Here is a 51,294-nt window from a genome sequence, read left to right as displayed (position 1 = left end):
AGAAACCTGCGCACCGCAACCAAGAGTAGCCCCCGCTCGCTGCAACTAGAGAAAGCCCGCATGTAGCAACGAAGACCCAACGCAGCCAAAAAAAAAAAAAAAAAAAAAAAAAAATTAGATTCCACATAAAAAGAACAGGGGACCAGGTCCTCCCTGCCCCGGGCCTGGTCCCGCTAGTGGCTGGGAGGGACGGAGGTCCGCCTTGGGTGTGTGTTGGAATCGAGTAATTGGGGCTGCCGCATCCTGGGCAGAGCCAGCTCTACCCCGGGAGCAATAAAAAATAAACCTCAGATAACCTGAATCAATATTTCCCCACCAGGGCCCTCGGAGCCCCCGCAGCTGCTTTCCTGACAACCTGGCAGGTGCCCCACCCACCCCTCGCCCCTCCCCAGCCCTCCCCACCCTCTGACGGCTCCACGGGGCCATATAAGGCCCAGACCCCTGAGCCGGTCGCTCTCCCACACCACACTTCTGGCCACCATGGGGCTGCCACTAGCCCGCCTGGTGGCCCTCTGCCTGACTCTGACCTGGGCCGGGGGCTCAGAGCTCCGGAGAGGTGAGAGGGTGCGGGCAGGAAGGCTGGGCGGCCCAGGGCACATGGTCCTGCCTGGGGTTGAGGTGTCTCCCTCGGCCCGGGCTTCCGGGTGGACGGCCTGGGCCGGGCCTCCTGCAGCCCCACCGCTGCTGACTTTGGGTGGAGGGATGGAAGGAAGGAAGGAGGGGAAGGAGGAAGGAAGGAAGGGAGGAAGGGAGGAAGGAAGGAAGGAAGGAAGGGGGACTTGGGTTCCCACCATGCTTCTGAAGGTGATCGCCTGGCCAGAGTGTGTATCCAGGGGACGGTCCCAGGTGGACGCACCGGTCTGGGTGGCTGTCCGTGGGCCTGGGGGAGGCAGGGGCCTGCCAGGAGGGGCCAGGCCAGGGGAGGCCCCCAGTCCCGGTATCAGGGATCCTGATACCGGGACTGGGGGTCAAGACCAAGCTGGGCCCTTCAGCAGAGCCAGCTGTTTGGGTGTCTGCTCAAGGGGTGGCTTCAGCCAGAGAAGACCATGCAGACGTAGGATGGGGACATCTCTGTCCCAGCAGGGCATTTGGGGACAGGGCGGTGGCGGGGCTGGGGGGAGGGGGAGCTGGCCCCATATGGATGAACATGATGCAGGCTCCCTCTGAGGGGTCTGGCACAGCTCTTCTGCTGGACGAGGGGCGGCTGGAGCGGGGGTGGGGTGCTGGCTGGGGCGTCGATGGACGGAGTGTGGTGGAGACTGGGGTGGGGAGCCGGGCCAGGCTGACAAGGCGCCAGGGAACCCGACAGCCCCTCTGGCCCTGCTCCCCGCTCAGCACACGGCCGCATCGCCCGCAGGGTCAGGGTGGGAGGGCGCGGCAGCTGGAGACGCCCTTTCAGGGGGCTGAGACCGCGTGGGTGGGGTGGCCAATGCCCAGCAGAGGCCCCCCGCAGGACGACCCTCCCTGGGGCCTGGGCCGAGACCCCGACGGGCTCTGAGCTGCCGCGGGGCGCCTCTGGGGGGTCCTCAGAGGGCCGCTGCCAGGCCGCAGCCTCGGGCGGAGAGGCTTCCTGGCGACGTGGGCTGCTCACGCGCCCGCCCGCTGCGCCCCAGAAGGCAGGACCCGGAACCACGGCCACAGCGTCTGCAGCACGTGGGGCGACTCCCACTACAAGACCTTCGACGGAGACATCTTCCGCTTCCCGGGGCTGTGCGACTACAACTTCGCCTCTGACTGCCGGGACGCCTACCAGGAGTTCGCTGTGCACCTGAAACGGGGCCCCGGCCGCAGTGGGGGCCACCCCCAGGTCGAGTACATCCTGCTGACCATCAAGGATGACACCATCTACCTCACCAGCCAGCTCACTGTGGTGAACGGTGCCATGTGAGTGGGCAGGCAGTGTCCCTTCCCACGTCCTGTGAGCAAGTGCGACCCGGCTGGTGACCCCCCCTTGCCCTCCCTTCCCCCACTCCCCCCCCCCACCCCCGCCGGCTAAGAAGGAGAGTGTTGGGGAGGGGGCTTTATTAAACTAGTGAGTCTCCTCCAGCCCCTCTGCTGGCAGCCCAGGCTAGGGTTACAGGAGCCCACGGGAGGCCTGTTCCTCCTCCCCCCACGTTGTCCCGCATTGTCTCAGGAGCAATGGGGCTCTGAGCTCATTCCTGCCCCGGGCGGGGGGTGGGGTGCAGGGGGGTCCCCACCTGCAGGGTTTGCCCTTCCCCTGCTGCAGGGGATTTTGATTCCCTGAAGCCCAGGCTCAGAGTAGGGGGTGTGCACAGGGCCCACAGAGGCAGTGTGGGGTGGGCACAGCACCTGCCCTGGGCGATGGGGCGGGTGGGGCTTCTCCAGCCCGGTCCTCCCGCCTCCCAGGGCTTTTACGGGCTCCCTGGGGGCGCTGCCCAGAACGGAGCCCAGGGAGGGGGTGTGGAGAGGGTGTTGGGCAGGTGGGTGTGGCTCGGCCCAGAGGACCTAGCCAGGCACGTGGACAGGGGTCGGCCGGGGCTCGAGCGCCCCCAGAGGGAGGCCACGCTGCTTCTGGCTCCCGGACAGGAGCTGGCCACCCCACCCACGCCCACAGCCTCAGCCCCTCTGCCACGTGGGTGCTGTGTGGGCCAGCGTGACCCCGGTGCCCATCCCCCAGGGTCAGCAGCCCGCACTACAGCTCGGGGCTGCTCATCGAGAAGAGTGACGCCTACACCAAGGTCTATTCCCGTGCTGGCCTCACGCTCATGTGGAACCGGGAGGACTCGGTCATGGTGTGTCACGGGCCTCGGGGACCCCAGGGGGGCCAAGAGGGGGTCCGGGTGGGCTGGGGCGCTGTGTGGCCTTTGGGCGGGCGGAGAGGCTGGTGGCAGAGCGGGGGTCAGGCGGTCCACCCTGTGAGTGGACCCCCTGGCCCGGGGTGGTGGGCTGGCCCTGCCCCTTCCCCAAAACCCTCCTGGTCCTCAGCGCGGACAGGACTCCCCCCCGCCCCCCTCCCCCCAGCTAACCCCAGCTCTCCCACCACGGCTGACACCCGTTCAGGCAGGGTTCTGAGGCTGACCTGGCTGCCCCGGGGCCTCGCGGTCCTGCCGCCCCACGGCCTGCTCACTTGTCCCCCTTCCCCGGACAGCTGGAGCTGGACAGTGCGTTCCGGAACCACACGTGTGGCCTCTGCGGTGACTACAACGGTCTGCAGACCTACTCTGAGTTCCTCTCCGATGGTGAGGGCCTCGTCGGGCCTTGGTGGGTGGGCCGTGGGCAGGCTCCCCGCCCGGCCCCGCTGAACGGCTGTGGCCCCCAGGCGTGCGCTTCAGTCCCATCGAGTTTGGGAACATGCAGAAGATCGACAAGCCCGAGGAGGTGTGCGATGGCCCCCAGGAGGTGCCGACCCCCCCGTCCTGCTCTGAGCACGTGAGTCGCTGGCCATCGGGGGGGAGGGGGCTGTGGGAGCAGAGCCCGCACCTCCCCCCAGAGCTGTGCCCGCTGGCCTCCGCCGGGGACCCCGCCCCCGCCCTGGGGGGTGGAGGGGAGGAGGCCGTGAGCAGCCCCGCCTGTCGCCCGCCAGCGCGCCGAGTGCGAGAGGCTGCTGACGGACGCGGCCTTCGAGGACTGCCGGGACCTGGTGCCGCTGGAGCTGCACGTGCAGGCCTGCATGCAGGACCGCTGCCAGTGCCCGCATGGCACCTCCTGCGTCTGCAGCACCATCGCCGAGTTCTCCCGCCAGTGTTCCCACGCCGGGGGCAGGCCGCGGAACTGGAGGACCGCCTCGCTCTGCCGTAAGTGCCGCGCGGCCGGGAGCCGGGGGCACGCGGGGGCTGACCCACGGGGAGCGCAGTGCCCTTTGCGCCCTGGGCTGGGAGCCAGGCCGCGCCCACCGCAGCCGGGGCGCGAGGCCGGCACGGACCCTTCGTGGCGCCCGCCGCGCTCTGCTCCTCGGCTCAGGGGCCTGCCTGTGCCTGTCCAGCTAAGAGCTGCCCCGCGACCATGGTTTACCTGGAGAGCGGCTCGCCCTGCATGGACACCTGCTCACACCTGGAGGTCAGCAGCCTGTGCGAGGAGCATCGCATGGACGGCTGTTTCTGCCCAGAAGGTGAGAGCTGAGGACGCAGGCAGGCGGCCAGAGCGGGGGCCGCTGCCCTGAGGCGCCGCCCGCCGCCTGCGCCTGGGGGGACGGCCGCCTCGCTGCCTGGGCCTCGGCTTGCAGCCGTGCTGCGGGGCGGCGACAGCTCGGGCCCTGCAGGGAAAGCAGGGGACAAGGTCCAGGTAGGAGGAACACAAGTGCTGAATACGCCCCAGCATACACACCGTAGTGTCACCTTCCTGCTCATCGCCCCACGGACAGACCTCCTCCTGCCTGGCCCGCGGCTCCGAGCCTGGAAGCAGGCCCCTCAGATACAGTGCGGGGACCACCGTTGTCCCCCAAAGGACCATAGGTGTCTGTGGGTGGGAGGCCTGGCTGGCAGCGCCCCTCCAGGGAGGCCGGCCCCTGGCTGTGGCCCTGGGAACGGCAGCCCCGCCGGGGGGACTCTGGCACTGTTTGGGGCCGGCTGAATGGAACATGTCCCGCGCTGTCCCAGGCACGGTGTACGATGACATCAAGGGTGGCGGCTGCATCCCCGTGAACCAGTGTCACTGCAAGCTGCACGGACACCTGTACGCGCCTGGCCAACAGATCACCAACAACTGCGAGCAGTGGTGGGTCCCGGGGCTGGGGGTCCCGACGGGCTGGGGTCCAGGGGGGCTGGGGGTCCCAGTGGGCTGGGGTGGCGGTCGAGCCTGACCCTGGCCCTGTTGCCCAACAGTGTCTGCAACGCCAGTCGCTGGGTGTGCCAGGACCTGCAGTGCCCCAGGACCTGTGCCCTGGAGGGCGGCGCCCACATCACCACCTTCGACGGGAGGAAGTACACGTTCCACGGGGACTGCTACTACGTGCTGACCAAGGTGGCCGGCACCCGGGTGGGCATGTGGGTGGGTGGAGCCGGACCCCCGCCCCACCCGCCGTGTGGCTGCAACGCCCCCTGCCCTCCCCGCAGGGCGCCCACAACGACTCCTATGCCGTCCTGGCGAGCTGACCCCCTGCGGCTCCACCGACAAGCAGACCTGCCTGAAGACGGTGGTGCTGCTGGCTGACAACAAGAAGAACGTGGGTGCCCCTGCCCCCTGCCCTCCCAGCACCCCCGGGGCCCCCAAGGCCCTTCTCAGCCCCCGGGTACACTCGGCCTTGCCCACAGGTGGTGGCCTTCAAGTTGGACGGCACCGTCCTGCTGAATGAGCTGCAGGTGAACCTGCCCCACGTGACGGGTGAGTCCATGCCGGGGAGGGGGCGGGGCGGGGCGGGGCGGGGCGGGGGGGGAGGGGGAGGGAGACGGGAGAGGGGGCGGGGCGGGGGGAGGAGGAGAGGGAGACGGGAGAGGGGGCGGGGCGGGGGGAGGAGGGGAGGGAGGGGGCGGGGCGGGGGGGAGGGGGGAGGGAGACGGGAGAGGGGGCGGGGCGGGGGGAGGAGGAGAGGGAGACGGGAGAGGGGGCGGGGCGGGGGGAGGAGGAGAGGGAGACGGGAGAGGGGGCGGGGCGGGGGGAGGAGGAGAGGGAGACGGGAGAGGGGGCGGGGCGGGGGGGAGGGGGAGGGAGACGGGAGAGGGGGCGGGGCGGGGGGAGGGAGACGGGAGAGGGGGCGGGGCGGGGGGGAGGGGGAGGGAGATGGGAGAGGGGGCGGGGCGGGGGGAGGGAGACGGGAGAGGGGGCGGGGCGGGGGGAGGAGGAGAGGGAGGGGGCGGGGCGGGGGAGGAGGGGGAGGGAGACGGGAGAGGGGGCGGGGCGGGGGGAGGAGGGGGGAGGGAGACGGGGGGAGGGCGACGGGGAAGGAGGGCAGCCCTCCCCCGAGCCCTCCGCGGCCCCTCACCGCCCCTGCCTTGCCTTCCCTTGCAGCGAGCTTCTCCATCTTTCAACCGTCCTCCCACCACCTCGTCGTGACCACCGCCTTCGGCCTCAGGCTGCAGGTCCAGCTGGTGCCGGTCATGCAGCTCTTCGTGACGCTGGACCATGCCGCCCAGGGGCTGGTGCAGGGTGAGTGGCCCCGGCCGGCTCCCCCCACGCAGGCCACCCTTGGGCCTGCGCACTCTGACCCCCGACCCTTCCCAACCCTGTCCTGGCCCCTCAGGCCTCTGCGGGAACTACAACGGCCTCGAGGGTGACGACTTCAAGACGGCAGGTGGGCTGGTGGAGGCCACGGGCGCCGGCTTCGCCAACACCTGGAAGGCGCAGTCGAGCTGCCACGACAAGCTGGACTGGCTGGATGACCCCTGCTCCCTGAACATCGAGAGCGGTGAGGCTCGGCCGCTGCGGAGCCGGCCCTGCGCAGACGGGGCTCCCGGTGGGGCCCACGCGGCGGGTGGGGATGGCGCGGAGACAACAGAGCCAGCCGTCCACCCGCTGCCGTCGGCCTTGTGGCTGGTTTATGGTGGCCCACGGTGGCAGCCTGCCCAGTGACATGGCAGAGGGGCTGGGGCTACTAATCGCTGGCTGGTGGCCCTCGTCCGGGGGCTGGCCTGGAGCCTTGACCGGACACCCTAACACCTGCCAGGTCACCTGCCACGTCCACGAAGTGGAGAGAGGAGAGGGGTGGGAGCCCTTGCCTTACAAAGGGGCACCGTCCTGTGCTGACCTGCCCTGAAGGGAGGGGCCTGGGTTCGGTCCACCGAGGGGCCAGTGTCTGCTCCAGCCTGGGCGGCTGGGCAGCCTGACCTGGGGGACTTGCTGGGGGGGGCCGTCCCCACTGAGGGGCTGAATCCTCTCCAGCCAACTACGCTGAGCACTGGTGCTCCCTGCTGAAGAAGGCGGAGACCCCGTTCGGCAAGTGCCACTCCGCCGTGGACCCAGCCGAGTACTACAAGGTGGGTGGGCCACCCGGGCACTCCCCTCCCCGCTGCCTGCGAGGCTCCTGTGGGAAACCGCTGCGTGTGTGTGCAGAGCACATGTGTATAGCTGGGTGTGTGAGCACAGCACATGTGTATAGCCGGGTGTGTGAGCACAGCACATGTGTATAGCTGGGTGTCTGTGCACACACCCAGTGCAAGGGTGGGTGTGTGCACGTGCGTAAGTGCTGCGTGTCTGAGTGCTCACGTGGGCGTGACGTCCCCCAGCCAGCTCTCCCCGCTCACTGCCCTGTTTGCCCCCACAGAGGTGCAAATACGACACGTGCAACTGCCAGAGCACGGAGGACTGCATGTGCGCGGCCCTGTCCTCCTACGCCCGCGCCTGCGCCATCAAGGGCGTCATGCTGTGGGGCTGGCGGGAGCGCGTCTGCAGTGAGTGCCGGGTGTCCTGGGCTTGGGCCGGCCTTCCGGTCACTGCTGTCCCAGGTGGCAGCTCACCGTGGCCGTCGAGGGTCGAGGGTGCAGGGGGGCGACATTGCTCCCAGCTTCCTCGGCCAGGAAGCAGCAGGAGACCAGCGCTGGGCCGCTCTGCTTGCAGGGAGGGGCCTGGAACTGTGGCCACGATACGTTAGCCCAGAAGGGGAGGTGCGTGGGGCTGGGGCACCTGTGTGGCCAGGGTGGTCCCGGAGTGACTGCCCTCGTTGGCCCCTTGGCTGGGTGGGTGTCCTGGCCAGAGGTGGGGCTCGGGGCTGGCTTTCGGGGAAGGGAGTTGGGGGCCGTCCTCCCGCCCCTCAGGCCGGCCCCTCCGCTCTGCAGACAAGGACGTGGACTCCTGCCCCAGGTCGCAAGTCTTCCTGTACAACCTGACCACCTGCCAGAAGACCTGCCGCTCGCTGTCCGAGCCTGACACCCGCTGTCTCAAGGGCTTCGCGCCCGTGGACGGCTGCGGCTGCCCCGACCACACCTTCCTGGACCAGAAGGGCCGCTGCGTGCCCCTGGCCGAGTGCTCCTGCTACCACAGTGGCCTCTACCTGGAGGCGGGCAAGGTCATCCTGAGGCAGGAGGAGCGATGGTGTGTGGCCTGGGGCCGGGGAGGGAGGGCCAGCTCTGCTGGGGGGCCCACACCCCTGCGCAGTCCCACAGAGCCACTGGGCCTGCCCCCCGAAGGGCCCCATTCACCCGCCGCCTCTCCCTCACAGCGTCTGCCGAAACGGGAGGCTGCACTGCCTGCAGGTCAAGCTGCTCGGCCAGCGTAAGTGGCTGCTGCCCCGCGCACGGCCTCCCGCCCCCCAGCCTGCTCCCCCGCCCCCTCCACTGCCTGCACGAGCCCCCCACCCAACTTCACCTGAGCTGAGGCGGCCCCTTCGGTCCCGCAGGCTGTACGGCCCCGAAGAGCCACGTCGACTGCAACAACCTGACGGCGCTGGCCATCCGGAACCCCAGGCCCGTCAGCTGCCAGACGCTGGCTGCCGGCTATGTGCGTGCTGGGGGCGGGGGGCGGCGCTGTGGGCGGGGGTGCAGGCAGGCTCCCGTACGGTCGGTCCTGAGGCTCTGCGCCCTAGGTCCTCTGGACACACGCGCTTCGCTGGCCCTCCCCATTCCTCGGGGGAGGTGGCCGCCTGTGGGTCCCCACCCAGCCCGCTGAGGGCACAGGGACCAGCGTAGGGGCCCCCGGCAGGCTGCTGTCCCCCGTCTCCCAGCCCAGTGGTGAGCCCGAGGGCCCGGCTCCGGAGGCTGGACCAGGGAGAGACGTCAAGCGTCAGAGGGTGGGGGGGCCGGAGCACGAGGGGGTGTCTGCAGCATCAGAAGAGGGGCCAGCCATCCTGGGCCCGGCACCTGATCCCCGAACCCCACTCTCCAACCGCCCCCCAGTACCAGACGGAGTGCGTCAGTGGCTGCGTGTGCCCCGAGGGGCTGCTTGACGATGGCCGGGGCGGCTGCGTGGTGGAGGAGGCGTGCCCGTGTGTGCACAACAACGATCTGTACTCCCCCGGCGACAAGATCCGGGTGGATTGCAACACCTGGTGAGCACCCCGGCCCCCGGCCCCCAGCGCTCCGTGGGGGGTCTCCTCCGTGGGGCCGGCCGGGGTCTGCAGGGCCCTGGCCTGGGTGGGGGCTGGGATAGGAGGGCCTGGAGGTGTGGCCTGTGAGCTGCTGGGGGGCTTTCCGCACAGCGCCGGGGTACACGCTGAGCAGGGGTGGGGGACCTGGGCCCCTGCGGCCCCTCCAGGCCCCCATCTCGCTCTCCTCAGCACCTGCCAGAAAGGGCGCTGGGCGTGCACCCAGTCCGTGTGCCACGGCACCTGTGCCATCTATGGCAACAGCCACTACATCACCTTCGATGGGAAGTACTATGACTTCGACGGGCACTGCTCCTACGTGGCCGTTCAGGTGAGGCCGAAGGCAGGGCCAGGGCCTGCCCCTGCTTCGTGGTCCCTGCCCTGCTGGCCCTGGGCTGCTCCCAGCCCGGTTGGGAGGCTCCGAGTGGAGGGGGTCTGGGGTGGGAGGGGAGCCCTTCCTTGGCCCTCCCATTCCATGACCCTCCCGTGGGTTTTGGGGGTGGGGGGTGCACAGGGGCATGTCTGTTTGGGGGTTTAAGGCCCCTCTCAACAGATGAGGGGCTGAGGCTTGACCAGGCCCAGCTGGGGTGGGGTGCCCAGGACCCTCATGGCCGGGCCGGTCTGGCTCACGTGCCCGCGGGCCCCCAGGACTACTGTGGCCAGAACTCCTCACTGGGGTCCTTCAGCATCATCACCGAGAAGGTCCCCTGTGGCACCACGGGCGTCACCTGCTCCAAGGCCATCAAGATCTTCATAGGGGTGAGTGCTGCCTGCCCCTGGGCACGCACGGTCCCTTGGGGACCCTCAGACCCGGCCAGTGACGGGGCCTCTCCCCTGGGCACAGCGGACGGAGCTAAAGCTGGAGGACAAACACCGCATGGTGATACAGCGTGACGCGGGCCGCCACGTGGCCTACACCACGCGGGAAGTGGGCCAGTACCTGGTGGTGGAGGCCAGCGTTGGCATCATCGTCATCTGGGACAAGAGGACCACCATCTACATCAAGCTCGCCCCCTCCTACAAGGTGCGCAGCCGCCCTGCCTGTCAGCCAGCGCATGCCTGTGCGCCCACCTGGGCCTCCCAGGCTCGTGAGCCGCCAGCCCCCCGCCCCCGCACCCCGCGAGCCCCCGGCAAAGCCCCTGGCCGGCTTGTCTCCGCAGGGCACTGTGTGTGGCCTGTGTGGGAACTTTGACCAGCGATCCAGCAACGACTTCACCACGCGGGACCACATGGTGGCGGAGGGTGGGCTGGACTTCGGGAACAGCTGGAAGGCGGCCCCCACCTGTCCGGACGTGAACACCACCCCCGAGCCGTGCACCCTGAAGCCGCACCGCCGCTCCTGGGCCGAGAAGCAGTGCAGTATCATCAAGGGCCCAGTCTTCGGGGTCTGCCACAGCAAGGTGGGCGGGGCGTGCGCCGGCCCGGGGCGAGGCCGCCTCCCGGCTGCGTGACCTTGTGCCGTCTGTCCTCCGGCTTCAGCTCCATCTTCTGTGTCCTTTGGACGCATGACCAGAGGTCCAGCCTTCCCTCTGAGACCCCTGGTGGGACCCCCAGCCTCTGTCCCTTCCAGGGAGGGAGAAAGGACACAACCCCCTAAGGCCCAGATGGCCCTTAGCTCCCGGCGGTGGTGGGGGGGTGGGCAGGGTTGGGCAACCGTCGCGGGACCTCCCCCGCCAGCCCCACTGGAGCCCTGGGGGGACTGGGGCTGGGTCACCGTACCCTGTCCCGGGGGCAGAGTCGGCCTCGGGGTCCTGAGCTTCTTGGGCCGCGGGGGGAGGCCTGGCCACCTGAGGGCGGTGTGGGCACCGGGCACACGGAGGCTCCTCCCCCAGGTGGACCCCAAGCCCTTCTACGAGGCCTGCGTCCACGACGCGTGCTCCTGCGACACGGGCGGAGACTGTGAGTGCTTGTGCTCTGCCGTGGCCGCCTACGCCCAGGAGTGCACCAAGGAGGGGGCCTGTGTGTTCTGGAGGAGGCCCGACCTGTGCCGTGAGTGCCCGCCGGTCCTGGGCCTGGGGTGCCAGTGTGGCGGGTTGCAGGCTGCTGCACCGGGGGGTGGGGTGCTTGTGGTCCCCGCCCGGCCTCCCCCGCCCGGCCTCGGCCCTCCCCGAGCCTGACCCGCCCCGCCCCCCCCCCCCCCCCCCCCCCGCCCCCAGCCATATTCTGTGACTACTACAACCCCCCGGACGAGTGCCAGTGGCATTACGAGCCCTGCGGGAACCGCAGCTTCGAGACATGCAGGACGGTCAGCGGCATCCACTCCAACATCTCCGTGTCCTACCTGGAGGGTGAGGGGCCCTGTGGGACCCGGGACCCTGCGCTCCAGGGTGGGCCAGGCTCGTCGCGCTGCAGTTCGTTCATCAGACAGTGGGCTGGGAGCCTGAGCCGAGCCCCCGCCCTAGAGGAGAGAGGCAGAAAAGGGGCAGCGTGACACGCCACGTAAGGTCGGGAGACCATGTGAGGTCAGGAGCGAAGCTGCTGTGGGGAAAGAGCAGAAGAGGGCGAGGTGGGGGCTCGGGAGGCCTCTGCAGCGTCTGTGAGCTGAGAGCATGCGAGAGATCTGGGGAGGGAGCGGTGGGCGTGCCCCCCAGGAGGCTGGCCGGGGCCTGGCTGTCCCTTTGGCCACATGGCAGTGTCAGGGCCCCAGGAAGGGGGGGTGTCCAGGCCCCTGCCTTCCCAGAGGACATCTGGAGAAGAGGACCTGCCAGGGTGAGGAGGATGGGTAGGGTCTGGTGGATGTGGGGTCCTCTGTGCCGGTCCAAGCCCAGTGCCCTGTGCCCACCAGGCTGCTACCCCCGGTGCCCTAAGGAAAGTCCCATCTACAACGAGGACCTGAAGAAGTGTGTCACACGGGACCAATGTGGTTGCTACATCGGGGACATTCACTACCCACCTGGAACGTCTGTGCCCACAGAGCAGATCTGCCACTCTTGGTATCTAAGCTCGCGTCGCAGGGGCCCGGGGGAGATCAGCGCACACGTATGCACGCACCCGCATCCACGCACACACACTGGCACACAGTGTTCATGTACACACATGTGGACACACGCCGCACGCACACAGGAACCAAGGGGAGGGGAGAAGTGGGCCCTCCTTCCTTCTGCCCCCCTTGCCTCGTCCCCTCTCTGCCCACAGTGGGAACCCAGGCGGGGGCTCCTGGACCCAGCCTTTGGGGTAGCGCCCTGAGGCTTTGGGCCAGTAGCAGAGGCGCGGGCTGGAGGGCAGAGGCCGGCTGGGAGAGGCCAGCATTTCCTCGGGCCTGCAGCCTTGCCCTTGCTTTTCAGCGTGTGTGACAACTCCTCGCAAGTTGTCTGCCGGCCAGAAAACAGTAAGCTGCCCGCCCCTGGCCTGTCCTCCTGGGCTGTGGTGGGCTCATCCTGCCCCTCCCTCCTCCCCCTCCCCCTCTTCTTCCGTGTGGCTTCCCTGGGGCCCTCCCAGCTCAGATGTGCCTCTGATTTGCAGCAGCCCCTAGGGCTCACCTGAAATGTTTGTATTTCTCGTGATGGGGAGCAGATGCCCCGTCTGTGATGTAGCTTCTGTGTTCTGATGGGCACCCCTTAGGATTCTGGGAATGGGGTCCTGACGGGCGCTGGTTTGCCATTGGTTGGAGGTGGGGGAAACCAGTCTTCCCCTTATTAGGACAGGCTGAGGGGGGCCTTGTGAGTCTCTGTCTTGTTCCTGACGTGTTGACGTTGGCTTGCCCCCAGGGAAGATTCTCAGCAAAACCGAGGACAGCCCCTTCTGCTACTGGGAAATCTGTGACGTCAACGGGATGGTGGAGAAGCACTTCAACATCTGCGTGTACACCCCACCACCCTCGTCCCCCTCAACACCCGCCACCACCACCTCTGTCACCCCCATCACGCCCTCCACCACCACGAGCACCACTCCGACCACCAGTACAGGTAAGGTCTTGCCCTGATCCCAGCAGGGTGGCCTTTCTAGGTAGATGGGGGTGGTGCTGACGTGCCTCTCAACTCAGGGAGTGCCCCCTGCCTCCCAGCACCTTGACCACATCCCTGAGCCCAGACCGCAGTGACGGCGACTCGGGGCCGTCTCCCCAGACCCGCAGGAAACTACCCCTAAGGGTTAGAGGAGGCAGAGAGACACCCTCAAGTCCCTGTGCGTTTGCTCGGGCTGAAATTGCAGCTACTGCTGAACGAGCCGCCAGGCGTATGACAGCCACCGGGACAAGAAACCAGTAAAATTAAAAGGTTTGAAAAACCTCAAAGCTATAGAATGACATTCTCTTTTTCCCCCATTTTACTGCAGTGTCATCTCCCTCGTCAACAACTCAGAGTAAGTCACGTTGACGGCGTTCCCAATGATACAGGGCGAGGAGCTGCAGAAAGCTGCTGGGCGCCTCCCTCAAGACCCAGACACGGGGCTGGGCTGGGTGGGCTGGACCACCGGCTCAGGGACCGAAGATGGTGTATTTTGGTGACTTGATTCCCGATTTGCTGAGCCCAGGGACTCGTGCAGGGGACTTGGCCAGCTCAGGGTGAAAACATTGGTCAAGAGTCCAGACCAAGTCCCTGCCGGCGCACTTCTTCGCTAGACTGGGTGGCCCTTTCCTTATTTGTTTGTTCGGCATAAGGATTTGAAAGTAGCTGAGGAAGGGGTGCTAGGCTGGCGCTCTGAGGCCTGGGTCTGTCACTGGCATGGCATGGGGGTCTTGGGTTTTTAGTTGCAGAAGGAGGGGAGAAGTGGAGGGTGGAAGTTAGGGCTCAGCTTAAAGTCTCAGAGCCAACACTGGGCCCTTTGGTGAGGATGGGGAGAGCTGGTCACGGGGGTCTCGGTTCTCCGAGTCCCACTGATCGCCCGAAAGGCGCGCCCCAGCCTGGCTGACCGACGCTGGGTCTTGCTTGCCTAGGGCTATGCTGCTTCTGGTCCGACTGGATCAACGACGACCATCCCAGGATCGGCAGTGACGGTGGAGACCGAGAGACATTCAGCCGTGTCTGCAGGGCCCCCAAGGATATCGAGTGCAGGGTGGCCGTAGAGCCCCACCTCAGCTGGGAGGAGCTGGGCCAGGAGGCTCAGTGCAATGTCTCCTTCGGGTTCATCTGCAAGAACGAAGACCAGTTTCGAAACGGACCTTTTGGAGTCTGCTATGACTACGAGATACGAGTCTATTGTTGCCTGCTGATGGATGAGTGTCCCACGACCCCGGTCACGAACCCCACCACCACCCCGTCAACCATCCCACCCATCACCACCCCCACCACCACCCCACACACCACCCCACCCACCCCACCCAACACCCCACCCAACACCCCACCCATCACTACCCCCACCACAACCCCACCGACCACCACCCCGACCACCACCCCCACCACAACCCCACCCACCACCCCACCCACCACCACCCCCACCACAACCCCACCCACCACCACCCCCACAACCCCACACACCACCACCCCCACCACAACCCCAGCCACCAGCACCCCCACCACAATAGGGACTCCAACTCCAACCACTCCAGAGACCCCAACCACAACACCCAGCACCACTTCAACTGGAACTCCAACTCCCACCACTCCAGAGACCCCAACCACAACACCCAGCACCACTTCAACTGGAACTCCAACTCCCACCACTCCAGAGACCCCAACCACAACACCCAGCACCACTTCACCTGGGACTCCAACTCCGACCCCCACCACAACCTCAACAGAGACACCAACCCCGACCACTACAGAGATCCCAACCACAACACCCACCACCACTTCAACTGGAACTCCAACTTCCACCACTCCAGAGACACCAATCACAACACCCAGCACGACTTCAACTGGAACTCCAACTCCCACCACTCCAGAGACCCCAACCACAACACCCAGCACCACTTCAACTGGGACTCCAACTTCCACTACTCCAGAGACCCCAACCACAACACCCAGCACCACTTCAACTGGGACTCCAACACCCACCACTCCAGAGACCCCAACCACAACACCCACCACCACTTCAACTGGGACTCCAACTCCGACCCCCACCACAACCTCAACAGAGACTCCAACTCCAACCACTCCAGAGACCCCAACGACAACACCCACCACCACTTCAACTGGAACTCCAACTCCGACCCCCACCACAACCTCAACAGAGATACCAACACCGACCACTACAGAGATCCCAACCACAACACCCACCACCACTTCAACTGGAACTCCAACTTCCACCACTCCAGAGACCCCAACCACAACACCCACCACCACTTCAACTGGGACTCCAACTCCGACCCCCACCACAACCTCAACACAGACTCCAACTCCAACCACTCCAGAGGCCCCAACCACAACACCCACCACCACTTCAACTGGAACTCCAACTTCCACCACTCCAGAGACCCCTACCACAACACCCAGCACCACTTCAACTGGAACTCCAACTTCCACCACTCCAGAGACCCCAACCACAACACCCACCACCACTTCAACTGGGACTCCAACTCCCACCACTCCAGAGACACCAACCACAACACCCAGCACCACTTCAACTGGAACTCCAACTCCCACCACTCCAGAGACCCCAACCACAACACCCACCACCACTTCAACTGGGACTCCAACTCCGACCCCCACCACAACCTCAACAGAGACTCCAACTCCAACCACTCCAGAGACCCCAACCACAACACCCACCACCACTTCAACTGGAACTCCAACTTCCACCACTCCAGAGACCCCAACCACAACACCCACCACCACTTCAACTGGAACTCCAACTTCCACCACTCCAGAGACCCCTACCACAACACCCAGCACCACTTCAACTGGAACTCCAACTTCCACCACTCCAGAGACCCCAACCACAACACCCACCACCACTTCAACTGGGACTCCAACTCCCACCACTCCAGAGACCCCAACCACAACACCCAGCACCACTTCAACTGGAACTCCAACTCCCACCACTCCAGAGACCCCAACCACAACACCCACCACCACTTCAACTGGGACTCCAACTCCGACCCCCACCACAACCTCAACAGAGACTCCAACTCCAACCACTCCAGAGACCCCAACCACAACACCCACCACCACTTCAACTGGAACTCCAACTCCGACCCCTACCACAACCTCAACAGAGACACCAACACCGACCACTACAGAGATCCCAACCACAAGACCCACCACCACTTCAACTGGAACTCCAACTTCCACCACTCCTGAGACCCCAACCACAACACCCACCACCACTTCAACTGGGAATCCAACTCTGACCCCCAGCACAACCTCAACAGAGACTCCAACTCCAACCACTCCAGAGGCCCCAACCACAACACCCACCACCACTTCAACTGGAACTCCAACTTCCACCACTCCAGAGACCCCAACCACAACACCCAGCACCACTTCAACTGGAACTCCAACTACCACCACTCCAGAGACCCCAACCACAACACCCACCACCACTTCAACTGGGACTCCAACTCCGACCCCCACCACAACCTCAACAGAGACTCCAACTCCAACCACTCCAGAGACCCCAACCACAACACCCACCACCACTTCAACTGGAACTCCAACTTCCACCACTCCAGAGACCCCAACCACAACACCCACCACCACTTCAACTGGAACTCCAACTTCCACCACTCCAGAGACCCCTACCACAACACCCAGCACCACTTCAACTGGAACTCCAACTTCCACCACTCCAGAGACCCCAATCACAACACCCAGCACCACTTCAACTGGGAGTCCAACTCCCACCACTCCAGAGACACCAACCACAACACCCAGCACCACTTCAACTGGAACTCCAACTCCCACCACTCCAGAGACCCCAACCACAACACCCACCACCACTTCAACTGGGACTCCAACTTCCACCACTCCAGAGACCCCAACCACAACACCCAGCACCACTTCAACTGGGAGTCCAACTCCCACCACTCCAGAGACCCCAACCACAACACCCAGCACCACTTCAACTGGAACTCCAACTCCCACCACTCCAGAGACCCCAACCACAACACCCACCACCACTTCAACTGGGACTCCAACTCCGACCCCCACCACAACCTCAACAGAGACACCAACCCCGACCACTACAGAGATCCCAACCACAACACCCACCACCACTTCAACTGGAACTCCAACTCCGACCCCCACCACAACCTCAACAGAGACACCAACACCGACCACTACAGAGATCCCAACGACAACACCCACCACCACTTCAACTGGAACTCCAACTTCCACCACTCCAGAGACCCCAACCACAACACCCACCACCACTTCAACTGGGACTCCAACTCCGACCCCCAGCACAACCTCAACAGAGACTCCAACTCCAACCACTCCAGAGGCCCCAACCACAACACCCAGCACCACTTCAACTGGAACTCCAACTTCCACCACTCCAGAGACCCCAACCACAACACCCAGCACCACTTCAACTGGAACTCCAACTTCCACCACTCCAGAGACACCAACCACAACACCCAGCACCACTTCAACTGGAACTCCAACGCCCACCACTCCAGAGACCCCAACCACAACACCCACCACCACTTCAACTGGGACTCCAACTCCGACCCCCACCACAACCTCAACACAGACTCCAACTCCAACCACTCCAGAGACCCCAACCACAACACCCACCACCACTTCAACTGGGACTCCAACTTCCACCACTCCAGAGACCCCAACCACAACACCCAGCACCACTTCAACTGGGAGTCCAACTCCCACCACTCCAGAGACCCCAACCACAACACCCAGCACCACTTCAACTGGAACTCCAACTCCCACCACTCCAGAGACCCCAACCACAACACCCACCACCACTTCAACTGGGACTCCAACTCCGACCCCCACCACAACCTCAACAGAGACACCAACCCCGACCACTACAGAGATCCCAACCACAACACCCACCACCACTTCAACTGGAACTCCAACTCCGACCCCCACCACAACCTCAACAGAGACACCAACACCGACCACTACAGAGATCCCAACGACAACACCCACCACCACTTCAACTGGAACTCCAACTTCCACCACTCCAGAGACCCCAACCACAACACCCACCACCACTTCAACTGGGACTCCAACTCCGACCCCCAGCACAACCTCAACAGAGACTCCAACTCCAACCACTCCAGAGGCCCCAACCACAACACCCAGCACCACTTCAACTGGAACTCCAACTTCCACCACTCCAGAGACCCCAACCACAACACCCAGCACCACTTCAACTGGAACTCCAACTTCCACCACTCCAGAGACACCAACCACAACACCCAGCACCACTTCAACTGGAACTCCAACTCCCACCACTCCAGAGACCCCAACCACAACACCCACCACCACTTCAACTGGGACTCCAACTCCGACCCCCACCACAACCTCAACACAGACTCCAACTCCAACCACTCCAGAGACCCCAACCACAACACCCACCACCACTTCAACTGGAACTCCAACTTCCACCACTCCAGAGACCCCTACCACAACACCCAGCACCACTTCAACTGGAACTCCAACTTCCACCACTCCAGAGACCCCAACCACAACACCCACCACCACTTCAACTGGGACTCCAACTCCCATCACTCCAGAGACACCAACCACAACACCCAGCACCACTTCAACTGGAACTCCAACTTCCACCACTCCAGAGACACCAACCACAACACCCAGCACCACTTCAACTGGAACTCCAACTCCCACCACTCCAGAGACCCCAACCACAACACCCACCACCACTTCAACTGGGACTCCAACTCCGACCCCCACCACAACCTCAACACAGACTCCAACTCCAACCACTCCAGAGACCCCAACCACAACACCCACCACCACTTCAACTGGAACTCCAACTTCCACCACTCCAGAGACCCCTACCACAACACCCAGCACCACTTCAACTGGAACTCCAACTTCCACCACTCCAGAGACCCCAACCACAACACCCACCACCACTTCAACTGGGACTCCAACTCCCACCACTCCAGAGACCCCTACCACAACACCCAGCACCACTTCAACTGGAACTCCAACTTCCACCACTCCAGAGACCCCTACCACAACACCCAGCACCACTTCAACTGGAACTCCAACTTCCACCACTCCAGAGACCCCTACCACAACACCCAGCACCACTTCAACTGGAACTCCAACTTCCACCACTCCAGAGACCCCAACCACAACACCCACCACCACTTCAACTGGGACTCCAACTCCCACCACTCCAGAGACCCCAACCACAACACCCAGCACCACTTCAACTGGAACTCCAACTTCCACCACTCCAGAGACCCCTACCACAACACCCAGCACCACTTCAACTGGAACTCCAACTTCCACCACTCCAGAGACCCCTACCACAACACCCAGCACCACTTCAACTGGAACTCCAACTTCCACCACTCCAGAGACCCCAACCACAACACCCACCACCACTTCAACTGGGACTCCAACTCCCACCACTCCAGAGACACCAACCACAACACCCAGCACCACTTCAACTGGAACTCCAACTTCCACCACTCCAGAGACACCAACCACAACACCCAGCACCACTTCAACTGGAACTCCAACTCCCACCACTCCAGAGACCCCAACCACAACACCCACCACCACTTCAACTGGGACTCCAACTCCGACCCCCACCACAACCTCAACACAGACTCCAACTCCAACCACTCCAGAGACCCCAACCACAACACCCACCACCACTTCAACTGGAACTCCAACTTCCACCACTCCAGAGACCCCTACCACAACACCCAGCACCACTTCAACTGGAACTCCAACTTCCACCACTCCAGAGACCCCAACCACAACACCCACCACCACTTCAACTGGGACTCCAACTCCCACCACTCCAGAGACACCAACCACAACACCCAGCACCACTTCAACTGGAACTCCAACTCCCACCACTCCAGAGACCCCAACCACAACACCCACCACTACTTCAACTGGGACTCCAACTCCGACCCCCACCACAACCTCAACAGAGACTCCAACTCCAACCACTCCAGAGACCCCAACCACAACACCCACCACCACTTCAACTGGGACTCCAACTCCGACCCCCACCACAACCTCAACAGAGACTCCAACTCCAACCACTCCAGAGACCCCAACCACAACACCCACCACCACTTCAACTGGGACTCCAACTCCGACCCCCAGCACAACCTCAACAGAGACTCCAACTCCAAGCACTCCAGAGACCCCAACCACAATACCCACCACCACTTCAACTGGAACTCCAACTTCCACCACTCCAGAGACCCCAAGCACAACACCCAGCACCACTTCAACTGTAACTCCAACTTCCACCACTCCAGAGACCCCAACCACAACACCCACCACCACTTCAACTGGGACTCCAACTCCGACCCCCAGCACAACCTCAACAGAGACTCCAACTCCAACCACTCCAGAGGCCCCAACCACAACACCCAGCACCACTTCAACTGGAACTCCAACTTCCACCACTCCAGAGACCCCAACCACAACACCCAGCACCACTTCAACTGGAACTCCAACTTCCACCACTCCAGAGACACCAACCACAACACCCAGCACCACTTCAACTGGAACTCCAACTCCCACCACTCCAGAGACCCCAACCACAACACCCACCACCACTTCAACTGGGACTCCAACTCCGACCCCCACCACAACCTCAACACAGACTCCAACTCCAACCACTCCAGAGACCCCAACCACAACACCCACCACCACTTCAACTGGAACTCCAACTTCCACCACTCCAGAGACCCCTACCACAACACCCAGCACCACTTCAACTGGAACTCCAACTTCCACCACTCCAGAGACCCCAACCACAACACCCACCACCACTTCAACTGGGACTCCAACTCCCATCACTCCAGAGACACCAACCACAACACCCAGCACCACTTCAACTGGAACTCCAACTTCCACCACTCCAGAGACACCAACCACAACACCCAGCACCACTTCAACTGGAACTCCAACTCCCACCACTCCAGAGACCCCAACCACAACACCCACCACCACTTCAACTGGGACTCCAACTCCGACCCCCACCACAACCTCAACACAGACTCCAACTCCAACCACTCCAGAGACCCCAACCACAACACCCACCACCACTTCAACTGGAACTCCAACTTCCACCACTCCAGAGACCCCTACCACAACACCCAGCACCACTTCAACTGGAACTCCAACTTCCACCACTCCAGAGACCCCAACCACAACACCCACCACCACTTCAACTGGGACTCCAACTCCCACCACTCCAGAGACCCCTACCACAACACCCAGCACCACTTCAACTGGAACTCCAACTTCCACCACTCCAGAGACCCCTACCACAACACCCAGCACCACTTCAACTGGAACTCCAACTTCCACCACTCCAGAGACCCCTACCACAACACCCAGCACCACTTCAACTGGAACTCCAACTTCCACCACTCCAGAGACCCCAACCACAACACCCACCACCACTTCAACTGGGACTCCAACTCCCACCACTCCAGAGACCCCAACCACAACACCCAGCACCACTTCAACTGGAACTCCAACTTCCACCACTCCAGAGACCCCTACCACAACACCCAGCACCACTTCAACTGGAACTCCAACTTCCACCACTCCAGAGACCCCTACCACAACACCCAGCACCACTTCAACTGGAACTCCAACTTCCACCACTCCAGAGACCCCAACCACAACACCCACCACCACTTCAACTGGGACTCCAACTCCCACCACTCCAGAGACACCAACCACAACACCCAGCACCACTTCAACTGGAACTCCAACTTCCACCACTCCAGAGACACCAACCACAACACCCAGCACCACTTCAACTGGAACTCCAACTCCCACCACTCCAGAGACCCCAACCACAACACCCACCACCACTTCAACTGGGACTCCAACTCCGACCCCCACCACAACCTCAACACAGACTCCAACTCCAACCACTCCAGAGACCCCAACCACAACACCCACCACCACTTCAACTGGAACTCCAACTTCCACCACTCCAGAGACCCCTACCACAACACCCAGCACCACTTCAACTGGAACTCCAACTTCCACCACTCCAGAGACCCCAACCACAACACCCACCACCACTTCAACTGGGACTCCAACTCCCACCACTCCAGAGACACCAACCACAACACCCAGCACCACTTCAACTGGAACTCCAACTCCCACCACTCCAGAGACCCCAACCACAACACCCACCACTACTTCAACTGGGACTCCAACTCCGACCCCCACCACAACCTCAACAGAGACTCCAACTCCAACCACTCCAGAGACCCCAACCACAACACCCACCACCACTTCAACTGGGACTCCAACTCCGACCCCCACCACAACCTCAACAGAGACTCCAACTCCAACCACTCCAGAGACCCCAACCACAACACCCACCACCACTTCAACTGGGACTCCAACTCCGACCCCCAGCACAACCTCAACAGAGACTCCAACTCCAAGCACTCCAGAGACCCCAACCACAATACCCACCACCACTTCAACTGGAACTCCAACTTCCACCACTCCAGAGACCCCAAGCACAACACCCAGCACCACTTCAACTGTAACTCCAACTTCCACCACTCCAGAGACCCCAACCACAACACCCACCACCACTTCAACTGGGACTCCAACTCCGACCCCCACCACAACCTCAACAGAGACTCCAACTCCAACCACTCCAGAGACCCCAACCACAACACCCACCACCACTTCAACTGGAACTCCAACTTCCACCACTCCAGAGACCCCAACCACAACACCCAGTACCACTTCAACTGGAACTCCAACTTCCACCACTCCAGAGACCCCAACCACAACACCCAGCACCACTTCAACTGGGACTCCAACTCCGACCCCCACCACAACCTCAACAGAGACTCCAACTCCAACCACTCCAGAGACCCCAACCACAACACCCACCACCACTTCAACTGGGACTCCAACTCCGACCCCCACCACAACCTCAACAGAGACTCCAACTCCAACCACTCCAGAGACCCCAACCACAACACCCACCACCACTTCAACTGGGACTCCAACTCCGACCCCCAGCACAACCTCAACAGAGACTCCAACTCCAAGCACTCCAGAGACCCCAACCACAATACCCACCACCACTTCAACTGGAACTCCAACTTCCACCACTCCAGAGACCCCAAGCACAACACCCAGCACCACTTCAACTGTAACTCCAACTTCCACCACTCCAGAGACCCCAACCACAACACCCACCACCACTTCAACTGGGACTCCAACTCCGACCCCCACCACAACCTCAACAGAGACTCCAACCCCAACCACTCCAGAGACCCCAACCACAACACCCACCACCACTTCAACTGGAACTCCAACTTCCACCACTCCAGAGACCCCAACCACAACACCCAGCACCACTTCAACTGGAACTCCAACTTCCACCACTCCAGAGACCCCAACCACAACACCCAGCACCACTTCAGCTGGGACTCCAACTCCGACCCCCACCACAACCTTAACAGAGACTCCAACTCCAACCACTACAGAGACCCCAACCACAACACCCACCACCACTTCAACTGGGACTCCAACTTCCACCACTCCAGAGACACCAACCACAACACCCACCACCACTTCAACTGGGACTCCAACTCCCACCCCCACCAGAACCTCAACAGAGACTCCAACCCCGACCACTACAGAGATCCCAACCACAACACCCACCACCACTTCAACTGGAACTCCAACTTCCACCACTCCAGGGACCCCAACCACAACACCCACCACCACTTCAACTGGGACTCCAACTCCGACCCCCACCACAACCTCAACAGAGACACCAACCCCGACCACTACAGAGATCCCAACCACAACACCCACCACCACTTCAACTGGGACTCCAACTCCGACCCCCACCACAACCTCAACAGAGACACCAACCCCGACCACTCCAGAGACCCCAACAACAACACCCACCACCACTTCAACTGGAACTCCAACTCCGACCCCCACCACAACCTCAACAGAGACTCCAACTCCAACCACTCCAGAGACCCCAACCACAACACCCACCACCACTTCAACTGGAACTCCAATTCCGACCCCCGGCACCACCTCAACAGAGACTCCAACTCCGACCACTACAGAGACCCCAACCACAACACCCACTACCACCTCAACAGAGACTCCAACTCCGACCACTACAGAGACCCCAACCACAACACCCGCCACCACTTCAACTGGAACTCCAACTCCGACTGCCACCACCACAGAGACAATCCCCACCGCTACCACAACCACAGAGACCCCAACACCAATAATCACCACCACAGTGACCCCAGCACCACCACTGACCACCACCTCCACAGCGACTCCAACTCCGACCCTCACCATTAGCACCACCTCCACAGAGACTCCAACACCTACACCCACCATAACAGAGACCCCAACTCCAGCCTCCACCAGCACAGAAACCCCCTCTCCCACCACTACCACAACCACAGAGACTCCAACCCCACCTCCCAACATTAGCACTACCAGCAGCACATCACAATCTCTTCCTACGTCCTCCCCTCCAACTTCCCAGTCCACCTCTCCCTCTTCCACGGAATCTACCACGCTTGTGACCACCACCCCAACAACTGAGGAGACATACAGCACACCACAGACCCCAGCGTCGACAGAACCAGCCATCAGTACAACAGGAGGCACCACGCCCTCTCCACCTACACCTGGCACCACCGCTCCAGGTACACAGAGACCATGGAACTTGCGTGGTTATTGGTGATGTGCTCACGGTTCCTTCTCACGCCAGAGGAGCTTTACAGCTCTTGGGACTTGAGACAGGTGCCCCCCACTCTACCCAGTGAGAGCGTTCCCCAAGAAGGCTCCAGGAGGGCTCGCCTGCCTCTCCTGCCCCACAAGTCCCGCTGCTGAGCGTTCAGGGAGCTGCTGACCCCACAGTACGTCTTTCCTCGGGCATGGCTGCCTGTGGCCATGATGGGCTACGTAGACAAAGCCATCCTGAGGGGAGACCACCGAGGCATGTGTGGCCTCATGGGGAGTAGAGGCTGCCAGTCAGGTGCCCTGGGAGACCCCCCCCTCTGTCCCCCCTCTTCCAGCTGCACTTCCCCCCTGGGGCTTCGGAGGGCAGCTGGTCAGCCTGTCTTGATGGACCACTGTCCTGTGGCTCTGGTGCTGCCTGGAACTGGTGCCTCACCCCCGTGGCCTCCCTGTTACATACACCATAGACTGTGGGCCCTGACACTCTGCCCAACCCTGAGACTGAGAGCTGGGGAAATGGATGTGAGGCCTCCCATGCCAGGTACCACGTACCTCGAGTGAGCTGCCCACATGCACTTGCCGCCAGGCCACCTGTGCATCTACGATGGGTGGACGCCCTCAGCCCTCACTGCACCCTCCATTCTTACAGGCTCGCCAACCTCGGGTCCCACCTCCTCGAAGACCACTCCCACCCACGGAACCACGACTGGGCCCCCTTCATCCACCACAGGGCCCCCTTCCACACCCACACCCACTCCCACGACTGTGTCAATGACTTCCACGGGAACTTCCACACCAATAGGACACTCGTCGACCATGCCACCCACGCCACAGACCACCAGCACCTTGACCTCCAGTGTGACCACCCCTACGGTGATCCCATTAACCTCACCCAACATCACCACGAGCACCGTCTCAGTCACCACCGCCACCCAGAGGATATGCTGCTATTTGAATGACACGTATTATGCCCCAGGTACCCAAGCTTTTCATTCTGACTCAGGCAATGCAGGCTGGCGGGACTTTGCTTTCCCAGTGCCTAGGGGTCAGTTGAAGGTCTAAACTGGGGGCTTGCTTGGGAAGCTGGATGCCAGCACGGGTGGATGTCTCCGTGGCCAGCCCCATGTGCTGCCACCACAAATCAGGGAAGTGAGGGTGGTGTGGACTTCTCTCTCGTGGCCTCTGTGGGGACCCACCTGGGTACTCTGGTGGCCAGCCCTGTGTGGACGGGGTAAGGACTGGGTCTTTCCCCTTGCAGGTGAGCTGGTGTACAACAGCACACAAGGAGACACCTGCTACTACGTGAACTGCTCGCTGGAGTGCACCCTCGAGATCTTCAACTGGTCCTGCCCATCCACACCCTCCCCAACTCCCAGCCCATCCATACCCACCACCCGGCCATCCATGGCATCCAGTGTGCCGTCCACCACCAAGCCCCCTGCATGCCTGGACTTCGATCCTCCCAGACAGGTCTGTGTCTGTGGGTGGCTTTTGTCCCCTCGGGCACACACACCCACTATCTGGGCATTCAAAGCCCCAGGCGCTACCTTTCTGCTGGTCATGCCCCTGCCCCTATGCCCCACATCCCCAGTCGGGCCAAGGCTTTAGGCAGCTTCCTGGGCTCAGGGTCTGCTGCGGCCCTCCTACCTTCTCTCCCACGCGCCCCTTGCTGTAGTGAGGTGGCTGGCGGGTTGCCCTTCGCCTTCAGCCTCCTGGGCAGGGCTCTTAGGTGCTCACCTGGGGCCACCCCTCCTGTGTGAGCCTGGGTGCCAGGCTGGTGCCGCTGACCCTGTGCCCTCCCCGCCTGCAGGAGAACGAGGCCTGGTGGCTGTGTAACTGCACCATGGCCATCTGCAAGTACAACAACACCGTGGAGCTCGTGGAGGTGAAGTGCGACCCCCCACCCATGCCCACCTGCTCCAACGGCCTCATGCCAGTGCGCGTCGAGGACCCCGACAAGTGCTGCTGGCACTGGGAGTGTGACTGTAAGCCCGGCGCCGCAGAGACCCTCCCCACCTGCTCCCCACTGTGTGTGTGTGTGTGTGGGGGGGGGGGGCTGCAGACCCCAGGGGGTCGTGATGGCTTTGATGGCTGAGCACCCACGGAGAGTCAGGCCCACGTTTGGAGCAATTTCTCACGCCTCCTGCTTATTCCCCATCTCAGGCCAGGGGTCCGGGGGGAGGGAGGGGTTTGCCTGGTGGAGCGTGGCCACCGCCGAGGGGCCTGGGGCGGGGGTGGGGGGGCAGAGCTGGAGTTGGAACCGAGGCCTGGCCGCTGCCGGCTGAGTGCGGAGGGCACTCTTGGGGCCCAGATGTCCCACGTGCCCCAGGAACCAGACTTCGGGGCTTCCCTCAGTGTCTGCTTGCCCTTCCCACCTGACCCTTGACCCTTGGTCCCTGTCCTTGACCCTGTCCCTGTCCCAGCCCCCAGCCCATGGCTCAGCACTGGCTCACCCCAGCTCCCTCTGCAGGCTACTGCACGGGCTGGGGGGACACGCACTACGCCACCTTCGATGGGCTCTACTACAGCTACCAGGGCAACTGCACGTACGTGCTGGTGGAGGAGATCACCCCCACCATAGACAACTTCGGGGTCTACATCGACAACTACCACTGTGACGTCAGCAGCCAAGTGTCCTGCCCCCGCGCGCTCATCGTGCGCCACGAGACCCAGGAGGTGCTGATCAAGACCGCGCACACGATGCCCATGAGGGTGCAGGTGCGTTGGCTGGGGAGGGGTGTCCACGGCGGGGCGCACTGATGAAGGCTCCCTCAGCCGGTGGGAGGCTGGGCTTCCTCCCCCAGAGCCAGGCTTGGAGAGGGCAGGGCGGCGCTCAGCAGACACGTTTCTGTGTCTGGCCCTCTGGAGGCGTTCAGGGACCCCTTGACCTCCCCCTCTCATGCCCCTGCCACCCACCCTGGGCACAGGTCTCTGTGGCAGAAGCCCCCTCCCTGAGGACAGGGGTGAATGGGGAGGGGCTCTGAACACACTGCATAGGGTTGTTGGCTCCCGTGGCCTGGGGAGTCCTACCCCCTGCATGAGGGCCCCCAGGTCTCCGGGGGATTCTGAGGACAGCGGCCCTGCCATCTTGCCCCTGAGACGAGTCAGGACAAGGATCTGGCCCAGCGCGATGGAAAGGAAGAGGGGAAGGGGGAGTGGGGCGGGCAGAGATCCCCCCACTGAGCACTCAGCCTTAGGACAGGTGGGGGTGGGGTGACCCCAGGTGCTCTCTGGAGGCACAGCTCGTCCCGCCCTGCTGGCCTTCCCTGACCCCAGATGTCTCGGTCACAGGTGCAGGTCAACAGGCAGGCTGTGGCGCTGCCCTATAAGAAGTACGGGCTGCAGGTGTACCAGTCAGGCATCAAGTACGTGGTGGACATCCCTGAGCTGGGCGCCCTCATCTCCTACGACAGCCTTTCCTTCTCCATCCGGCTGCCCTACCACCGGTTCAGCAACAACACGAAGGGCCGGTGTGGTGAGCCTCTCGGCCCCTGTGCCCTGCCCCAGGGAGGGTGTCTGGGCTGCGGCTGGCCGTGGGCACCTGCCCCCGCAGCTGTGGTTCTCAGCGCTGTGCAGGCCCCCACCGCCTTATCTGGGTTTGGCCCCTGTGGGAAGCCAATAGGAGCCTAGTCTAGTCTGTGCCCTCGGCCCCGGCCAGCCGGCCACCAGGGACCTGGGCTGGGAGGTGGGGGGTGGTCCTGGGGGCTTGCCCAGCCTACTGGATGGCTGGGCTCGGCTCAGGGACACGTGGCCTTCCCGCCAACACAGGCACGTGCACCAACAACACCTCGGATGACTGCATGCTGCCCAGCGGGGAGGTCGTCGCCAGCTGCGAGGTTGCGGCTGACCACTGGGTGGTGAACAACCCCTCGGAGCCGCACTGTCCCCACAGGGGCTTCACCACCAAGCGACCGGCCACCTGGCCGTCGGTGGGCAGCAGCACGACCACCAGGACGGGCTCTCCGTCTCCACTCTGCGAGCTCATCAAGGACAGGTGATCCTGCCCTGGGCCCAGCTGCACCCCCGCTGGTCTGCAGAGAAGAGGCCACAGGGGCTGAGCCTGGGGCTGGGAAGGCAGAAGGAGGCCACAGTGGGGCCCAGGACTCGGGCTTCTGATTTCCATGGGGCTGAGTGGCCCGTAAGGTGTCCCTGTGCCCTTTGTGACCCCCCCCCCATCTCTCCTGCCTTCTGGGCTGGTGCAGGGGTGGCTGAGCGTGAATCCTGGGTAGACCAGTTGACCCGGGACAGAGTTCGCATCCAAGACTGATGTTGGGGAGGGGTATTTGGGCTTAGACAGAGAGGGGGCGCTCCGAAAGCTGGCATCCCGGGGAGCTCGTCCCCAGAGGTGGGTGAGTCGGGGCTGGGAGGCCCCCTGCTGGCATTGCTGGAGGGGGGATCTTGGCACCCCGTGGCTGTTTAGACACGAAGCTTCCATCTCAGGGCCCGAGCACAGCGCCTCCTCCTCGGGCCACAGTGCTGGTCCCCCTACCCCAAGGCCAGCCCCGCGCTCTGCTCCCACCCTCAGCCCATGGGCGCCTGTCTGGTGGTGCAGGCTGAGCCGGGCCCCGGGGGACAGCCCAGGTGGAGGTGCTGGGCAGGGGGTAGTGTGAGAGAGGCGGGGGCGCCGGCCAGACCATGACCTGCAGCCCTCCACCCGCAGCTTGTTCGCCCCGTGCCACGCTGTGGCATCCCCCAAGCACTACTACGAAGCCTGCATATCCGACAGCTTCACTGTGCCCGACTCAAGCCTGGAGTGTGCCAGCCTGCAGACCTACGCAGCCCTCTGTGCCCAGGAGGGCATCTGTGTCGACTGGCGGAGCCACACTGGCGGGGCCTGCCGTGAGTGCCTGCCTGCCCCGTCCCGGGCTCTGCTGGGCGCTGTGCCGGAAGCTGGACTGGGGTGGGGGGCCCGGCCACCAGAAGAGCAGCCTTGCTCAGCACCCGGCGGGCTGGGCCCCCTCCTCGTGGCTCGGGACAGCATGGGGGGCTGAGCCCACGCTCAGCCCCTGCGGGTGGGTGGGGTCCCGTTTGGGAGGGGTTGGGCAGGATGTCACTTGGGGGTAGGGTGGGGGACACAGGCTTCCCCCCTCTGACTCTGGGCCCTCGGTTCCTGCCCCCTCCCCACAGTGGTGACGTGCCCGGAGCACCGAGAGTACCGGGCCTGTGGTCCCGTGGAGGAGCCCACCTGCAAGTCCAGGTCAGTCACCGTGGATGCGTCGGGGCGGCGGGCTGGCCCTCTGACTGTGCTCCTGGGCAGTGTGTCTGGGCTGGTCGTCCAGTCTGTCCCCTCACCGTCTCACGATGCTCTCCCCCGTAGCCACACCCAGGCAAACAGCCCACGCCTGGTGGAAGGCTGCTTCTGTCCCAAGGGCACCACCAGCTACGCGTCCGGCTTCGACGTCTGCGTGGACCTGTGCGGTAGGCTGCCTGCCAAAGGCTGCTCCTCCTCCCTGGGGCTGAGGCCAGCTCCCACGTGTTGGGGCTGTGCTCACGGGGCTGTGCTCATGGGGCCTGTCTCCTTCCTTCCTAGGCTGCGTGGGGCCCGACAACTTGCCCAGAGAGGTAGGCCAACACCCTTGGTGCTGGGACTGGACGCTCCCACGAGCCCTGCATTTTGGGAGGTGGGATGGGCTGGAATGAGAACCTGGGACCCTTGGAGGCTATAATGAGTAATGAGTGATTTAAGCCCTGGAAGGCTGAGCTAGCAGGGGGATCCACCCACTAGCCATTTGAAGCTCTGTCTACACCTGTGGCGGCGTCTGCAGTGTTGAGCGTGTCTCCTGCACGTGGTTGGTTCTTTAGCTCCACGCTGTGTGAGCCCCACAGAGACATGTGGTGCGTCTGCCACGCGCCAGGCCTGTGTGTGCACACGCTGGTGAGCAGGGCTCGGTTGTGGTGTGAGTGTCCTGGCCCAGAACCTGCCCTGTGCGCTCAGAGCAGGGAGGGTGCGGGCTTTCCCGCAGGCCGCCCGGTGCAGTGCTGCCTCGGGCTGACTGGCGCCCTCTCTCCCCCTGTTCCCCCCTCCTCCCTGCAGTTTGGGGAGCACTTCGAGTTCGGCTGCAAGGACTGCATCTGCCTGGAGGGGGGCAGCGGCATCATCTGCAGGCCCAAGACATGCCACCCGGTACCCTTTGTGGAGTGCAAGGAGGACGGCACCTACACTGTCACAGAGGTCGACCCCGCCAACACCTGCTGCAACATCACCTCCTGCGGTAAGGCGCCCGCGGGGCAGGGAGCGGGCCTGGCCCTGCTGCCGCGTGGTTTCTGGAGGTGGGGGCCTCAGGGCGTGTCCGCAGGAGAGTGGGCATTGGTGGGGCCATGGGGGTCCAGGCCCCGGGTCCCTCTGCTGCGGGACCCAGCCCTGCGCGGGGTGGCGTCGGGGCTCGGCCAGCTAGGGGCCGTGCTCACTGGGGCGTCTCCCCCGTCTTCAGCGTGCAACGCCAGCCTGTGTAGGGGGAAGCCCCCGCTGTGCCCGCTGGGCTTCGAGGTGAAGAGCGAGATGGTCCCTGGGAGGTGCTGCCCCTTCTACTCGTGTGGTAGGTGGGCCGGGGTGGGGGAGGAAGGAGGTCTAGGCCAGGCAGCCGGGGCCGGGGCTGGGCGGCGGTGTGATGGGGGAATGGGGAGGTGGGGGGTGGGGCTGAAGTGGCTCCTGCCTGGGGGCTCAAGTTCTGCCCAGTGGACGCACCCAGCCCAGTCCGCTGGCTCTGCGTCCACGTGGGCTCAGGCAGGACAGTCTGACCTTCGTTCCTGTTCTTCCTCCCAAGTGCCCAAGGGCGTGTGTGTTCTCAGGAACGCTGAGTACCAGGTGAGCCCTGATGGGCTGCGGGGAGCGGGGCGGGGTGCACAGGGGGCTTCGGGGCGTGGGGTTTGACAGGCTCTTGGCTGGCCCGGTGAGGGGCCCTGCTCTGGGGGCTCTCGGCACCCGGGGCACCCAGCTCCCCTGCCGGTGACGGGGGGCGGTGCCCTGGAGGAGGGGAGGTGCCTTGGAGGCCCCGCCTCACCCGCCCGCCCTGTGCCCGAAGCCCGGTTCTCCAGTCTTCTCCTCCAAGTGCGAGAACTGCATGTGCACCAAACACAGAGAGAACGCCACGCAGCTCAACGCCATCTCCTGCACCCACGTGCCTTGCAACACCTCCTGCAACCGCGTAAGCAGCCCCTGCCCAGACAGGTGCGGCCCGCCCACCGCCGTCCCCGCGCAGCCCTTCCTCTGTCGATGCCGACCCGCCCCGTGTCCTGCAGGGCTTTGAGCTGGTGGACGTCCCCGGTGAGTGTTGCAAGAAGTGCCAGCAGACCCACTGCATCATCGTCATCAACCGGCCCGGCAGCCAGAACCTGGTCCTGAAGGTGCACACGCCTGTCCTTCCCCGCCCGGGGCAAGGCCGAGTCTCCCCCCGGGGCCGCAAGGCTTTACACGTCCTGTCTCTTATCAGGACACCTGCCGTGGGATCTTGGCCCCCTCTCCCTCCCCCACGCCCTGGGTAATCCAGGACGGTCTCACCTTGAGATCTTTAACTCAGCTCCCTCTGAAAGACGCCTTTTCCAGATCAGGTCACCTCTGTGGGATGCGGGGGTTAGGATGTGGACCCGTCTGTGGACTACAGGCCGGTAGTCCCTGGGCCCCTCCTGGGTGCCGCCGGCCTGGTGGCCCTGGGCCTGTGGGCTGCACTTGGCAGGGTGGTCGGGGAGCTGCCAGGTGTCTCCAGTTGCCTTTCTGGGTGGGACTCCTGCCAGGCCTCACACAGACCCTCCTCTGCCCCACAGCCCGGGGACATGAAGAGAGACCCCCTGAACAAATGTACCTTCTTCAGCTGCGTGAAGATACATGGCCAGTTCATCTCATCCGTCTCCAACATCACCTGCCCCGACTTTGACCCCAGCACCTGCCTCCCGGTGAGCGGGCCCGTCACTGCTGGGAGTGGGGGTCCCCGACGTTCCTGAGCGGCTGGGCCTCCAGCCTGGAGGGTCTGCTGCGGGCCCTTATGCAGGAACGGCCGCTTCCGCCCCCGTGGCAAGAGGGGGGCTGTCACTGCTGGGGGAGGCCTGCGAGTCCCAGCTGTTTCTCCTTCCCGCCAGGGCTCCATCACGCTCATGCCCAATGGCTGCTGCAGGAAATGTGAGTTCGGGCGGGCGGCTCCTGGGGCACGGGGCGCGGCGGCCTGGCAGTGGGTTCCACCCGGGCCCCTTGAAGGGAGGAGAGCACAAGGGGATGGTGCCCTGGGAATCTTGTCCCCTCTGTGCCATTCTCAGCTGGACGCTGAGTTCGAGGGCATCACCTGGGGTGCCCAGGAAGCCTGAATCCCTTCCTGAGGAGAAGCAGGACAGAGCTCAGCTTGCTTGAGGGCGGCCGAGGTGGGGTGCTTGGGGAGGGGAGAGGAAGCAGTGAGGGGGAGTGGGAGGGCCCTGGATGGTGGAGACCTCCCGAGCCTCTGCCCCCTCTCCCCAGGCCTCCCTCGCAATGAGACCAGGATCTTCTGCTCCACCGTCCCTGTCGTCAGGGAAATTTCGCACAACGGCTGCACCAAGTTGGTCACCATGAACGATTGCTCCGGGTCTTGCGGGACCTTCGCCATGTGAGTCTCAGGCCGCGAGTGGCCCTGGTGGGGACAGCGGGGGGGGGGGGGGGGCGGGGGCGGGGAGGCTGCGTCCACACCAGCAGGCGGTGACCCACTCACCCCGGCTGCTCTGCAGGTACTCGGCCAAGGCCCAGTCCCTGGACCACAGTTGCTCCTGCTGCAAGGAGCAGAGCACCAGCCAGCGGGAGGTGATGCTGCAGTGCCCGGGCGGGGGCTTGCTCCGTCACACCTACACCCACATCGACAGCTGTCTGTGCCAGGACACTGTGTGCGAGCTGCCCCCCCAGCGCAGGGCCCGGCGCTCTGGCCCCAGGGACCTGGGCCCGGGGCGGGCGTGAGCGGGGGGTGCTCGGCCACCCGTGCCCCGCCTCCACCGTCCGTACACCCCCTCCCATTGACCCTCTGAGCTTCCTCGCCTCCTAAGCTGACCTTCTCTCTGCGGATATTTATTTTCCAAGCCTTTGTTCGATTCTTTGCTTTCCAAAATAAACTCAGGCAGAGACACCGTGCTGCTGTGCTTCAGTAGAGGCTGGGCGTCTGGGTGGGCCGCCGTGCACGGCCGAGGTCTGGCTGATTCCTATGGAGCGAGTGGGGTCCGGCCACCAGGCTCTGCACACAGGATTGGGGGGACACAGTGCACAGGTGCCTGGCCTGGCTTTGGCAAACCCCGGAAGGCACTGTCCTGCCCTATCCTGTCCTTGGCGTGCATGAAGCCCTGGCTGGGCCACCAAGATGCAGGTGGCACCCCCCCTGCAGGAAGCCCTCTGAGCCCAAATCTGTGAAAAAGGACTCAGTCCCTTTCGCAGCCATTACGCTGCATGTGCACCTGTTTGTGTGCATGTGAGTGTGTGTTTGCATATGTGACCTGCATGTGAATGTGCACACGTTTGCATGTGTGTGTGAAATGCGCCTCCCCCTGGGGAAAATAGAGAAGGTCCTGGTCCACAGATGGGGACAGCATGCCGATGCCTGCTGCAAAAAATGACAAAAAGTGACCTTATGGGTCCTTCCGGGCTGCTGTAAAGCAACTGGCAGGGCCGTCAGACCCTCCAGACAGACTCGCAGAGCCTCCGGCTGGCTCTGGGTACCGGGCCGGGAAGCGGCCCTGTGTGCATGTGTGTGTCCATGTGTCCACATGCCCACGTGTGTCTGGGGAGCTGCTTTGTGAACTGGCTGAGATACCAGAATGGGAATTCTAGGGAACGGACCCTCTGGTCCTTTCACGGTAGAGCGAGGCTGGCGGCCGTGGAGACCCACGAGGTTGGGAGGGGAGCAGTTGCTTCTCTCTGACCAGGTGGTGAGGGAGTGGGAGCCCTGGGTTCCTGGGCTGAGGACCCCCAGGTGTAGTAATCCAACCTGTGAGCGTCCTTGGAGACCTAAGGGGAGGGCACTCTCCCCCCAGGGCCCAGGTACAGTCTGCTGTCACATTTACACCTGATACCTGTCTGCCACATGTACACCTGGCTGATGGGTGCTGGATGAAGCTGCCCAGGGCCCAACCGGGCTTGCACAGGGCGGACCCAGGCCCCCTACCTCCCCTCCACCCACTGCCTCCTGCCAAGCGGGGCTGAGGCCACTGCCCTCCCCTCAGCCACCTGACTCCCTCCCCCACTTGACCCCCACCTGACACCAGGTCAGGACACCCCAGCACAGCAACACCATCCTGGATCCCGGGCTCCTGGTGACTTGAGGAGCTCACACTGCCCCTGGCCCAGCCCGTGGACTCCTAGGTGGTCAGTTGGCCTGGGCTGGCCTTGGAGCCACCAAGTCCCCTCTTAAAGCAGAAGGTTTGTTAAGGGGACAGAGGGGTTGCCCACCCCTGCTTGGTGGCCACGTGGGGTCCTGGGTGCCTCAGAACCAGCCCCGCCGGTAAGCGGTCACTGAGCCCACCCCAGGCTCTCAGCTGTTCCTCTGTCCCGCCTGGGCCATGAACCGTTCGCTCAGTGTGTGGCCTGTTGCCTGGACCTGGACCCGAGCCCCAGGCCCGGCAGCTCCAGCACCAGCAGCAGAACCTGTAGGACGGGACCGGGGGGAGGGCGCCGGGGCCGGCGCCGGGTCAGGGGGAGGTGTCAGGCTCTGGCCAGCGTCCTCCTCGGCCTCCCAGGCCCACAGCTGTGAAACGGGGGCTCCCGCGTGACCAGGGGTGGGCAAGGGTGGGTTGCGCCCCCAGGCCTGCTGATTTAAGCAGAACAGCCCTGGCTTTTTTCTCCTGGACACGGGGTTTCCATGAGGTTTTGCTTGGAAAGAGGTTTTTGGCTTAAAAACAGTTTGACAGTGACTTGCCTGGTGGTCCAGTGGCTAAGACTCTGCGTTCCCAGTGCAGGGGGCCCGGCTCCCGTCCCTGGTCAGGGAACGAGATCCCGCACACCGCAGCTGAGTCCGAATGTCGCAACTAAGACCCGGTGCAGCCAAATAAATAAATAAATAAATGTTAAAAGAAAATAGTTTGACAATCATCGGCAGATGGTGGGAGGCCGCGGCCCCGTCCCCCGAGAGGAACCCGTGGGCGCCTCCCGCCCTCCCCGCACGCGGAGCGCTCATGGGCGAATGACGCAGGGAACGCAGGAGCGGAGGAGCCATCCCCACGCCAGCCTCCGCGACCCCAGGCCCACGAAGACCCAGGCGGGGGCGGGGGGGGGCGGGGGGAGGTACTGATTCACTGTTTTGCTTCCGTCAGGCCAACCGTTCCTGCCCCACCCCACGTTTTAGATGCGGGCTCTGAGGGGTCTGCCGTCTGCCGGGGCACCTGTACGGTGGGTGGCAAGCCGGCCCTGTGCTCGGAGAGCAACCGCCTGGGCCCTGCCCCTCCCTCCGCGCTCCCGGCCCAGCCCCTCCCCCACGTCAGCCTTCCCATCCTGCGGAGCCGCCACAGGTGCTCCTCGCCTGCCCCAGACCTGGTTTCTAGCTGGGGAGGGGTGCCCATGGAGACCCCAGGCCGGGCCCACACCGCCGATGAATGCAAAGCCCGGATGACAGGCGGTTTCCTGCTCCCCAGTCCGGGGCCCCTCCCCTGGCCCGGGTCTCTGGGCTGAGCTCCCCTTTCCACTGACGCCTCTGGGGCTGATCTGTCCTCTGACCAGAGGCAGAGAGGCCTCCACCTGCCTCCACCTCTGCCCCCCCAGGCTCTCAGGCACAGCTGTGCCAAGGCAGAGGCGGCAGATGTTCCCAGCCACCTGGGGGCCCCGGGGGACACCTTCTGTAAATGGGGACTTCCCGGCAGGAGCTTGGCAGAACAGGTGCGTCCCTGTCCCGACAGCGCCCCCCCCACCCCGCACACAGCCCACCCAGGTCGCAGAGGTGTTGGAGGGTTGGGGTGTGGGGCAGGGAGGGAGCAGGGCGGGCGGCCTGCAGCCCCCTCCTCTCTCCAGCTGCTCCCTCTTCTCCCTCACCTGGCTCACCACCCAGAGCTGTGTCCTCCTAGGGCTCCCTAGGGGTACGCACCTGGAGCCATGGCCATCTGCTTCTCCCACGGCCCATGGTGGGCTGTCCCCTGGCTGGGGTGCCCCCAGGGCACAGGAGACAAGGACCAGGTCAGCCAGGTGGGCGGCCCTGCCCCGGGGACCGGGAAGCTGGGCTAAAAGGTCTCCGCCACTGTCTTGGGTGCCGTGGGAACAGGGCCAGGCTTGGGACAAAGCAACTGCCCCTCTCCATGCTGCTCCTCTGACCCCCACCAGCCCTGGGTCTTCAAAGCTCCTCCACCCTCCCCCCAGCCTGCCCACCTCTGCCCCTGGCCAGGAGGCTACGTAAGAATAAAGCACCTCACTGTTGGCTAAGTGCCTGTTTTTCCTGCTGCCCCCGTGGACCCTCACCCTACAAGGGCCCAGACACAGGGTTCACTCCAACCCCGTTTTCAGTGGGAAAACTGAGGCCTGGAGGGCAAGGGGCTCCCAAGGCCACCAAGTGGGCCCCGAGGCAGAGTTGGTCAGGCCGTGGGTCCTTCTGCTGCATGCCGCCTTCCCCACCCCGCCCCACCCCAGCAGGTGCCCCCCCGCCATTCCCTCGAGCTCACTGATGCTGGACCTGCCCCAGGGCAGGGCCCATGAGTGCCCACCAGGCCTCATGGTACTGCAGCTCAGCTACGCTTGACCCCTGGGGATGCCGGCTGGCCCATGCTGTCCGGGGTGGCGGGCCTGCAGCGCGGCCTTCAGGGGTGCCCGTGGCCATGGTGCCCACTCAGGCTCCAGCTGTGCAGGCTGCCTCCGTGCCTGCTGTGCCCCTCCAGGCCCTCACTTCGCAGTGGCATTGTGACCATAACAGCCAACAGGTAGTGCCTGGCTTGCTGCCGCCCAGGCCTTCCAGAGGCTACGCTCACCCCCAGGCACTTGCCCCCCCACCACAGGGGAAGGCGGCAGAGCCAAGACCCCTGCCTGGGCCCCAGGAGGGATGGGGTCTCCCAGGCACCCTGCAGGGTTGCAGGTCATCAACCCTGGTGCAACACTTCTCGGGCTCTGTGGGGCTCCACTGGTGAGGGGAGCCCTGGGCCCACAGCCTGGCCCTCGATCGCAGGGCTGCAGTGGAGACCCCAGTGGTGAGAACACAGCCCCATTCTGAGATGCTGCCCGGGCCTCCCACGGTGTGATAGCCCTGCCCACACCCAGAGCCTGGACATCAGATTAGGATTCCCATCACAAGTTCCCACCTTGCTTTTCCCGGGGCACCTTTTATTTTATTTATTTATTTTAAAATATTTATTTAATTAATTAATTAATTTTTTTTTTGGCTGCGTCGGGTCTTAGTTGAGGCATGCGGGATCTTTCGTTGTGATGCTCGGGCTTCTCTCTATTTGTGGCATGCAGGGTTTTCTCTCTCTAGTTGTGGTGCGTGGGCTCCAGAGCGCGTGGGCTCTGTACTTTGTGGCACGCAGGCTCTCTCGTGGCACGTGAGCTTAGTTGCCCCATGGCATGTGGGATCTTTGTTCCCCAACCAGGGATCGAACCCGCGTACCCCTGCATTGGAAGGCGGATTCTTTACCACTGGACCACCAGGGAAGTCCCTCCCGGGGCACCTTTTCTTTCTTTCTTTCTTTCTTTCCTTCTTTCTTTCTTTCTTTCTTTCTTTCTTTCTTTCTTTCTTTCTTTCTTTCTTTCTTTCTTTCTTTCTTTCTTTCTTTCTTTCTTTCTTTCTTTCTTTCTTCTTTCTTTTTCTTTCTTCCTTCCTTCCTTCCTTCCTTCCTTCCTTCCTTCCTTTCTTTCTTTCTTTCTTTCTTTCTCTAACATCACCTCTTTATCACATCAATGCTAGCTGAATCAAATATCACAAAGTAAACCCCAAAGGCCTCTCAAAAATCATATTTACACAATATTTTACAATATATGGAAATGCTTATTCTACAATAAGTTTTTAAATACTAAATTTGATCTGATGTCATATGCAAAAAAGTATGCATAGAAAAAAAAATATAACATATGTATATATGTGCATAGAAAAAAACCAGAAGAAAATACACTGAAATGCTAGTAGCAGTGGTTGTCTGGGTGGTGGGATGCCGCCAGGACAGCCTTTATCTGGGAGCCGCATGGAGGGAACCCTGTCACATCCAGCCCTGGATTTCTCTGCACAATCCGAGTGTTCTACCATGAGCATGCATTCTATCAGCAGAAATTCTTTTAAAAAATCACTGAAGATATGAGAATTCCCTGGCAGTCCAGCGGTTAGGACTCCTCGCTTTCACTGCCCGTGGCCCGGGTTCAGTCCCTGGTCAGGGAACTAAGATCTTGCAAGCTGCACAATGCGACCAAAAAAAAAAAAAAAAAAAAAAAATCACTGAAGATAGAAATCTTTTATGTTCACCTCTGCCTTGGTTGGGATGGTTACATGTGTGTTGACATTGGTCATGACCCCTCAAACCACGCAGTTAAAGTCTGTGCATTTATTATGTCAAGTATGCCTCGATTTTAAACTGTAGCAGGACAAAACCAGCCACCGTGGAGCAGGGCTGCTTCACGACCACACACTCTGGAGCAGAAGCCTTCCCCACCTGCGCCTGTTTCCCCTCCATCCCGACTTCAGGAAGCATCCTTGTTCTGAACAGGACTCCGGGTAACTTAGGAAACTGCTCTCAATACAGCATTTTAAAGTTGAAGAAATTGACAGGAAAGGAAATCAGTGGGAATATCGAGGTAGTAATGGGATAAGTTAGCACACAAAGGAGGCACAGTCATGTCACCACGGCCAAAGTGGGGGCAGAGCGGGGGCCTTGTGGCCACAGGCCATCACAGGGCTGTGTGTCCCTTTCGGGCTCCAGGCACAGGGTCACAGTACCTCGGGGAGGAGCAGCCCAGCCTTCTCCGTCCTCCCCGACAGGTGTCTGGGGTGCAGAGATTCTGGCTCCTGAGCTCTCCGGAGTTGGAAGTTCACTGGGCCCCTGGGTGGGCATGGCGGGGCCAGTACTGGCAGGAGTGGGGTTTTCCTTAGACAAGGTTCATGGAATGAAGGAAGTGAACAAACGAACCAAGGCGCTTTGCCCCAGACACCTGGGCCTTGTCCCAGGCAGAGCCATTGCCTTTGAGAAGCCATCAAGGCCACCTGCCAACAGCCAAGAGCTGAGTCTCCTGGCTGACTCTGGCCCTCTCCAGGCCTCCCTGCTCATTCCGGGGCACCTTTTAAAACGACCACTCAGAGCTGAGCCTGTGAAAGTTAGTGACCTCTGCCCCAACAGCCTTATAAGTACTAGATGCTCAACTGTGACCTGGGACAGACGACCCTGTGCACCAGCCGCCCCTTGTTTCTGGGGTCTGTAGGTAATATATCTTGGGACTTTACTTCCTTTGTGGGAGTGTGTTGAAACTGCGCCTGCAATCGAAATGGCCCTGGGGTTTTCCCTTCCCTAAAGCGGGAGTTCAATGCTCAGGGGGCGGGGTGGCTCCCTCCTTCAGCAGATACTGCTCTGCATATTCTTAATATACCAGTTCCTGGCTTTCCAGCTGGAACTCCAGAAAAGAACCTTCTCTGAGAAGCAGCTCTGGGCAGGTAGGGAGGGGGTCTGGGGAGGGCTGCTCCATTCTCAGGGGACTCCAAGTCCCTCCGTGGCTGTCTCTTTGCTTCTCTTTCCAGGGAAACACTTCCCGGTGTCTTAAATTGGAAACGAGCCTGATTGACGTAGAATATTCCACCTGACACAGCAGAAAGCACATTCTTTTTAAGTGCACGTGGACCATTCACAAAGATGGGCCACACTCCAGTCACAAAACAAAAGGAAACATGTTTAAAACAGTAAAAATCATACAAAGTATGTTACACACATGGAACACATGGAATTAAACTAAAAATCAACAACAGAGAGATAGCTATCTGGAAAATTCCAAATATTTAGAAATTAAGACACACTTCTAACTAACTCAGGAATGACAGAGGAGGCCACAAGAAATCAGGAAATATTTTAAACAGAATACAGATGAAAACAAAACCTATCAAAAATTGTGAAATGTAGCTAAAGCATGTCTTAGATGGACTTTTATGCATTTAATGTTTGTATTAGTGAAAAGGAAGCTCAAAGCAAATAGAAAGAAGCAAATAACAAAGAGCATAAATGAACAAAATTTAAAACAAAACAAACAACAAAACCAAAAATCCAGTGGAGATTGTCAATGAAAAAAAAAAACTGGCTCTTTGAAGAGATTAAAAATAAAACTGACAAATCTCTAGTGGATCATGAAAAAAAGGGCAAAGACATGAATGATTAATATCAAGATAAAAAAGGGACATAACTACAAATCCTACAGACATTAAAAGGATAGTAAGGGAATATTATGAGCTACTTCATGTTAATACATTTGATAATTTAGATTAAGTAGACAAATGTCTTGAAGGAAACAAGTTAACAAAGTTTGTTCAAGAAGAAATTGAAAAGTTGAACAGCCCTATGTTGATTCTAGAAACCTAAAACTCAAAAACTTTTCCACAAAGTTCAGGTTCAGGTGGTTTCACTGGTGAGTTCTATCAGATATTTAAAGAAAAAACAATATTGATCTTACATAAATTCTTTCAGGAAATAAAGAAGGAGGGGACACTTCTCAACTCATTTTATGGGGCTAGTATTTATGTTGATTTCAGAACCAAAGATACCATAAGTAAAGCGAATCACAGATCAATTCTTCTCATGAAAATAGGTGCAAAAATCCATAACAAAATATTAGCAAGTCAAATCCAACAATACATACACAGGCTAATACCAAGTGAGGTTTACCCCAAGAATGCAAGATTGGTATAACATATGAAAATCAATCAGTGTAATTCCCCATGTTCATAAAATAAAGGAGAAAAACAAATGATCATATTATATACAGAAAAAGTGTTTGAAAAAAATCACAACACTTTAATGATAAAAACTCTCAGAGAGCTAGGAAAAAAAGAGAACCTCTTCAACCTGACTGGGGACATTTACAAAAATCTGAAGCTAACATCACACTCAGAGATTAAAGCCTATTCCAAGATCAGGTAGGAGAGTAGGCTGTGTGCTCTCACCACTTCTGTTTAGCATTGTACTAGAGGTCCTTGCCAGTGCAACAAGACAAGTAAAAGAAATGAAAGATGTTCAGGTTGGAAAGATCTGAATGGTATATTTTATAAAGATGTCTATATTTGCAGATGATATATTTATGTATGGCGATAACCCTAAGGAAACTACAAAATATCTACTAGAAAGAATAAATGAATTTATCAACATTGAAGGATATAAGGTAATGTACAAAAACCAATGGCATTTCTATATAGTATAAATGCGCAATTAGAAATGAAATTAAAGAAAACAGCTCAATTTACAATAGCATCATAAATAAAATACTTAGGAATAGATTTAACAAAAGTCATATGAGATGTGTACAGTAAAAACTACAAAATAGTACAAAGCAAAACATAAAGGCTGAAGTAAATGGAAAACTATACCATGCTCATGGTGGAGGATTTAATATTGGGAACATGGCTGCCCTTCCCAAATTTATCTAAAGATTCAATGCAATACCAATCAAGTCCCTAACAGGCCTTGTTGAAGAAATTGACAAGATGATTTAAAATTCATATGGAAAGGCAATCTGGTATAGTCAAAACAATTCTGAAGAACAAAGTTGGAGGGCTAGCATTACCTGATTGCAGGAAAATGTTATATAAATATAGTTCTATATTATTTATTATTTATATTATATTAATTATATTATTATAAAGATATAGCCTATATAATTAATAGTGTTCTATTGGCATAAAGATAGACACACAGATCAATGCAGCAAGACAGAGAGTCCAAGAATACACAAAGGTAATTAACAGGATAAAGGTAGTCTTTTTTAACAAATAATGCCGAATGTCATCTGTGTGGAAAAGAAATAAACCTTGACCCTTAGCTAACACCATATACAAATATAACCTAAGTGCAAGAGCAAGAACTATTAAATTCATAGAAGAAATACAGAAGAAAATATTTATGACATGGAATAGGCAAAGATTTCTCAAACCAGACATAAAAAACACAAAATATAGAAGAAAAAACCAATAAAATAGACTTCATTACGATTAAAAACTTCTGCTTTTTGAAAGACATGGTTACCAAATTTTTGCAAAACATATGCCTGAAAAGGAACTTACATCCAGAATATAAAAAACAACTCTTACAACTCAATAAAATAAGTTAACTCAATAAAAATAAGTTAACTCAATTAAAAATAGGCAAAAGATTTATAGGATCCCTCACAAAATATGATATAGGATTGGCCAGTAGGCATATTGAAAGGATGTTCAACGTTACTGGTCTTCCAATAAATGCACAAACTACAAAGATGTGTTGGTCTCCACACACGGACAATACAAAATGTTGGCAAGAACATGGAGTGACTGGAACTCTCAGAAGTTGCTGGAAGGAATGTGAAATTGTACAGCCTTTTGGAAAACAAAATGTTACCAAGTTAAATGTATACTTACTATGTGACTCACCAGTTCCACTCGTAGATGTTTACACAAGACAAAAGAAACCACATGGTCACAAGAAGACGTATGGGAGTGTTTGAAGCACCATCATTTCTGAAAATGAGAAGTGATGTACTTGCCCGTCCACTGGTGAATGGAGAGACAAATGGAAATATTGGGTTGGCCAAAAAGTTCGTTCGGGTTTTTCTAGACCACGAAAATCCCGAACGAACTTTTTGGCCAACCCAATATATCCGTATGTTGAGATACTGCTCTCCTATAAAAATGGACAAATATCGCTGTATACAACTGGGATGAGTATCAAAAGCATTGTGTTAATTGAAAGTAGTCAGGTATAAAAGACTGCAGGATTTTGTACCATGGAATTCTAAAAATGACAAAACTGGGGGAATGGAAAGCACAGTGGTGGTTTCCTGGGACCAAGGATGTGGAAAGGGACCAGCCTCAAAATGACACAAATAAACTTTTTGAGTTCCTGCATCTTGATTTTGGTGGTGGGTACATGATTGCACATAGTTACTAAAAGTTATCGGGCTGCTTGTCACGTGTCTGCTGTCAGCTGGTGGGTCTGCAGGACTGACATGGCCGGAGTAGCTTGGGTCACTGGCGCCTGTATCCATAAGTCCCTCCTTCTCCAGAAGAAGGTGGCTATTCCCATGGCGGTCACTGTTCTCAAGAGCCACGAGAGACCCCAGGGCACAAGCTCTTTTCATGCCTCCACATGTGTCGGATTTACTGCTGTTCCAGTGGCCAAAACTAGCCATGGACACAGCAAGCCCAGATCAGTGAGGATGGGATACAGGGGTGTGAACAGCTGGGCCTTTGACCACATCTTGTCACACAGACCTTCCCAGAAGGCAGAAAAAGCGGGAAGCTTAGGCCTCTTGTTTCTGAAACTAGGATAACGGTGATACCGAAATCTCTCAAGAGCAGCCCAAGGAAAGGAAATTGCAGACACCCTGAAGAATTTATTAGTCCCTGTGGGGCTTGCCTTTTTCTCCGTGGCCACATCTCTTTCCATGAGGAGCTGGTCCTTCTGTTCCTGCCCCTTTGTCCTTCATGTCTTCCATCTCGGGGAGAGCGCAGTGGCTTAAAGGCTTAATCCACACCCAAAAAGAGAAACAGGGCATGGGCATCCCTCCTCTCTTCTCTTCCTTCCTCCCGGGCCTGACCTGTTCTCCTTTGCTTCTCCAAGGAGGGGGCTTGTCTGGGCCAGCGCTGCCGGCCATTGGAGGGTTGTCTGTTTAATTCCAGGGGTCAGAGTAAGGAAGCCAACTTACCCACAAGGGCGATCCATGGTCTCCAGCCAAGAAGTTATAATTTACTCAACTAGGCCTGCTCCTGCATGCGCCAGCTCCCCTTCCTTCCTTTTCAGTTGGTTCAAGCCTTCAGGTGGGGAGGGCTGTGTATGAAGCTCCCCTAAGATCCCAAAGACCGTGAGCAAGGAGGCTTATCCAGCAAGTCAAGTATTGTTCAACAGCAGAAAATCTACTAACGCAATGTCTCGGTCAGGATAGCTCTGCTGTGTTGCAGTAACAAGAGCCCCCCGATCTTGGTGGCCTGTGACAACAGAGGTTTCCAGGCACCCTGGACTTGTGCTCTGCTCCCATTTTCTCTCCAGGACCTCGGGTGATGGAGCAGCTGTCACCTCAGAGATCACGTCTGTCACACAGAGCATCCTGCCCAGTGTCTAAACCCTCAGAACAAAGGGTCACCTGGTTGCTGGCAGCTGCCAGGGCTGGGATGTGAGATACGGCTTTGCCAACAGGAGGGGAGCCAGCAACGTTTGGCGATTAAAGGAGAAAAACCCTTAAGAGATGCAGAAAAAGCACCCCGTGAAAGTAAACAGCTTGTCTTCATTTTTTTTTAAAGCAAACTAAGACTAGAAGGAAACATTCCTCATCTGTTAGTGTGTATCAGTCAAAAAAGGGCAGCAAACATCAGATTTAGTGCTAGAGCTTTAGAATCATTCCATGAAAGTCAGGGAACGTGGAGGTTGTCTACAATGACTACTTTCTTTTTTAAAAAACATTTTATTGATGTATAGTTGACTTACAATGTTGTGTTAATTTATGTTATACAGTAAAGTGACCCAGTTATACACACATATTCTTTTTCATATTCTTTTACCATCAATCTATGGGGTCTAGAATTTCTTGCCAAAGCAACAAAACAAGAAAAAAAAAACAAAACAGTATCAGGATTGGAAAAAAATAAAACTGTCCTGATTTAAAGATACTGTGATTTTCAAGATGGAAAAGCCAATTAGAACTCAGTAACATTGTTGGATACAAGGTTAATGAAAACAAATACACAAAACCAGTAGCATTTATTTATGCCAGTAAAAACCAAGTAGAAAAAATAATAATTAACACAGCCACAAACCCACGCAGATTCCTAAGAATAAATCAAACAGAATATGTCCCAGGCTATTAAGAGAAAATTACTATAGTTACTGGAAGGCAAATAGGAAGACCTTATTCAATGGAGAGAGATGCCCTGCTCACGAATGATAAGATTCAATTTTGAAAAATAAAACCAATTCTTGGCAAACAGCTGTATAAACCTAACAAAATGCCTTTCACGATCCCAGCAGAGTTTTTCACGGACTTGTCAGGCTGCTCAAACAGCCCATGTGAGAGCAAAGAATCAAGAAGAGCCGAGAGTTTTCAAAGAAGCACGAGGTGGGAAGGCTGGTCTTTTCTCACAAAGCAGCGTGGGCTTGCGCAGGGATAGGCAAGTGGGCAGGTGGAACAGACCACACACCCAGACGATGATTGAGGTGGGAGGGACTCCTCATATGCAGGGAGGGGGGACCTTCAGTAGAAGCTGCTGGGACAGTGTTCTCTCAGTGGGGAAGTAGGAATGAGGTCTCCACCTCACGCCCCAAACTAAGATCAGATACCAAGTGGCTTAAATAGCTAGATGTGAAAAGCAAAACTTTTATTAAACTTTCAGGAGAAATTAAAGGCGTAATGTTTATGACCTCAGGGGAGGGGAGGATTTCTTAACCAAGTCAGTAAAATCACAAGCCATCGATGTTGCAATGGAGACACCTGATAATCCTGTTTGAAAAAAGACAACCTAACAAGGTGAAAATACAGACCAAAGAGTGAAGGAAGCTTCCATGAGGATGGCTCATGACGACCAGTGTCCAAAGAGCTAAGGAATGCCCGTGACGTCCACCGCCTGCAGGACCCTGAGGGGGTGAGGGGAGGAGGAGGAAAGGGGGAGGGGAGGACGGGGAGGGGGAGAAGGAAGGGGGAGAAGAAGGAAGGGGGAGGAGGGGGGGGCTGAGCCCACCCACGGCCTAGACGGAGAGTCCAGGGCGCCCACTTGCTGCCTTGGGGCAGAGGGCAGCTCACCTCCTTTCAGGCACAGATGACAAAAATAAGCAACAAGCAAAGAAGCTTGACCACAAGGATCCAGGAAACGTAAGAGAAACCCCCCTTGGGACCTGCATTAGCCCACCGGCGCTTCTGCCTGGGCCGTCCTCCCACTAGCCGAGCCGGGTGTGCACAGCCCTCTCGCAGGAGTGAGACCCCCACCCTCCCCCGGAATGCAACACGTCAGTTAATCCTGCAGGAACCGGAACCACAGCAGACTCACGCAGACCCTGATGCCGTCACTGGGGATTCACGCGTTATCCCTGCTTTATAACTTGCGCATTTACAAACGTGGTAGAACTATAAAAACCTTTGAGAACCATGGAATTCAGGATTGTGGCCACTTCTGGGGAGGGGGTGGGTGGGGAGAGGCACCCGGTTCTATCCGTAATATTTTATTTCTCAACGGAAAACATATCTGAAGCACAAAGGTCAAGGAGCTAATGTTAGTTGAAGCTGGACGGCGGGTACACGGTGCCCACGTGTCAGTCTGTTCTCGACGGTATGTTTGAAATCTTTCCTGGTGAGGAGGATGGGAGCTGGTGAGTGGGCCCTGCAACGTCCAGCACAGCCCCCGGGCCCACGGCAGGAGCACAGGAACATGCCGCGGTGGGGGGAGGGCGTCCCAGGTCTCAGGCTGCTGAGGGCATCAGCGGTGCGGTCAGTCCCTCCCTGCCCAAGCCAGCCAGGCCGAGCCCACAGCCTGCGACCTGGAGGCCAGAGCAGGGGCCCACGGATGTCACCGGGCTCTGAGAACCTCATGGCGCCCTCAGACCCTCAGGAGAAGCTCCGCCAGGGTTTGCTGATGGCATCAAATCAGATCCTGTCTGTTTAGGGTTCTGCTGGCCGCTCCCTGAACCCCACCTGCCTGCCGGTCCCTTAAAGGAGCCAGGGATTTTCTCCCTGTGCAGTGAGCTTTGACTCACTCTCTCCCCTTTCGTTCTTATAGGTTGTCGTGGGCTGAACTCTGTCCCCCAAATTCATACGTAGGGGTCCTGATTCCCCAGCACCCCAGAACGTGACTATTTGGAGATGAGGTCTTTAAAGAGGTGGAAAGTAAAATGAGGTCACGAGGGTGGGCCCTGGCCCAGTGTGACTGGGGTCCTTATAAGAAGAGGAGGTCAGGACACAGACACACACAGAGGGACGACCCCGTGAGGACACAGGGAGGAGACGGCCGTCTACACGCCGAGGAGAGAGGCCTCAGGAGGACCCAGCCCTGCCCACACCTGGATCTGGGATTCCAGCCTCCAGGACTGGAGACAAAAAACAAAGAACAATGTTGTTGCAGTCACCCCAGGAAACACACCCTGATCAACCCTGCGGCTACACGGAGGGAGGACCCAGGTGGGCAGGACGGGCGCTCAGAGAGGACGTAGGGCTTTCGGGCCATCACCTGCTGGCGTTCCCCCTGAGAGAGCACCCCCTGCCAAGCTGGGGGAGTGACAGGGGAGGTGCCATCGGCTCAGTGCTCCCGGCTGAGGGTGAAGCAGCTTCATCTAGGGGACAATCTTGGTGGGGGGATCGACTATCACTTCATTTAACAGACGGCAAAACCGGCCGAGGTGGGCCAGCCACCCTGGGGGTCACGCAGCTGGGGTAGGCAGCACCTCACCACGCTGATCCCCCGGAGACCCCGGTCGGGCTGGGCGAGGGAGGGGGCCCTGGGGACAAGGCCAGGGCCTCCCCAGCTCCCCTCCCGGCCGGGTCATGCCGCAGAAAGCACCTGCTCTGTACTGGCTGGAAGTGCTTCCGAGCCCCGAATTCCCGCTCTTCCCGTGGTCGGGATGCCACCCGCCCGCTGTAGAGCTGGGACCCGAGGCCACCCTTGCACCAAGTGGCTGAGAAACGGGTACCTGGGCCCGGCAGCCAGGCCACCTCCTCCTGCGCTATGGGGTGGGGGGTAGCTGGGCATTTTCCGTCCCCAACCTCCTTGGCGTCAGCGGGCCTGTTAACAAGGCCCCAGGGAGATCGGGGACGTCGCCACCTGGCATTGGAGGCCTGCGCCCCACCGGTGGCATGGGGCCAGCGGTGTCCTCTCTTCTCGGCTGTCCCTGGGCTGCCCCGAGGACCAGGAAGCGGCCGTTGCCTGTGACGCAGCATCTCCAGGGCAGTGAGCGAGCCGGTCATCTTCCCGCTTCCTGCTCGGGGGGCAGGGGCTCTGGGCCAGGCTGCAGGGCAGGCTGTGGCTCCAGTGCCCGGCCAGACCCCCCCCCCCAGGGAGCCTGGACGCCGCCCGCCCCCCAGCACTGCCTGGGCTGCCCTCTACCGCCTCTGCTTGAAGATGGGGCCCCACACGGAGAACTTGCAGCGGGAGCCCCACAGAGTGGGCCCCCGGTGCGCCCTGCTTAGTGGCAGCTTTCAGGACCCTTCCTGCGAACGACGCCTGGACAGGGGTCTCGGGGGAGGCGTCCTGTAAGGACACCAGCGTTCACAGCGGCCTCCCGTCTGTGAAATCGGGGCTCACACAAGCCCAGCCCCCAAACAGCAGCTCTTGGCCAAACCGCAGGCATCTCAGAGCCCTTTGGCCTGTTGGTCAGAGATGGGCCAGGCGCCAGGCCACGGAAGTTTACCCAGGAGCGGGGAGTCTTCTGCCCCTCCTTCTGGCAGTGAAGCGTTGCCATATTTTACTGATAGGCCCGACAGAGGCTCGCCGGGAGGGCCAGTGCCGACTGCACCTTTGAACCTGAGGGCCAGCGCTCGGTTGGGTGGGGGACGGCTGTCTCCTCTGTCGCTTCCCCCAGGTGGCTGTGCCGGGGGCAGCTCCAGCCACTGCCCAGAGCCCGTCGGGTGTCCAGGGGTGGTGATGGGTGAGGGCCCCTAGGGCAGCACAGCACGGCCACGGGTGGAGGTGCCCCAAGCGGCCCGCTGGCCACGAAGCTCAAGTGTCTGGAGTTCCAGTCGCAGCTCACGTGAGTCTAGATCTTCCTTGCATTTGACTGCGGTGTCCAGGATGGCGGTGAGCGCTTCCGGACACCCCCCACCCCTCATGCTGGCTCTCAGCACCCACACGTCTGCGGCGAGCTCTCCCAGGACCTCCAAACCCGAGGGCCCTTTAACGCCCTCGAGTTGGAGCAACAATTGGCTCAAATATCAAATAAAGTTCAGCATTTAAACATATCACTCCTTGGTCCCGTAACCAGTGCGCATGGAGAAGTTCAAGGTCGACCCCATCTCTCTCAGAATCTTACCGTCTTCTACCCACCCCGCACCCTGGTAGTTGAGGTGTGACGGAGGCTCGGTAACAAGAGGCCTGAGGAATTTGCCGTCCCCCGACCCAGGACCCAGAGCCCCTCGGGTGCCCTGCAGGGTCCTTCTGGTTTCTCTCACCGTCTCCCCTGTTCTTACGATTCACACCAACAGAATTGTAAGTAGGTACCCTTTGTCCGTGAGATTTATGCGTGTTGTGACAGGCAGAAATGCATTCTTTTTATTACTGAGTGGTGCTGAGTTGCAGCTTTACCACAATTATTTATTCATCTTACTATTGGTGGACATCTGGTTACTCCCAGTGCCATGGGGTGAACTGTATCCCTCCCAAATTCATATGTCAGCTTCCGAACACCAAGTACCTTGGAATGTGACTTGTTTGGAAATGGGGTCTTTCTGGAGGTGATTGAGTTAAAATGAGGTCATTTGGCTGGACCCTAATCCTGTACGGTTGGTGCTTATTAAAAGGGGAGATTTGTAGACAGACACACACCAGGGAAGATGGGTGCCACGTGAAGATGAAGGCAGAGATCGGGGTGATGCTTCCAAACGCCAAGCATACCAAAGATTGGAGCGAACCCCCCAGAGCTGAGGGGGAGAGCTCGACAGAACCACTCAGAGCCTCGGGGCGCGGGCCAGCCCGGCACGCCCCTTAATCTGGGACTTCCCGCCTCCAGGACAGAGGGAATGAACTTCTGTTGATCAAGCCACTTGTGCGCAGCGCCTGTCCTGGCAGTCAGGGGTCGCGGCCGTACCCAGTGTTTGGCTACTGTCAATAAAGGTGCAATAATCATTTGCGCGGTGTTTTGGGTGGTGTAGCCACCATCTGTCTTGCAACTGCTTCGTCCTACGTCAGGCAAACAGTTTCCCAAGTGGTCCTGGCGATGGGCATCCTCTCAGCCTGGATGGGGGCTCCACCAGCTCGGCGCTGGGCCGGCGCCTGGAATGGTCCGTCTCCACCAGCAGCCCTCCTGAGGCAGTTCGTTTTGTCCTGACGTTTCACTGTATCGTGTCCAGGGACAGTTTTCCGTTCCTCTCTTGTTGGGCTGCCTTTGAATCCCTTCCTTCTGAGGCTTTTTGTTTTCCACTGTGGGAGAAATGTTCCATTATTACTTTAACACTTTTCCTCTACATAAAAAAATTTTTAAAAAATTATTTATTTATGGCTGCATTGGGTCTTCGTTGCTGCGTGCAGACTTTCTCTAGTTGCTGCGAGCGGGGGCTACTCTTCGTGGTCGTACGCGGGTTTCTCATTGTGGTGGCTTCTCTTGTTGCAGAGCACGGGCTCCAGGCGCGCAGGCTTCAGTAGTTGTGGCTCGTGGGCTCTAGAGCACAGGCTCAGTAGTTGTGGTGCACGGGCTTAGTTGCTCTGCGGCATGTGGGATCTTCCCGGACCAGGGCTCGAACTCGTGTCCCCTGCATTGGCAGGCGGATTCTTAACCACTGCGCCCCCAGGGAATCCCTCTCCATTAAAATTTAAAAAAAATTTTATTTGTGGTAAGAAACATATAATGTAG

At 59.7% G+C, this 51,294-nt stretch overlaps 1 protein-coding gene across 1 annotated transcript; it reads left to right on the top strand.

The window, feature by feature from the left end:
- The first annotated feature begins 480 nt into the window (after positions 1-480).
- On the top strand, positions 481-33,742 carry MUC2 (mucin 2, oligomeric mucus/gel-forming). The gene is given in 50 exon segments (XM_068554857.1): positions 481-556; positions 1,614-1,884; positions 2,639-2,753; positions 3,110-3,206; positions 3,281-3,390; positions 3,545-3,755; positions 3,944-4,069; positions 4,557-4,674; positions 4,782-4,920; positions 5,013-5,037; positions 5,040-5,122; positions 5,211-5,280; positions 5,905-6,042; positions 6,137-6,301; positions 6,775-6,869; positions 7,157-7,283; positions 7,668-7,923; positions 8,051-8,103; positions 8,228-8,328; positions 8,724-8,875; positions 9,104-9,242; positions 9,560-9,670; positions 9,756-9,935; positions 10,072-10,311; positions 10,744-10,900; positions 11,697-11,844; positions 12,196-12,239; positions 12,619-12,843; positions 13,785-13,955; positions 23,394-23,564; positions 24,396-24,659; positions 25,343-25,669; positions 25,952-26,163; positions 26,504-26,678; positions 27,164-27,411; positions 27,985-28,168; positions 28,462-28,687; positions 29,354-29,532; positions 29,821-29,890; positions 30,011-30,111; positions 30,224-30,255; positions 30,728-30,905; positions 31,125-31,229; positions 31,458-31,498; positions 31,716-31,838; positions 31,933-32,037; positions 32,455-32,583; positions 32,767-32,806; positions 33,137-33,263; positions 33,382-33,742. Coding segments are annotated over 50 exon segments (7,203 nt in total). The 3' UTR covers positions 33,605-33,742.
- Positions 33,743-51,294: the final 17,552 nt, after the last annotated feature.

Source organism: Eschrichtius robustus, chromosome 11 (assembly GCF_028021215.1).
Source record: "Eschrichtius robustus isolate mEscRob2 chromosome 11, mEscRob2.pri, whole genome shotgun sequence".
NCBI classification, from domain to species: Eukaryota; Metazoa; Chordata; class Mammalia; order Artiodactyla; family Eschrichtiidae; genus Eschrichtius; species Eschrichtius robustus.
Note: the sequence above shows the minus strand (reverse complement) of the source record. Positions and strands in the feature narration are given on the sequence as shown.